We start from the raw sequence: 72,089 nt of genomic DNA on the forward strand, positions 1-72,089 counted from the left end.
CAAATTCTTTGGGGATTCAAACCGGCCTAATGTAAGTTACAGCGGCGTAGCGTATCTCACATACGCTGCGCCGATCTATTTGTATGTGAATCTACCCCTTAAAGTGGTTGTAAACCCTGTTTTGCAACATTATGCTACAGGTATGCCTATAATAAGGCTTACCTGTAGCTACCCAGCATATCTTAAACCTCCACTGTTTAGGAGATATCCCCTGTCCAGTGTATGTGCCGATATCGGCACATGCACACTGGGGCAAACTGAAGCAATGGCACCTACATGCCGCTGCTTCAGTCTGCGCGCCGTTACCAGCATCTTCGCGGCCCCCGGCTAATCACAGTGCCAGAGCCACGATACCCAGAAGTAACTCCGGGATGACATGTTGGCGGCTGGGGGGGGGGAGACGTGGACCGCTGCTGGGTTTCGATCTGAGGTAAGTAATACATAAGGAGCCAGTATGCTATGCATACTAGCTCATTATGCCTTTGTCTTGCAGGGTTTTTTGTTTTTTCATTTTTTCTTTGGAGAGTTTACTTCCTCTTTAACAAACAGGAATCTGATTACAAGAATCAAGCAAGATGTCTCTCTAAAGTCTCTCTTGGCTGCCTTTCTTTCAGAAATGTTCTTCTTCCGCCCAGACTGTGTTGCAGTACATTGCTCCTTCTGACATCACACACTCTGCAGGTGGGCATATGAGTCTCCAGTTTCAGTAGCCATCGACTGGAAATAAAATTGTAGTAGTCATTTTGGGATAGCCTGAAGTCAATTGCTGGCAAACTGCTGGAAAAGACTGGCTCCTGTAGGGAAAAAAAACAGTTTGCATAAAATGAAAAGCATTCTGCCACATAACAGAATATATCTGCTTTGAAAAATTAAATAGTATTGCTGGACAATAACACAATAGGTAGCATACGTATCTCTGTGGTACAAAGAGTCTGTTTCAGTAAGTATGCTTTACTGCAACTCTTATCTCATTATCTCAGTGCAAGTCACTAGCTCACTATAGATGTGATAGAATGCTCAGATATCCAATTATGATGTCATGTGGTTCAGATTCACCACTAAACAGGAATATTTGGGTTGCAGTCGTGTTCCAAGCAGGCTATGGAGAAGAAAGCACAGCTTCAAACTACAGAGTTTCTGACCAAATAACTTTGTTTTTCATATCTATGAGCATGGTACAGGTCACAGCAGAGACACAATAATTCAATAAATCTAATTCAGTAATACAGTTCCGAAATGACTTATCAGGTAAGTGGTTTTATCTCAGCAGGGATGTTGCCTGCAATGTCTGACATAAAAAATCACGAACAGTGATGTGGTACAACAAGCCAAAAACAAGGAAACTTATAGTATAGTATAGTATAGAGGAGGAAAAAATAGGACTTAAAGATAAATGGAAAAGTTGGAAAGAATTTAAGAAAACATGGAGTTATGCTGAAAATTTAAGAGTCTAGATTTACGATGGGGACAGAATAGGTCGACCGAAAGAAAAGAAATCAAGAGTATGGGCTAGATTCAGAGAGAATTTACGCCGGCGTATCTTCTTTCTGTATTCAGAAAGCAAGATACGCCAACATTAGCCTAAGATGTGACTGGCGTAAGTCTCTTACACCGTCGTATCTTAGGGTGCATATTTACGCTGGCCGCTAGGTGGCGCTTCCGTCGTTTTCGGCGTAGAATATGCAAATGACCTAGATACGCCGATTCACAAATTTACGTACGCCCGGCGCTATTTTTTTTACGTCGTTTACGTTAGGCTTTTTCGGCGTAAGGTTACTCCTGCTATTAGGAGGCGCACGCAATGTTAAGTATGGCCGTCGTTCCCTGCGTCGAAAATTTACATTTTATACGTTGTTTGCGTAAGTCGTTCGCGAATAGGGCTGGACGGAATTTACGTTCATGTCGAAACCAATGACGTCCTTGCGGCGTACTTTGGAGCAATGCACACTGGGAAATTCCACGGACGACGCATGCGCCATTCGGGAAAAACGTCAATCACGCTGGGTCACCAAGAATTAACATAAAACACGCCCCCTCATCCACATTTGAATTACGCATGCTCACGCCGGCCCCATTTACGCTACGCCGCCGTAACTTAGAAGGCAAGTGCTTTGTGAATACAGCACTTGCCTCTCTAACTTGCGGTGGCGTAGCGTAAATACGATACGCTGCACCGCCGTAACTATGCGCGCCCCGACCTGAATCTAGCCCTTAGGCCTCGTACACACGACCATGGAACACGACGGGCGAAACACATAGTTTTCCTCGTCGAGTTCCTTGTTAGGCTGTCAAGGAACTCGACAAGGCAAGTTTCTCCATTCCTGTTGAGGAAATAGAGAACTTGCTCTCTTTTTGGCTCGTCGAGTTTCTCGACAGTTTCCTCGATGAAAATGTACACACGACCGGTTTCCTCGGCAAAAAAATATTGCTGGTTTTTGCCGAGAAACTCGGTCGTGTGTACGAGGCCGTAGACAGGGGGGGAGTGAAAGGGGGTAGGAAAAAGGGGGGAGGGGATGGTGGGGGGGACACAGGGGTTAAATTGGGAATTTTTTTTAATGTTTGTACATGGATATATATTTGATCTTTCTATATATTTGAAATGTAATAGTGCAATATGAAAGAAATTTTTGATAAAATAAAATAAAGAATAACAAAAAAAAAAAACAAGGAATCTTATACCAGAACTAATTCTAAGTTAAACTTTAAAAACTAAAAAAGAACTTTCACTGATAATCATTTTGCTTTAGTATTTGCAGCAGAGCTCACTGTAACTCACCTGAGAACAAGAAGCTGTGCTACGCAATGCTTGTATTTTTTTCAATATATTTCTTTGACATCAAAAAATCATTCACCACAAGTAGTACCAAACAATAGCAGAGTGAAGAAAATAGGAAGCAAATTAGATAGGGAACTAATAAAACACGTAAAAGTCATCAATCTCCTTTTCTTTGAGGCAACATAGAAAAAAAAACATAGTAAAAAGAAAAAAAAATAACATTCAGCACCTGATGTAGCAGAGCAGCTGAATTCGATTTTTTTTTTTTTCCTCTCCTGGTGTCAAATCTATTACGACTCACATTAATCACACAGTCCCTGTCCAATTGGGGCTCATTGGTGCTAAATTGTCTCGGTTTCGATGGGACAAATTTAATTTGTTAGAGGACAGAACACACAGTCAAGCAAAAAAGAAAAACCAGTCTGGCCTAAGGCAGAGCCTGGAGGAATGAGAGGCGCTCTTTGTCCATTAATGCTGACTGGTGCAGTGCAGGTCGTGCATTCACAAATAACAGTAATTAAATTAGATGTACTTGCTGCATTTCATGGTGGCAAGGAGGCTTTAAAGAACAACAATAAGTCCTAAGGCAGATGCTCTTTGCAAAGGAAAGCCTATAAATATTTATTAGAACTTCCATAAATCTCACTCACCAGGCGCAGATTGTGTAACCTGCCTGATATTCGCTTAATAAAACCAACTGCCTGTCTGTGTTTTGCAAAATAGCTGTGAATAAAAGGCAATTACTTATGTGAAAAGCAAGAGCTTGATGTGAAATGGTGTTCAAAGGTAACGTCTTCATCTTTTCCTGTGATCTCTTGGAGCCTTGAATTAACCCTGTGAAATTGTAGAATTTTATTGGAAGAGATGGATCTATTGCCTAACAGCACCTAGGGTCAATTTGCCATTTAATTGAATATTATGTGAATACATCTAAAGTTACATGAATGCATGATATGGATAGTGGCTGAAGAAGAAGGCTTAGTGCTAAATGTTACATCCAATTTGGAAGCTCTTATAGGCAGGCCAGGGTGTAACTATATATAACCGGGTCTGGTAACAAAATCTTTACAGGGCTCCCGGTCACTACAAACCCCTGTTTAAAGGATAAGTGCACTTTAAATAATAATAGCCACTAATCCCACCTCCACCATTCTGTAAAAACACGCTTTAACAGTGGTGTATGCTTTAAAGTAAACTGATCATGAGATAAATATGGAGGTTACCATTGTTGACCACCTTCTGGAAATGCTGGCTGATTGGCAGTTAAGCTAAGTCGCTAACTTTAGTTTCTGAGTCCATGATCCAGAACAAGTCAGCAGATCAGCAAAATCGGAAGACATTCAGATGCTTATATCTGCATATTGTTTTGGCTCATTGACTTGTTCTATTAAAGTACCAGGGTCATTATAAATAGAGAGAAAATGTATCTATACGCAGAGTGGTACTGCGGATACAATGAACGATAATTAGTGTGCCATGTCCTAATATAATTGGAAACAAAGGGACAAGGGGGCAGTCATGGACTTTATGGGCACCATAGTAAAGTAGGGATATAGTCAAAAAACAGTGTTTTAAAAATGTATTACAAAAATGTTTTTCATATAAAAAAGTTCCATGAGAACTAAACATAGTAGCAAACTTTTACAACATTTTTTAAGCCTACAGAGAAACAGTAAGATAATGGATAACAGGTAAACATAGCCTTTAAAGGTATCCGGAGCATCCAGGAAATCATAAACTGGGTGAATCCCTAGGAGGATTGTAACACCATTAAACTTGATGTCTGTAGATTGGCATGAATATTGTAGTGGCTGACATGTTTCGCGTCATCTGACGCTTCTTCAAAAGAGCCTTTGGCCGTGTACACACGGTCGGTCCAAACCGATGAAAACGGACTGAAGTCCAGTTTCATGGGTCCAAACCGACCGTGTGTACGGCCCATCGGTCCGTTGTCCGTTGTTTCGGTCAAGGGGCATCCATATTAGGGTAGACTGTAACTGCAAGATGCATCTGGAATGTGTTATTTAGGTAAGGGCAGCAGGGCAGGCACTATATATGAAAGTACGAAGCCAAATTCAACCAAAGCAGCAGGCTGCTGGGAGAAGCACTCTGCTATTCAGGTAAGTGGTGGTGGGGGTGGGGCGGCATTTTTGGGGGGGTTGAGAATGAGGGTTGAAGAATGCAACCATGTTTTATATTAGAACCTAAATAAGAGTATAACAAAGCAAAGTCTTAGGCTGGATTCACACTTGTGCGGTGCAAATTCCAGCTCTCTTATCTCTGCAAAGAGATAAGAGAGCTGTTCAGCAGATCATCTCCATTTTATGTGTGAATTTGGAGACCTGGGAGAGGGGAAGGGGAGGGGGAGGGGGAAGTGTATTGAGGAGAATGAGAGAAATCCTGATGAAAACTGAACACATCTGCGAATCAGATGCATGTCCATAGAAGATAATGGGCCTGAATTCGCACCTGAGCCGCACCGCAATGCTTAGAAAACGCACACGTATTTTGGGCACTGCGCAGTGCGAATGCATCGCACATATGTGAACCAGCCTCATTAAAATCAATGTATTTTATAATGTTATGCAAATTGGATGCGGTTTAAGCAGCACTCAATTCGCATAGGTGCATAGGTGTGAACCCGGCCTCAAAGGTTGACTAAGCCTTTAAAAAAATGGTCAAGGTGCAGGCACTGCACTTTTTATGGTTATTATTATTATAATTTATATTATACAGGATTTATATAGTGCAAACAATTTGCGCATCGCTTTACAACATAGGGGCGGACAGTACAGTTACAATGCAATTCAATACAGGAGGACTCAGAAGGACCCAGAAGGCCCTTCTCGTTAGAGCTTACAATCTAAGAGGGAGGGTCAAGTGATAGAAAGGGTGATAACTGTAAAGATCATTTTATTTTACAGCTTTTCAATTTTGATGGTACGTACACTTAACTGCTTTTCTAGAAAAGAAGGTCTGTTTACAGAGCTGGATAACTAAAGATTAAAGCACACACAACTATTTTATAATGTACAAGCTATTAGGGAGAGACAGTCTGATAGGTTAAAAGCTTATGTTGTACTCTTGATTTGGGTTTTTATTATGATGTTTTATCATTCAATTGATTTATATAATAGTATATATATGATACTCTATAGAAATAAAACATCAGTTTAAAGCCTTGTAGACTTATATGCATTAAAATAAAATTGACTATACAATATAGAATAATTTTAAGCTGCTTCAATTAAAAAATTTTCCAATTTGCAATAATTATTGCAGTCGTCTCTTTTAAAGGAGGAACATATTTCATTTCAGAAATATTACTACACTTTTATGGTAATGTTCTTGTTTTTGCATTGTTTTTGTACTTTGGAGAGTAGACTTTTGGTTACCATTAAAGCTGTTTAAAATACAATTATTAGTAATTAACAGTTAAATAACATAATGAGTCATTCACTCCTAAACTCATTAGAAGATAAGATTATTGTTAAGCAATTACGGCAATAAGTTGAGATGCTGAATAAAGAGGTACACTTTGCCAGTCATAAATTACAGCTGTCAAGTGAAATTCAAGGGATCAGATGAGCTGGGGCTAATTATTTACTCTATACTTTATAGAGCAATTAAAAATTCCCCAAATGGTGTTAATTGACTCTTCCATTCCGCAAATGCTCTTCAGGTTTCAAGTGCGTCTTTAACAGAAATACCAGCTCTTTAGATATTGTTATGGCTTTCGTGGTTGTTATGCTATTTCTGGATTTAGACAGGACAGGCAAAAAAGAAGAAATGTAGCTAACTTTCAAATTATTTTTTGAGCTCTTGAAAATCAATATTTAAACATTTGAATTATGCCATTGAATGTTTTAAAGAATTAAATGAGAGTATTAGAAAAGGAACTCTCTAATTGAGCTTCTAAATTGGGTAAATCATTTTTTATTTTTTTTCACCGTTTTTCAAAAGGTTTATTAAGATGCTTAGAAGAAAATATTATTTAAATATTAAAACAACACCAAATGAGCAGAATTTCAATAAATGGCTAAATGGTAGGAATTACTGAGGTTTAGAGGACATCTGTGTTTTAATTAATTATGTTATTATAATTTCAGGTACTTATATAGCACTGTCAATTGACGCAGCGCTTCACGTATATATTATACATTCACATCAGTCCCTACCCTCAAGGAGCTTACAATCTAAGGTGCCTAACTTACATTCATATATGGTGTCACTGGTTCGAACCAGTGAATCTTTTTTACTGCTAGGTGAAAGTGCTATCCACTACACCACCAATATACAGTGATAGTATTCTTTTTCATAAAGCTGCACCTTTCATGATTATAAAGTATTCTTGAGTTCAAGGCAAGTGACTTTGCCTAAACTGAGATGATGTAATCAATCTACTGCAAGCAGGAGGAGCATTTCCTCAGTCTTCCCCAGTAATCAGCTTGCAACACTGTAACTGTGTAGCAAAACACAAGGTAAAAAAGACTGCAGTAGGGGCAGGTACAGAGTGTACAGGTACCAGGATTTACACGACTATGTCATTTTAGAGCCAGGATCTCAAACAGAAAATACTGTATAAAATAACCCTAAATGATACTTGGACAAAGATGACTTTGCTCCTTTAAAAAGAAAAAAAAACAGTTAGACTCTAGTATTGCGATTTATGTTAGGCTCCATTCACATCTTGGCTTATAGGGCGACAATCATGGTGAAATTGAAAAAAAACTGAATTGTGGGGCGCCTGTTGCCCAAAAGAAGATTGTCCCGTATTTCTGTTTGTGTGAATTTAGCGTGATTGTCACCCGATGAATCGCTGCAACATCGAGCCTTGTTTGGGGTGCTATTGAAAGTGGCAGGAAACGTATGGGTGTCCTGCAATTTGCTGCCATTTCAAATCGCGGGCAGAATCGCGACAATGTGAACGGAGCCTTTGAGTTAATAAATGTAAGGCCGAGTACTCACGAGCAAACATGTCCGTTCGAAATGTCCGACGGGCTGTTTCCGGCGTACAAGGCTGTTTTTTCATTTGGCCCGCTGGCTTGTACACACCAGCGGACGATATTTCCCTGCGGACCTGAACGCGTGCACGTAATCCACGTTTGACGTCACTATAAAGGGAAAGGCCAAAGTCAATGGCGACGCCCTCTGTTCCGCTTTTGCTAGTTACGGCTTTGCTCGTGTTAGTGAAGGTTTGGTTAGAGCTGATTCGCGCTTCTCGGTCTCCAGGCTTTAGCAGGTAGTATTTTCTCGTTCAGTGCGTGTGCTTGTGGGTACGTAGTTGGCATTCGGGTACAGGCGTGCAGTTCGTTCTGCTTAGCAGATTCGTACTGTGCGTTCGTATCTGTGTGTCGTGCGTTCTTTGCAGGTACCGCTGGATTTGATTGTGCTTTCTGTTGGAGTGTGTTCTTGACTGACCAGCCGGCCGGTTTGAAGCCATGATGGAGCAGCAGCGTCAATTTTCGCGAGTTGGTGCTGTTTATGGGATGGCTGCTGGATATGTTCATTATTCCAGTACTTTGGCCAGAAACAGGGGGCGGAGGCGTTTCTGGACCAAGAATTGGTTGCGCCAGCGTGACCAGTTCTCACATATGCCTCTGCTTAGGGAACTCCAGGAGAATAATCCTAATGACTATAGGAATTTTCTCCGCATGACGGACCCCGTATTCAACAGTCTGCTGGAACTTCTGTCCCCCTATATCACGAGGCAGGACACTGTGATGCGCCAAGCCATCACGGCCGAGCAGAGGCTTATTGCCACGTTGCGGTACCTGGCGACTGGGAGGAGCCTGCAGGACCTCAAGTTCTCGACAGGCATCTCTCCGCAGGCGCTTGGGGTCATCATACCGGACACGTGTGCTGCCATCATTAAAGTTATGCACGAGGAGTATATGAAGGTAAGTTTCCTCATTTTAACCTCACAATGTGTCTTTAATAATGTGGCAAACTAACTTTTTATTTTATTTCCCAGATATGCTGTGTGTTTAACTAACGTTCCCTTTTCTCACTATGCATGTTGATATCAGCTTTTACATGTTATTTTTATTTTGGCCTACCTGCATATTTTGATCTTACCCAATATTAACCTGTCCAGCATGCTATCTTCGGGCCAACCCCCACCATGCCACTTTTTTTTTTTTTTTTTTGTTTTCTAAAAACAGTTTAAACACCCCCCACCCCCCCTTCAAAGTGTTTTTGTCCCCATCAGAGGGCTGTGGAGTCTCTTATTAATTAAGTGGGCCTATATATTTGTGCCCCGAAATTCTCCCTTCATAATTAGCAAATGCTATTTAAAAAATGTAAAGTTGCACAAGGATGCTTGTAGGATTATGTTTGCAATGTTTATGTGCCAAAGTACTAAATCTATTTTTTTGTTTGTCCCCACAGCTACCCTCCACACCACAGGAATGGCAGTCTGTGGCTTCCCAATTTGCCGAGCGGTGGGATTTTCCTAACTGCGGTGGAGCAATAGATGGGAAACACGTCCGCATTGTGCCCCCACCCCACTCGGGGTCCTACTATTATAATTACAAGGGTTATCATAGTATCGTGTTGATGGCGGTGGTGTCGGCACAGTATGAGTTTCTATATGTGGACGTGGGGAAGAACGGCCGGATGTCAGATGGGGGAGTGTTCGCACGGACTGATTTCTATGATCGTCTCCAAACTGGTGGTCTGGCATTGCCACCAGATGAAGATAATGTGGAAGGACTTCCGTTTGTGTTCCTAGCGGACGAGGCTTTCGGCCTTGGACCTCACCTAATGCGGCCTTTTCCCCAGAGGACCCTCACCTCAGAGAGGAGTGAGTTCAATTTTCGGTTGTCCAGGGCTCGGAGGGTAGTCGAGAATGCCTTTGGGATCCTCAGCAACCGGTTCCGCCTGTTCCTGACATCGATACATTTGGCGGAATATAAATTGAACACCGTTATATTTGCCTGCTGCATTTTGCACAATTTTCTACGCAGGCACTCCCAGACGTACCTAGCCTCCATGGGCTCTGAGGCAGGACTACCCTCAGAGAACATTCCTGGCCTGGACACTGGTCGCGCTGGCTTGGCCCCCCAATCTGCTCGTGAGGTACGCGACAAATATGTTGAGTACTTCATGGGTCGGGGGGCCATTGCTATGCCAGATCATATTTCTTTCTAATTCGGCCCCCAAAGAAAGGAATATTCTCACAACTAATAAATAATTAGACCATTGGACTTTATACAGTTGTTTGTCATTACTGCTTTTTCTCTATTTTTCTGTCTTCCAGGTTATCTCCAAAAATAGTGCACTTCTAGTGCCAGATTTACTTACTCAGATGTATTAACTAACCACATTTGCACATTATTCACTCATCTACTAACTGGGTATTCAGTCTAGAAATAAGAAGCCACTCATTTTTCTGCTTTTGATGTCTCATTATTTTTATTTTTTTAGTCATTTTTTAACAAGAAATGTGTATTTTTAGGCAGAAAACATTTCCTGCAAATTCTTGAGACAAAATATTGGCTTTTAATTATTTATTTTTTTGTCTTTATTGACAGTGATTAGCAATAATAATGATCGAAACACAATGTAAGAATAATTTCACAGAAACTATACGCAAGAATTTTTGGGCTTGTATTTGTTTGTGTCTAATTTTTTAAACAAGATTTTAACACAACACAAAAATTTTTATTTTTTTTACAAAAATTAGTTAACTTCTTTCTTTAGGTGAGATTTCTTGTTCGTTTTGTGATCTGAAACTGGAAACATTTACAAACCAAAAAAGATCAACACCAAACAAAAATTTAAAAAAAGAACAGCAGTCAGTCATATGGATGGTGTGCTTTCACACTGGAACACGCCAAAATTTCTAAATGCACACATTCAGTGAAAACTCGCCAAATGTCATTGGTTAAACAGACAAATGGCCACATGTGCTATCTGACATCATGGGTGATCAATGTCTGTGTTTTGTGGGAGCAAACCCTTCCTCTCAACTACTTGAGGATCGAGGAGGGGTTTGTACACACAAAGCACAGACAATAGATAGTCTGTGATGGCAGATAGCACATATTGGCACACTGTGTGTGCATTTAGAAATTTTGGCGTATTATAAAGTAAAAAAATTAAAAAGGGTTTTGTGGGCGGGGGATGGGCTTCTGTGGTTCAGTCTTTGACACGGCCCATCATGTCAATGATATTTTTGTAATTTTGTTCGATGACTAGCATCCTTTGTCGCATGTTCTCCATTTCCGTGCTACACTCTGAAATGACATTTCGCACATTCTGCTCCATGACTAGCATCCTTTCCCGCATAATGTCCATTTCCGTGCTGCACTCCATTAGTTGCTGTACAATTATAGAAGCACTTGCACGTGAAAAATGTGCTACTCCATCTTCATCCCCTAAAAATAAACAAATTGGCATTCAAAATATGTAAATAATTTCCAGCCTATCTGCATATGTTTGGCCCTATTAATATAGGGGTGACACTGACCTGATGGCCTGATAATTTCCACATCACCAATTTCTTCATCTTCTATCACTCCTCCTTCTTCCACCACCTCCCCATCATCTTCTATCACTCCTCCTTCTTCCACCACCTCCCCATCATCTTCGACTCCTCCTTCATCCATCAATCCACCTTCTTGCAATTCGCCAAATTGTTCTTCCGCCACTTGCCCTTCATCTGATATAAATTCTAAGTCCAAAATAACTTCTTCCTCCTCTCTTCCTTCCTCCTTTCTTCCTTCCTCTTCTCCCTCCACATCCTCTTCTCCTTCCACATCCTCTTCTCCTTCCACATCCTCGTCTCCTTCCACATCCTCCTCTCTTCCTTCCCCAGCCTCCTCTCTTCCTTCCCCAGCCTCCTCCTGCTCAACATGTGGAGGTGTTTGATTTTCCGGGTGTCTGGCCCTCTCTGCCTCCTCCAATTGCTGGCGTCTTCTTTCCCCTATAAGAAATAATAAAAAACAAAAGGTATACTCATCAGCACACAGATATTGTATATCATAAATCGCACACATTGCATAGACGATACATTTATGATGATTTTTGGTTGTTTATTCTTTCAGCAATCCTCCATTTTTGGCGTAGTTCTAGGCCAAGCTCTGATCCTGCCCCTTTTTTGCAAAGAAGTGACACAAATGGATGTCCCCCCAAAACATTAATTCTCGTCGACCCTCCAAATAAATATACTTTGATTATTGAGACACAGGTGCTTTGCATTTCCAGATGTTAAAACATCAGCTTTATTTGCATTTTGGAGAATGAATCTTGTTTGCCTGTCACATTCACTCAATTTAATTTCTGTGATTTTGCTATTCAACAATGTTGGAAAACCAAGTTTGGGGCCAGTCAGCCATGTCCAGGTGTGTTGTTCCTGGAGTAACGTCACATTTTTGCTAAACAATGTCATATTACGCGTGTTTACTATTTCACAAAATTTGTTTAAGGTTGTTATTTGACATAAACACAATACAGTATCTACACGTGTTCAAAAGTACAAGCAGGCCAAGGAGGCAGATGTGAAAAAATACATGTCAACACATTATTGCAGACATTCCCCCCCCCCTTAAATAATATGGACTTACTTTTACGCAGAATTTTGAGTATCTTCTTCATGTGATGTGGCTCCCTCAATTTTAAATCGGACCAACGCTTCCGTAGTTGCTCCTTTGACCTGGTGACACCAAACATTCTCCTCATTCTCCTTGCCACCTTGTCCATTATGTGTGACTTCCTACGGTTCGGTGTTTTGTAGGGCCCACATTCACCATCATAATCCTTCCTCCTCATGATGTAAACCAACTCCACCATTTCTTCGAACGCCATATTAGTGGCTTTATATCTTTTAGGCCTGGATCGGGACGGTCCTGCCTCTGTCCCTTCACTTGCGCCATGAGAGCTCCGTGCCCGCTCGTGTGACATCGCCATCTTTCCTTCCCACAGAGATTAGGGGCGTGGAAACGAGGAAATGTCCCGTCAGGGGCGGAGATGAGGGCGGGGATTATTGCATATGCGGAGTGTCGCGAATGCCAACAACGTATTGACGTAGGTTACGCGGAGAATATTCGCGCGATTCCAGAACCTACACAGTTAACGCCATATTTACTTTTTCAATTGATTAGGGGCATGGCAAAGGTGACGAGGGCGGCGTTTCATACATACGCGGAGTGGATAAAAGGCGCTTGACGTGATTACGTAGGTTACGTGTTAATTCAGCGAGCGGAAGAAACGAGGATTGTGAGAGAGGCAGGTAAGAAATTTAAACATGGGATCAGCAGCGGGCTCTAAAATGTAGAGCAATGGGATGGGGGTTTGGTCTGTTGGTTGCACAGTTTTATTAAGCTATTATGTCTCTTGGATACCAGAATGTGATTTTCGTACCCAAATGCTTTTGTAGACATCACAAAATAGAGAGGTCAAAAATGCTGTGACTCATTATCAATTATGTAGGGTGTATTCAGATCAGGCCAAGTATTGTTCTGTGTTGGTTGGACAGAGGTCATTAGGAAGTTTCTTTCATGTAATCAATGCTGAGGGGCAGGATATCTACACATGCAATAGTGCCTTGATGAATGCTGTCATTTGTAATAATTGTGTATGGTTGTAGATTTATATTATTTCCTGCAATGTAACCAAAGGGGCGGCATGTATAAAAAAAATGTTAGCTAAAACCAACCAATGGGGCAGAGCTGGCCAGCATTTTCTAAACAAGAGACACTGGGCCAAATTCTCAAAAGAGATACGCAGACTTAACTGCTGTTCAGCCTGCGTATCTCTGTGCCTAACTTTGGAAACGATTCTCAAAAGGCTTTTTCCAAAGTTAGGCAGAAAATCCGGCATGTGTAAGACACTTACACGGTCAGATTTTAGGATGCAGTACCGCATCCGCCACTGGGGGCATTTCTCATTGAAATCCAGCTTTGCGTATGCAAATGAGGACTTAAGTAGATTTTCAAAGCATTTCAGCACTTTGATTTCTGCCTAAGTTCCGAATTTGCCGGCGCAAAATTAGGGCTGGATTTATAATGTGTAAAGTTAGCCAAACCTTGTAAAGGCCCATTTCAGCGACGGCATTTGGTATGCATTCCTGAGGGAGAACTCCACGGCAATTTTTAAATTCAAAACCGGCATGGGTTCCCCCCCAGGAGCATACCAGGCCCTTAGGTCTGGTATGGGTTGTAAGGAGACCCCCCCACGCCGAAAAATTGACGTAGGGGGTCCCCCTACAATCCATACCAGACCCGTATCCAAAGCACGCTACCCGGCCGGCCAGGAATGGGAGTGGGGACGAGCGAGCGTCCCCCCCCCTCCTGAGCCGTGCCAGGCCGCATGCCCTCAACATGGGGGGGTTGGGTGCTCTGGGGCAGGGGGGCGCACTGCGGGCCCCCCCACCCCAGAGCACCCTGTCCCCATGTTGATGAGGACAGGACCTCTTCCCGACAACCCTTGCCATTGGTTGTCGGGGTCTGCGGGCGGAGGCTTATCGGAATCTGGGAGTCCCCTCAAATAAGGGGGCCCCCAGATACCGGCCCCCACCCTAAGTGAATGGATATGGGGTACATCGTACCCCTATCCATTCACCTGGAGGCAAAAAGTAAAATGTAGTAAACACACAACACAAGGCTTTTTAAAATATTTTATTATTCTGCTCCGGATGCCCCCCCTGTCTTCGTTATTAGCTCTATTTCCAGGGGGGGCTTCTTCTTCCGCTCTCCGGGGGTCTTCTCCGCTCTCCGGGGGTCTTCTCCGCTCTCCGGGGGGGCTTCTCCGGACTCCGGGGGGCTTCTTCCATCTTCTCCCCTCTTCCGCTCTTGACTCGGCGAACCCCGGTTCTTCTGCAGCTCTCCGGTGCCTTCTTCTTCAGCGCTGGCTGCCTGCTATGTTTGTGTGTTAGCTCGATTTCAAACAGGCAGCCGGCGCGGTCTTCTGTGGCGTCAGGGTCTTCTGGTCTTCTGTTCTTCCGATGTTGTCTCGTCGCCGGTTGTCGCTGTAATGATGGAAGCGCGCCTTGCATCCCATTTATATAGGCATCGCCGTCCCATCATGCTCCGGTAGGTACCCACGTGGTGGGTGCCTACCCACGTGCACCCACCACGTGGGTACCTACCGGAGCATGATGGGACGGTGATGCCTATATAAATGGGATGCAAGGCGCGCTTCCATCATTACAGCGACAACCGGCGACGAGGCAACATCGGAAGAACAGAAGACCAGAAGACCCTGACGCCACAGAAGACCGCGCCGGCTGCCTGTTTGAAATCGAGCTAACACACAAACATAGCAGGCAGCCAGCGCTGAAGAAGAAGGCACCGGAGAGCTGCAGAAGAACCGGGGTTCGCCGAGTCAAGAGCGGAAGAGGGGAGAAGATGGAAGAAGCCCCCCGGAGTCCGGAGAAGCCCCCCCGGAGAGCGGAGAAGACCCCCGGAGAGCGGAGAAGACCCCCGGAGAGCGGAAGAAGAAGCCCCCCCTGGAAATAGAGCTAATAACGAAGACAGGGGGGGCCTCCGGAGCAGAATAATAAAATATTTTAAAAAGCCTTGTGTTGTGTGTTTACTACATTTTACTTTTTGCCTCCAGGTGAATGGATAGGGGTACGATGTACCCCATATCCATTCACTTAGGGTGGGGGGCCGGTATCTGGGGGCCCCCTTATTTGAGGGGACTCCCAGATTCCGATAAGCCTCCGCCCGCAGACCCCGACAACCAATGGCAAGGGTTGTCGGGAAGAGGTCCTGTCCTCATCAACATGGGGACAGGGTGCTCTGGGGTGGGGGGGCCCGCAGTGCGCCCCCCTGCCCCAGAGCACCCAACCCCCCCATGTTGAGGGCATGCGGCCTGGCACGGCTCAGGAGGGGGGGGGACGCTCGCTCGTCCCCACTCCCATTCCTGGCCGGCCGGGTAGCGTGCTTTGGATACGGGTCTGGTATGGATTGTAGGGGGACCCCCTACGTCAATTTTTCGGCGTGGGGGGGTCTCCTTACAACCCATACCAGACCTAAGGGCCTGGTATGCTCCTGGGGGGTGAACCCATGCCGTTTTTTTCTTAGAAAATTGGCATGGAGTTCACCCTCAGGAATGCATGCTGAGCGACGCTGTCATTTTTTTTTTAAATTATTTGTTTTCCCGGCGCGTCTTTTTATTTCACCCGTCGCAACTTTAGTGTCCCGTCGAAATTCTCAAAGCCGCCCGGCGTTAATTACGTTCGCGCGCTGCACGTCGGGAAAATGACGTCACACGCATGCGCAGTACGGCCGGCGCGGGAGCGCGCCTCATTTAAATTTTAAACGCCCCCAGGAGAGGAGGACCGCCTTACGACGGCGGCACTTAAGTTACACTGCGTGTAATTTCTACCTAAGTGCTTTGACGATCAGGTACTTAGGTAGAAATTTTAAGTCAGTGTAACTTAACTGCTGAAATTTAAGTTACGCACAGTTTTTGAGAATTTGGCCCACTGTGTTTGTATTTCTATATAGGTACTACTTTTTAAACAACATATTCTATCAATGTAAATGCTGAGGCTTTTTTTAATTGTGTTTTTGGTTTCTTTTCATTTTTTCAATCTAGAATAAAAAAAAGTAAATCAGAACTTCACAATGGATCTCCTGCAGAGCCAAGACATTATCCAGCATTTGCTGGATAAATTTAGGGAAATGCCCATCCTGTGGGATTCAAAGCAGGACCATTATCATAACAAGGACATACGAGCGGCAGCACTTGAACAGCTAGCAGCATACATGAGGACATGGGTGCCAGAATGCAGTGCCAACATGGTGAAGGATAAACTTGCCAACCTCAGGGGCACATATAGGAGAGCGTACAAAGCTCACCAAAAGCAGCTAAGATCTGGAGCAGCAGCAAGACCACCAAAGGAACCCAAGCTGTGGTATTACAACCAGATGTCATTTTTGCGGGATCAACTGGAAGGCAGGCCATCAATGTCAAGTCTGAATCCCAACCTTTCCTCCACGCTACCTCCCAGCGGGACTTCCCCAGATCACCACAGCCCTGCAGAGTCAGATGAAGAGGGCCTGGCTGACAGAGAGGCAGATCTGCGCCTCTACGATGATGAGGTATAGTAGTTTCATAACTATTTATGTAATAATCTTAATTATTGTTTGATTCTTGACTTGATATTGGTTAATAAAATACAAGCTGGGAAGTAAAAATCTAAAATCGTGGGCAAACAAATAGGTGTCAGGGATGACAACTGCAGGGGTCAGAGGGTGAGTCTGTTTTCAAGTTTAAATTCAAGGCAAAAAATAAGATTCAAGCATGAAAATGTGAGTGAGTATATTCCTAAATATATTACAACATGTCCCTTTTTTTAACACAGGAAGAAGAGACCAGCCAGGAGGTGGCAGATCCTCTCCTCACTGTCAGCCAGGACGAAGGGGTCAGTGGCAGCCAGGAGGAGGCCGGGCCCAGTGGCGTTCAGCAGCTCCCCAGGACAAGCACCACCAGCCAGGCTCCTCCCCTTTATATTAGGCCACCAGGCCGTAAGAAGAAATTGGGGGCAGTGGAGGAAGCCAGCCTGAAAATGATTCAGGAGGCGAGTGCCATCATGAGGGCCCCCCTCAACCCCACTGAGGCCTACAGTGCCTCCGTGGCACATGACCTCAATAAAGGCACGGAGGAGCAGAGGCAATTGGCCAAGGGCATCATCAACCAGGCCCTTTGGTGGATGCAGAGGGAGCTGCTGACCCCAGACACTGGGCTATGTGACCCGGCCCGGCTTGCTGAACACCATTCTCCTGCTGCCACATCATCCCCACCTGCAAGGGCCCAGGGAAGACCCGCTGGAAGGCAGCCTGGAAGGAAGGTTGCAAGGAAGAGGAGACGTTGATGCCCTGCCTTCCATTTGATCCCCCACAAATGGCATCTTGTTTGGACTACCACAGCTTGGGTTCCTTTGGTTATGTGCTGCTGCTTCAGATTTTATTTTGTGTGCTTCCTGAGGTTGGCTAGTTTATCCTTCACCATGTTTCAAATGCAAGTTTGCATGTATGTTGCTAGCTGTTCAAGTGCTGCCATTCTGTTTTTGATCCTTTTTATAATTTGCTCAAATAAAAGCCTTTTTGTTGATTTGAAAAACGTGCCTATTGTTTGTAATACTGTGGGTATTATTTTAGGCATCAAACATTACAAACAAATAAAATGTTTAATCTAAAATATTCACTAACTCATGTGGGGGGGGGGGGGGGTCATTTGGTGTGCCAACATGGTAGACAATTTAAACAACCTTCAAAAAAATCCTGTTAAATATACAAACAAAAGCTAAATCAAAACTATTTCCTATTAAAATATTCTAAATGGTGACATAACTATAAACACCTAAAGAAAGTGGGAAAGATAACCATTAAACATTAAAAGCAAAAAATTTGAAATGTGGAGGACCACTAAAAATATGATACGTCGGGCCAATAAAAGTTTGCAAAAATCTTACTACATCACAGCTAACAAATGTCACTTTTCAGTATGGAACAACTCAGTTGAAATAACATGAGCTAAATAACTGATTAGTTATAGCAAGAGAAGAATGAATAAAACGACGGCATCAAGCGTTGGTTATTGTGTGTTTTGCTTCAGTGTTCTATTGCTAGAATTAATCTTTCTATTGACGAATGTGCCATATCCCAAACAAACGTGAGTTTTACCTGAACGAGCGCTCCCGTGGCCTCATTTAGTCTGAGCATGCGCGGGGTTTTTGTACGTTGGTTTTGTGTACTCACCACCAAACATGTACGTTCGGACAGGATTTGAGCGGACGGTTTTAAAACAAGTTTGGAAATAAATGTCTGCTGAAAAACGGCCCGGCGGGCAAATGTACGGTGAAATTCTGTACGCTCGTAACTACACACGACCAAACATGTATGCTGAAACTGGTCCGCGGGCCAGTTTCAGCAAACATGTTTGGTCGTGAGTATGGGGCCTAAGTGTTACATTTACACAATATTTAGCATGTACCTATCTTGAAAAATATATCTGATGGTAAGTTCACATTAAATTGTCTTATAATTGGCCAAGTCTAAGACTGGCCATACATTACATAATTTTCTTGTACAATCTTTTGGATATACCAAAACCATGTAATATGAGGTAAAACCTAAACTCTTTCAATTTGTATGCCATCAAGCAGGCCCTTGCACTACATAGTTGAAGGTAAATCTAAAGAAAATTAAATAGGACAAGTGTATAATGTATGGCCAGCGTACACGCGGTCGTTCCAAACCGATGAGAATGGTCCGACGGGCCATTTCCATCGGTTCCCCGCTGCAGTGGCCTGATGGTCTGATGTGCGTACACACCATTGTTCCAAAAACCGATCTGGTCAGAACGTGGTGACGTCAAACACATGGGCGTGCTGAATAAAACAAAGTTCAATGCTTCCAAGCATTCGTTGACTTGATTCTGAGCATGCGCGGGATTTGAACCGATGCTTTCTGTACTAACCATCAGTTTGGACCGATCGGGCAGAGGGCCATCGGTTCAATTTTGAAGCATGTTTTAAAATTTTGGACCGAAGGTCAACCGACCGATGCGCTATACACACGGTTGGTTTGGACCGATGAAACTGAACCTCGGTCCATTCTCATCGGTTTTGTCCGACCGTGTGTACGCGGCCTAAGGCTTTTCCAAATCATCTGCCAGGTTTAAGGCCAAATCTAGTGAGTAAAATTTTAGGTTCAGAGGATTCCTACTAACGTGAATAACAGCAAGTTAGGAATACTACTGCATGAAAGTGATATAAGGTAATTGCCTTGTTAGGGAGATTTACCCATGGTAGTAGTTTTATGGCTAGAAGAAGACATCAAGTAATACAACCCAAGAGAACCCATCCTAAATCAAAATATAAATCTTGGGTGGACTGGACTTTAAATGCCCAAAGACATTAGATGATCTAAAATTCTACTAAGTACCAGGAACATTCATAGACTTTAACTGGGAGAAAAATGTGATTTGATATTTTCCTATTAAAATCTACTGTTAGACAAAATAGAAAAATATCCGTCAACTCCAATCCATAAGAAAAATGTATTGGCACATGTAGGAAAACAAAAAAGCAGCCGCGTTTCGGCTGAAGAGCCTTGGTCACTGCATGATGCCGAAACACATCTGCTTTTTTGTTTTCCTACATTTGCCAATACATTTTTCTTATGGATCAGAGTTGGCGGATATTTTTCTATTTTGGCTACCTATTTGAGTGTTGTCTGCAGGACACCGCAGCCTGAGCACCCCACCTGTGGACTCCGCCCTGTCTGTTGGTATTCCCCTATTTAGGCCCCTTTCACACGTGCGGACAGTATGTCCGTATTTCATCCATCCGTTTTCGGATGAAATACAGACATACATGTATCCCTATGGGATGTGCAGGGACCACCCTGTCATCTGCCGACTCAGCGGGGATCAATGGAGCTATCCCCACTGAGCAAGCGGATGAGAAAGGTACGGATCCTCACGGCAGCCGTACGTGCCAAAGGGCCCTTAGAGCTCTGCACCTTTCTGTTTGTATAAAATCTATTTTCCCCTGTGGAAAACAAATACACTGGAAGTGCTCCAGAAAATGTAGACATCCTCACCATAGAAGACATGTTTGCATCCTTATAGTTTCTTAAAATGTGGCCATTATCAGGCATTTGGATTGATTAAGCAAATATCTAAAATGAGCCCATGTACAATAAAGTGTGGTTGGGTGCACATGGATTATATAACCAACTCTGGCACCTGGGTTTTCCATGGGGTCCTTAAACACAAGCATGGCTCAGCTCATTTTGTTTCAATTGTTTAATTTCCATGCAGGGGGAGGTTCGAATCTGGGGGATGGTGTCAGTTCCAGCTTGTCAGGGGGACAATAGTGACCGGGTCCACGCAATTTAAAGAAAAACTACTCGACTTTGTGAATGTCATCTCATTTCTATAACCAGCTCAAGTCATCAATAAAAGCTCAAAGTGGTAAAAAGTGTATCAAAATAAATTTTCTTGCAGAAAAAGAAGTATTGTTATGCTTCCCAAAAGACTAATATTATTTATTTTAACTACGACAATGTAATAGAAGAGCTGAGATTTGGAATGTCCAAAAAAAAAATTTCTTAAGTTGTATTAAAAGATTTGGGGAAAAAAAAAAACGAAAGTGTGTTTCCATGGCAGAAAAGTGGTCATTTAGACAAACAACATCCCACTACAAATTTTGTCTTTATCTTCCGGAGTGTGTAGGTTGTTGTATTGCACAAAATCTTTAAATAAAAAAGTAAAAATGCCCTTTGATATACATAATTAACTTGTCCCGAGCACATCCCCAGTCTTGCATCATTTGGTGGACTGAACTATGACAGGTGTGAAGTGTAAACTTTTTTCTAGCTGCCAAAAGCGTGGGAAAGGGTCAGGACTTTCTTTAGTTTTTTTTTTGTTTGTTTGAGTCTCTGTCAAGGAAATGTCTCCTTATTTCCTGTCCTTGTGAACACTCTTATTGGGATAGGCCATGAAAGAAAATTTCCCAACAAGGACATAGACAGTAGTAAGCATCTGACACATCTTCTAACCCCACTCTAATGATTTTATTTATTAACTGTGCATTGCTTTAAGAGATTTCTCCTAATTTCCTGTCCTATTTAACACTTTAATTGAGATAGGCCATGAGAGAAATATTCCCCTTTCCCACTCTAGTGATTTCTTTAAGTGCTCCCTCTGCATTTCTCAGATATTTCTCATCACTAGAGGTTTAATCCACACTTAACAAATGGAAAGGAGGAGAATAGAAAAGCTGAGTTGCTGAGCCATGTAACCACCCCCTGTGCTGAGCTCGGGATATGACGAAACGCGTCGGGGTGGTTACGTGACAACTGGGTGTGGCATGAGAATAGGAAGTGATGGAGACTTAGCGGCCATCCCAACCAGAGTGGAAATGGTGAGACTGCTACGAGAGTGTTACCTGGCATTAGTTTATGCTACAGGTAATTTTTACATTTGTTTAAATGTGAGTGCATTTCTTTTAAATCAAATTTTGCAATCTGAGGTAATACACTATCGGAGACATTTTGTTTTTCTCCTTCTGCATATGTTTGCTGAAAGGAGAATTAAATAAGAGATTTGGAGGTTAGCTGAACAGCAATAAGCAGTATTGCCACTTATGAGAAGGAATGGCAATTAGGTGTAGTAAGTGTTACTCTGAAGGGAGCAGGATACTCACTCTTCACTTTGGTGGTGGATTTATGGTGCATTATCTTCAGCAAGAAATAACACTTATTTTGTGACACTTAAATGCATTTACATTTAAAGGACTTATTTTATTTTATTTTTTTCACATATTGAATTTTTTTGATTCATCCATTTATTGTTTATATTATTTTGCTCCACTGTGGATTATTATTTGTATATTTCTGATGATTTTTAACTCTTATATAAAACGTAACAAATATTTTTATAGACCTCATGCATACAGGCGCCTGGGACCGTGCAACCTAAAATTTGGGCGTATTTCTCTACTCGTGAGCCACAGCTGCTGCATACAGTCAATCATAGCAATCAATGTTTGTACATGGCTGTACTTGGGTATACATTGGTATTTGCAAAAATATGTGCATGCGTACAGATGTACCACATTGGAAGCAGACAGACTACATCCAGAAGCGTACATTCATAGGCATGTACCAGTTTACATCCACATACGGCCAAGCAGGGATGGACTGACCATAGGGACTACAGGGAGTTTCCCGGTGGGCCGATGGCTCAGTGGGCCGTTTTAAAAAATATTTTTTTTTTTAAACGGAGACTCTCTCAGCCCCCCGTCTCTCAGTCCCCCCTCTGTCTCTCAGTTCCCATGTCTCTTATTCCCCCCTCTTTTAGCCCCCTCCTCTGTCTCTCAGCCCCCCTCTGTCTCTCAGCTTCCCCCTCTGTCTCTCAGCTCCCCCCCTCTGTCTCTCAGCTCCCCCCTCTGTCTCAGCTCCCCCCCTCAGTCTCAGCTCCCCCCCTCTGTCTCAGCTCCCCCCCTCTGTCTCAGCTCCCCCCCCTCTGTCTCTCAGCTCCCCCCCCTCTGTCTCTCAGCTCCCCCCCTCTGTCTCTCAGCTCCCCCCTCTGTCTCTCAGGTCCCCCCTCTGTCTCATTCACTCCCTGATTCTTAGGCTGCTTTCACACTGGGGCGGGCATTGACGGTAAAACACTGCTAGTTTTAGCAGCACTTTACTGTCATTTTAGCTGCACTATTCGGTGTCTAGCAGGCGCTTTTAACCCCGCTGGCAGCCAAATTCAAGGTTAAATGTGCCCGTGTAGCACTGCTACCGAAGTGCATTGCAGGCACTTCAGCTGCGGTGGCCATTCATTTCAATGGGCTGGAGCGGTTTGTACACCGCTCCTCCACCGCCCCAAAAGATGCTGCTTGGAGGACTTTTTTTAACGCCCAGGCAGCACCCCAGTGTGAAAGCACTCAGGCTTTCACACTGGGACTGCAGCGGAGGTGCTTTACAGGCGCTATTTTAGCCCAAAAGCACCTGAAAAATGTCTCAGTGTGAAAGTGGTCCTACACTCACCCCCTCTCTTTTACACTCACTCTATTTTTCTTACACTCACCCCCCTCTCTCACCCCCTTTCCCTCAGCCCTCCCTCTCTCTCTCTCATCTCTCTCACCCTCTCATGATATACAATAATAGATGTAAGGGCCTTTTGGTGGGCGTGATTTTTTGGGGGGTGGGGGGCAGCATTTTATTAAGTGGGCCGGTCTGGATGAAGTCCAGGGCCAAATTTTTGTCCCAGTCCAGCCCTGCGGCCAAGTACAGTAATTGATTTCTTTGGGAGGCTGTATGAGTCAACCGTGGCTTCCTGATCATGCAAATATGCAAAAATTCTATGTTGCTCCTGCGGGAATGAGGTCTAATATATGAGCCACATGTATTCTTAGCTGAAACTTGGTGTGCTTTGTTTATTTCATTCAGATTTGTGCAGTACTCCAGCATGAAAACCATCCCTGTACTTTTCCTCTGTTCAGGAGGTTCCTGTACTGTAGACCAGTTACTGGTGATCTCTCTCCTTGTGCAGGGTGACTGGTCTTGTACACAATATATCTCCCTATAATTTTCTGAAGACAACCTGCAGTAGGATCCCACATCTCTGCTCTACCCACAGGCTACATGTAGCCCAGTAAGTGCTGGTTCACACTACAGCGACATGAAAGTCGGTACGACTTTTCGAGGCAACTTCAAGTCGCCTTCAAGACAGGCAAATTTTCCAGTGGCCAATCAAACAATAATCAGCTCTGTGGGAGGGAGGGGTTTGCCTGAGAAAACTATTTTCTCTTTTTGTGAAGTTGCTTCAGTTAAGACACTGATTCGACTTTGGAGGCGACTTCCATGAAATCAATGGGTACAGGTCGCCTTGAAGTAGTACAGGAACCTTTTCTGAAGTGTGGGCGACTTCAGTAGTGTGCATTAAGACGGCTCTCATTCACTTTAATGTAACTTCTCATGTCAGGCGACTTGGGGCGACACAAGTCGAAATCCCAAGTCGCGGTAGTGTGAACGGGCATTTAAGATGCCACGACTACTTTTATCAGGTAATAGCTGTGTTATCAAAGGCATTTAGTGCAAACAAAGTGGTCCTTTGTGGCTAGTGATGAATACATTTAGATGAATGTTTTTGCCTTGGTTACCACTATAACTTAAATAGGAAATTAAGAAAATCTTCCTTATCCTGGACACAAAAAGCAATAAAAACACTTATCGGAGCTTCTTCCCAACTCTTCTACTAGCTCTTCACCACTCTAAAATAAACAAAACTAAAATATTTAGATTGAGTTCAAACATCAATATGATCAGGGTTAAATCCCAATATCAGGTAATATGAAAATCCTCCCTTGCAGTGAAGCTGTTTCTGCATGCAATGGGTTAACTGTTTTTTTTCCAGGTCTAGGGGGCATGAAAAAGTGGATTTCCTCACCAGATTCTTCACTCCACTGCACTTCTATCCTGGTCCCCATAGCATTCTCTCCCCAATGCTCCAATGGTCTAAGCTCCTGAAGTCATCAAGACCAATACATGAGGTGTCAGTCCACTGCTGTTTCCTGGGGGAACAGAGGATCAGGTAACTAAAAGTGTATTTTTTCTCCTTTAGACCAAAATGAAAAGATAAGCCTTGCAGTGGGGGACGCAGCCAGAGTTGGGCAAAGTTGTTCTACAATACTTTCAGTGGCGTCGGTTTAATTTTTTGGGGTTGGGGGGGCAAACAGCACCTAAACCCCCCAAAGTCGTTCGGGTCTGGAGCACTGGCTTCCGTTTCCTCCCTCCTCTTCCAGCGGCCAATTGGGACTCTTCTCTTTTCAGCCAATCAAAAAATGGGTCTCGGACCCATTTCTGATTGGTCGGATTGAGGATTAGTGTTTCAATACCGAATATTCATTCACTGTTGTAACACCTGGGTGGACTTGTAGCGCAATGCTCTGCGCCTGGAGCCCACCCTATTTTAAAGCCTATTAGAGCATCTGGCTCTAATCAGATGCTTAAAAAAAAATACTGCCACTGTAATTCATGTGCCGGGCATCCTGAAAGCGATCAGATGCATGAATATGGGGTGGAGGCCTTGGATAGAGGGGGCGGCGCACGGGCACCTCTAATGGACGTGCTGCCACTGAATACTTTACTAGTGTGCTCCATCTATCACATTTCCTTAAGAAAGCTTAAACTTTCTGAAAGAACCCAAGAGCATGATGTCATAACACTCTGAGATATTCCAATTATTTTGATGAATTAGTGGCCCACATGCCATAGTCCTGCGCTCATATCAGCGATCATCAGCTTCAGTACAAAGAGAAGTACAGATGTGGAGACCCCATGTCAATAACCTAAGGTGTATACATTTAAAAATAGAGTGAAGAAAGAGCTTATTCAAAAATGTGTGCTGGTGAGGGGGGAAATATGTTCTCATTCTACTCTCTATTTTTTCAACTAGTCCATACAATGTGTTTTAATTTTCGTTTTTTATTTAAATTGGTTCAATTTACTGGACTTCTTCAATTGTATTTTCAATAACAGCCTACAGCTGCATTTTAGAAGAGGAAATTGATGACAGTCAAAATTCCTTGGGCTAACACAATGCCAGGATTGGCAACAGGAAGGAGAAGGGAAGAAAAGACTTACATCTGTATCAGGAAGTAGATGACAACTGGAGATCCTTAAAATATAGAACTTCAGGCTTATCTTGCTTGATGTCAGAGGCATAGTAGACAGTGTTAATCCACTCTGACTGTTCATAGCCAGTATTCCAAATTAGGATGCATTTTACTGCATGTCCATTACCTTCCATTTTCTTTTATAACTCCATTTAATAAAAATTGCTTTATGTCAAGGTACACATTTTTTTTCCATTCACTGCATATCCTTTACCAGGAAACTGCCAGTAGTCCATTATAACAAATAATTAATAATATTTTAGGGTTTGCCTATCTTTTACATTCAAAACTATAACATTGTTTGATATGCATCGCAGACTATGTCTGATCTTTACCATTACAGCAGACCATACTTCGAAGTGTTTTATAATAAACTGGATCATACTTCTGGTTACAAAGATGCCATTAGTCATCAGTTACTTGTGTTGTGGTTGATGAGTTCTCATCTTCAAACAGTAGACACATTAAAAGTGCTCACACATAGGCTGATTATCAACCAAGAAAAATATTTGAAGACCCTTTGTCCTGGTAATAAGGACAGGCATGGACTGCTGTAGGCTTTCATAATCGAATGACAATCTACCACATATTTAACTGCCAAGAAGGAAAATGTAGATGTACTATTGCAAAAGGTTTGATCACATCAACTGACCAGGATTCTCCAATGTGGGTGGCCGGACGGGGAGAGGAGGTGAACGCTGCAGGGAGGGAGAGGAGGTGAGCGCTGCGGGGAGGGAGAGGAGGTGAACGCTGCGGGGAGGGAGAGGACGTGAGCGTTGCGGGGAGGGAGAGGAGGTGAACGCTGCGGGGAGGGAGAGGAGGTGAAAGCTGCAGGGTGGGAGAGGACGTGAGCGATGCAGGGAGGGAGAGGAGGTGAGCGATGCGGGGAGGGAGAGGAGGTGAGCGCTGTGGGGAGGGAGAGGAGGTGAACGCTGCGGGGAGAGAGAGGAGGTGAACGCTGCGGGGAGAGAGAGGAGGTGAACGCTGCGGGGAGGGAGAGGAGGTGAGCGCTGTGGGAAGGGAGAGGATGTGAATGCTGCGGGGAGGGAGAGGAGGTTAACGCTGCGGGGGGAAAGGAGGTGAACGATGCTCGAGGGAGAGGAGGTGAACGCTGCGGGAGGGAGAGGAGGTGAACGCTGCGGGAGGGAGAGAAGGTGAACGCTGCGGGGAGGGAGAGGAGGTTAACGCTGCAGGGAGGGAGAGGACATGAACTCTGCGGGGAGGGAGAGGAGGTGAGCGCTGCGGGGAGGGAGAGGACGTGAACGCTGCGGGGAGGGAGAGGACGTGAACGCTGCGGAGAGGGAGAGGAGGTGAACGCTGCGGGGAGGGAGAGGAGGTGAACGCTGCGGGGAGGGAGAGGAGGTGAATGCTGCAGGGAGGGAGAGGAGTTGAACCCTGCGGGGGGGGGGAGAGGAGGTGAACTCTGTGGGGGGGAGAGGAGGTGAACGCTGCGGGGAGGGAGAGGAGGTGAGCGCTTCGGGGAAGGGGAGACAGAGGAGCAAAGGGGGTGGCGGTCCGCTGTCACTGAAGCCGGCCCACTGAGCCATCGGCCCACCGGGAAACTCCCTGTAGTCCAGATGGCTAGTCCATCCCTGGATGCCTAAGAGGAGGAGGGGAGGAGCTGGAAGCCACCATGGAGGAGAGGACTTGGAGCCAAGCCGCTGCACCATACTGCCTGCCACGCGCCAGAATGCGGGACCGACCAGCAAACAGCAGAGGTTGGGTGCCTGCTCGGGGGGGATGGGTGGTTGTTTGCCTCCCCCCCCAAAAAAAACAGCCGCCACTGCAATTTGGGATTTTCCCCCCACTGTAATTCCCAGGGACCATGTTCATCATCGCAAGTAGACAAAGTGAACCTATCTAATGCGGACAGAGACAGCAATGAAAACCTGACAGAAATTACAATTCCTCATCAATGTCCCGAATGTGAAAAAAGTTGGCTTTAAATACACTTAGATCATGATTTAAAATGGAACTCAAGGCAATTTTTTTTTCATTTTTGATAGAGCAAGCAAGTGTTCCCCAATAGCCAAGAAACCAGAGGTGTGGGGAAATCCCTCCAAACTAACTGAATCTGTGGTTGTCACCAGGATCACCAGAACTAGTATCCCCCCATTAAAGGATTTTTCAGGGGACAAACCAAAATTTGTGATTTTCTTTTACTCTTAGGCCCCTTTCAGACTGGGGCAGGAGCTGCGGTGGCGGTATAACGGCGCTAAAAATAGCGGCGCTATACCGCCGGAATTGCCGCGGGTATCAGCCGCTAGCGGTGCGGTATTAACCCCCGCTAGCGGCCAATAAAGAGTTAATACCGCCCGCAATGCGCCTCTATAGAGGCGCATTGCGGGCGGTATTGCCGCGGTTTCCCATTGTTTTCAATGGGAAGGAGCGGTGAAGGAGCGGTATACATGCCGCTCCTCTCACCGCTCCAAAGATGCTGCTGACAGGAGATTTTTTTGTCTCCCGCCAGCGCATCGCCTCAGTGTGAAAGCCCTCTGTCTTTCACATTGAGTCTGCAGTAAAGGAGTTTTTCAGGCGCGATAGCAGCGCTATTTTTAGCGCTGTACCGCCTGAAAAACTCCTCAATGTGAAAGGGGCCTTAGTTTTGGTGAAAATAGTAAAAATGACAAATTGAGGGGATGAATCTCTCTAACGGGGGCACAGACAGCAAAGGATCAAAAAAACTGACAAGTTTGCTCATCCCTCTCCATTTTGTCCAAAACAAAAAATGTCTTTAGTTATACTTAAATGTGTCCCCTTCATTAAAGTGATATTAAATGTTCAGCTTTAATAAAAACATGTTATATTAACCTGCTCTGTGCAGTGGTTTTGCATAAAGCAGCTGGATCCTTCTCTTCTCAGGTCCCCTGGCTCCTCCCACTTGACCAGTATCCCACTCTCTATGGTGAAGCTCGACCCCACTCCCCCACACTCTCCTCATTTGCTCACTGGCTGTGATTGACAACCATGGGAGCCAATAGCTGCTGTCTCAGCCAATGAGGAGAGGGAGCCCTGGAACAGCCGAGGCTCTCCTTCACTTTGCTGGATCAAGAGGGTGAGTATTGGTGGGGGGGCACACAGAAGGTTTTTTAACCTCATGCATAGAATAAAGGTAAAGAAAACTTCAGCCTTTTACAGCCCCTTTAAGCTCTTTGATGTCATTGAGGTGGTGGCAACTCGACATAATACAATACAGTAGAACCCAACATCAGTCAACATTTTTTTTATTGGAACACAGTGAATAAGAGTGAGCTCCTCTGTCAGGTTTTACTAATGTACCCCTGTTAGAAAGATTTGCTTTTATTTCCTGTCACAGTTTGACACACAGGAAAAATATTTTTAAAGGAAGTGAACTGAAATCTCTAAAATTAGGACATAGACAGCAATTAAATGTAACAGAGGTTCTAGACCTTCTTTGTTCTGAAATGTTTTTTTTTCTGTTTGTGTCTCTATTGAAGAGAATTCCCCCAGGTTTTTACACTCTGTCCAAAACTAGCAAAAAAATGTTTTGACTGGAGATCAAATAATGTAATACATCGCTATAAGTAGCACATTAAAAGGTAAAAGAAAAAACCTGCTTTTGCTGCACCATTCACTTTCAGTCCAAAGATTTCCCCAGCAGTACCATTTCTTTTTTTTCTGCTGCTCGATGTCCTCAGTCTGATGGCCAGAATCATTCAATACACGTCCTCTGAGCCCAGATCATCCTGAACCCGTTCCAGCCTATGATTGGTTGATTACAGAGCTGGGGTTGGGCAGGTCATTCACATCTAGGCATGTGCAATTTTTTAAGTTCCGAATACGTTTTCCGTCAATTTTCGTTATTTTAGTTGATTCGTTAACATACGAATGAACGAACAGTTTAGCGCAATTAATAACGAATAACGATTTTTTCAAAATAATGAATATGAAAAACAACGAAGATAAGAAAGAAGAAAGAAACGAAAAACATAGAAACAACGAAAATACCGAACCCAAAAAAAAATTACGAAAAACAAAATGAACGAAAATGCAAACTTACTAATATTCGAAGACCGAAAAGAAAACAACCGAAATGCCGAACAAAGAATAAAAAACGAAAATCAAAACTAACGAAAAATAAATTACGAATCTTCGGTAAACGGAAATGAAAACAACAAAAATACGAAATAATGTAAATTAGCTTTCATTAGTACTGAAATATTTCTGGACATTGACCAATAGCCACTGAGCGCTGTCCCTTTCCTCTGAAGAGGTTTGTTCCTTCCCCCAATGAGCTTCTTTCTCATTACCTCCTGGCTCCTTGTGTCTTTTTCTGTGTTAGACTGCAGTGCATCTAATTTCTAGATTTGTATTTGTAATATCTGACATATTTTAGTTTTCTTCTACGTCAGACTTCATTCTAGACAGGGTGTGTGTGCTAACTAAGACAGTCAAGTCAATCACAGTAAAGTACGAATTACAAAATTACGACGAGTAGTGTGTCGAATAAACATAAAATGTATTCTAACAGAATTACGAATGCAATAAAATCTACAAAAGTACGTTTTTACAATCAAAGGAAATTAGACACGAAAATACGAATGATCATAAAGCAACGAAAATATATTTCTTACGAAAATACGAACGCGGCATGATGGAAAATATAATGTAAATAAGAATAGCAAAACAACGAAAATTAAACCAATGTAAAAACGAAGGAACGAATAAAATCATTTTAAAAATACGAACGCGGCAGAATACAAAATATAACGAAAATACTAATCTCGATTCAACGAAAAATAAACTAACAGGAAAAAACGGAAACGGAAAAAAGAGTGTTACGAAAATACTAAAGAGTACGAATGCGATAACTAACGTCTTACGAAATTACGACTCGTTACGAATCACGATAAACGAACAGAAATGAAACAGAAATAAACGAAAAAATTTGCTGTGCACATGTCTATTCACATCTATCATTTAAAATTATTGTTTTGCTACCTACGTTCCAGGAGAGGGATTGAAGCTTAATTATTTTTATAATATTGATCACATTGACAGAATTGCTTAAAAGATGGCTTCATTAAAGTGGGACTTTAGTAAGTGATATTAGATTTTTAGATTCCTAATGGTGAAGTTTTATTGTCTGAAAAAAATAAAAACTTTTTAGGTCAACGGGCTAAGCAAAGAGATACATTTTCAGTGTTACATTTCATCAAATAATGTGACTAACCTGATTGTATGAGGGGTGTTCGAGTCAAACTGGGACTTTTGAGTTTATATAAAAAAAGAACAAATTTCAAGTAGTGGAAACTGCATTTATTTTTAACATACTCCCCTGCTACATTTATACACTTATCCCAGCATTTAACCACTTAATTACAGGGCACCTAAACCCCCTTTGTGCCCAGACCAATTTTCAGCTTTCAGCGCTGACGCATTTTGAATGACAATTTCGCGGTCATACAACACTGTACCCAAATTATATTTTTATCATTTTTTTTCCCACAAATAGAGCTTTCTTTTTGTGGTATTTGATCATCTCTGCGATTATTATTTTTTGCGCTATAAACAAAAAAAGACAGAAAATTAAAAAAAAAACACTGTGCTGGATTCAGATAGGAGATCCACCATTGGTTCACACCATTGTGAATTGGATGTGGTTTTGTCCGCATCCAATTTGCATGACAAGAGATTGTGGCCAGTTCACACATCTTCGGGGCAGCTGCGGAGCAGCTTGCACAGGAGTCCTGTGCTTCTTTGGCTCCATTTCAGGGCCAAATTCAGGCAAAGATTCAGCCTTGATTTGTCCCTTAAATGGAGAACAGGGACGCACCCGACCCCTACTACGATCCGCGGCTGCAGTGTGAACCCAGCCTTAAACAGCAAAATATGTACCAGGTGTATAAAACCAAAATGTGTTCAAAGTCTTACTGCAAATATAGAGGTCAGGCATGGCTTGTTTTAAAACATGTCTACTGCGTTTTAAAGCTCTGGGAAGAAAAAAAACCTTCCTACTACCCTCTAGGTCAGGGATCTCCAAACTATGGCCCTCCAGCTGTTGCAGAACTACACATACCATGAGGCATTGTAAAACTCTTACCTTCAAAGACATGACTAGGCATGATGGGAATTGTAGTTCCTGAACAACTGGAGGGCCATTGTTTGGAGACTCCTGCTCTAGCTGAACCCTGGAAGGTCATAAACAGAAAAAAAACGGTGGTCATGTGACTGTTAGTCCCCGATCCTTCTGTTTTGTTCCAGCAGGTGCCCCCTTTGAGTGCCCACATCACTGTCTCTGTGATGTGGATACTTCCTATTGGTTTTCCAGTAGTGGGGTTCTCTCAGGATCCAGAAAAAGTAACATCATTCCAAAGAGATGGTAGGGATCCTGCAGCAAATGGCAGCAGTAAGGGACCCAGAGCGTGGACTTAGGTGAGTATATCTTGCTTCACCAGGTAAGCCAAAAAAAATCCCTTATATAAAGTGGTTCTCAACCTTTCTAGTGCCGTCCTTTGATAACATTTCCCAAGTTGCGGGAACCCCTAACAGTAAAATTATTTTGTAGCGTGGGTTGTCAGCACCCAAGGCAAAACAAGTAATTTGCACCCATAACCCACGGACATTTAGTGCTCCCTGAGTCCCTTCCACTCGTACAGTATTAAAACCCTTTATGGTACATTTTAGGATGTACCACTCTCTTTGTTCTCCTTTCTTTCCCTTTTATCTCGCTATCCTAATTTCTTTTTTTTCCCCCCATCACCCTCTCTAGCTGTCTTTCTTGTTCTCTTATTCTTTCTTCCTCCTTTTTTCCCTCTCCCTTCCATGTATTCTCTATTTTTATTCCTTCTCCTTGGTGCGGGGAATGGGATGAGTGGCAGTGCTGGTGGCGAGTTGGGATGAGTGGCAATGCTGGGGGGAGTTCTGATCAGCCAACTTAGGTGATCTGAAAACTGTAGTGGGGACTTTTAATGGCAACTATAATAACAACAGGTAGTGTTACTTACTGTGTCTCTGGCTACACTGTGTTTCTGACTTTGTGGTGTCTCGTAGCAGTGATACCTATGCCAAAATCAGGAGACAGGGTCTCCTCCAGCCTTCACATTCCTCACCAGTGAGCTGACCTCTAGTCTCTGCACTCCAGCCATGCCTTGAACTGAATGGGCGGCCACAGGCTCCAGGGACAGCCCTGCTGGGTGGCCGCAGAAGGGCTGGGAGAGCAGTGCAGGCTTCAGGAACAGCCCAGGATTCGGTGACCCCTGGCAAATAATCATTTGACCCCCAGGTTGAGAACCACTGAGTTAGAGGTAGGTAGGAGGGTTGGACATATTGCAGGTTTTTCATAACCTGGCTACAGGTGTATTTCAAATCTCTTGTGGACTCTAGTGAAGAAATGTTCTTGTGTTCCTGTCCCTGTTCTCCATGATGTTTTATCTGTTCTTGTCCATGCTACATACTCCTTTATATAAAATAAATTCAATTGCTAACAGAGAGAGTAAGAATCCATCTTTATTTACATAGTTTGTGGGTTTGTCAGAAGCTCAAGCATAGAGTTCCAAACATTGCAGTCCTTAATAAAAACGAAACCTGCTTCAGCATCTATAAAGCTAAAAATATCAAACTAAGAGAGGTTAGCAATCATGTTTTTTCAAAGGTCAAGCTAAAATAATAAATATAATCAAAATTGTAACAATGAACTGATCGATAATACGCAAGACTTTGACATAGTGCATAAAATTCATGGATTCATTTTTGTGTAATAAAGGTGAGAATCAGGCGGGGGGGAATATATTGTACTGTACGGACAAGTTGAAACAAAGGCATATGGAAAAATAAAGAGCTGAGCAGATGTTTCCAAGAACCTACAAGTAGTTATGGAAAATATGGTGTGTAATAGGTGTGACTTGTGCTTGTCTTTCAGGAATAGATAAAATGGGACTTGATCCCAAGACAGGAATGACAGTACCTGTAACTACAAATATCGAAAAACTGTATCCCATTTACAATAGTACACAGAGGAAATCATGCTGTATAAAGAGCATGAAGTGATTGCAAAATTTTTAGTTGATCTTCTGGTGCTGGAGCTGCTTTGCATACTTCAGTAAAAATGCATTAGGATGCAATGCTGACTTGCCTTTACATAGGTCAGACCTGGTACCATTGTGGGAAGGAACAAGCTTTGCTATGCCCGAGGCAATTATATGAAAAAAGCTTGCACCAATGTAAGTATGCATGATCAATATCTGGCCAATCCCTTTGGAAGCTGGAAATCACTGTAATAGGGACCACTACTACAGTGATCTCCACTGAATGGCTGCCGGGCTGTTTAGTGAACACAGGAGATCACTTTCTCAGAACATGTGCCATTCACAGATTGCTTTGCATTTTTTTCAATTAAAACGCTCTCTGATTGGACAAGATAGAGAGGCAGGGTGGTGATGTCATGAACTCCACCTTGTCCAATCAGACAGCACTTCATTGAGAAAATGCAAAATGTTCTCTAAACGGCGCCCATGCCGAGCGTGTGCACTAAACAGCAGAACGGCAGATTGGCGTGGGACCCAAAAGCTAGTAGAGATCGCTGTAGTAGCAGTGCCTACAATAGTGATTTCCAGCTTCCACGGGGATAAGTTAGCTTTGGAACATGCATACTACAGTTAAAGTGGTTGTAAAGGCAGAAGTTTTTTTTTTTTATTATTTAAAATCAGAGAGATTGGTCCACAGGGACCACAACAACAGAAATAATACGTTAACACAGTACACAATCATGGATACAGTTACACAGACAGATTTCCCATTAACACAAAACAGTAAAGTGGAGTTCCCGCATAGGTTATCATGCAGGCATGGCTTCTGTTCAGGGCCGTAGCGGGCCCGCCAATGTGAAGTATGATTTGGTGTGTCTGGGAAACGGAGGCTGCAGGTTTCCTTGGTCCTGTGGCTACAGTCTCCCAACCTGTTTTCACTTTTATCATAAAAAGGAAGCAGAAAAGATGGTATAGTACCCTAGTGGTGAAAAGTCAGGGCTGGGCCCGTGAAGGAAGAGAAGGAGGTCAAATCATAGGGGTGTGAACGGGGTAAGAGGGGGGGGTGTGGCAGGGACAGGAGCCCTCGAACATGGATTTGGGCGGCCGTCCCTCGTGGATGGCGTCATCCCACTCAAATACACCAAAGTCAGGGGGCAGAACGGTATCAGGACAGTATAAGTCAATGCGTCAGGGTGTTAAATAAATTCCCTCTGAGGCTTTGTCCATCTGAGTATTTAAATATATTCCATAGTTGCCACGTTTTGGAATATGCGTCCGCACGATGCTGGTTGAAGAGGATCAGGTCCTCCATCCGGCTGATATCATCCACCTTACGGAGCCATTGGGCAATGGTCGGCGGGTGCAGGGATTTCCAGTTAAGTGGGATGCAGGCTCTGGCTGCGTTCAGGAGGTGTCGGATCACCGATTTTTTGTATATGTGCTGGTATTCCCGTCGCATGTAGGAGAAAGTAGGCCGGGTCATCCAGCACTGTCCAGTCTGTAAATTTCTGGGTTATACGACGGACTTCTCCCCAATAACTCCGCAGTCGAGGACAGGACCAAAATACGTGCCCTCCTCGGCATTTCCAGCAAAGATTTCAAGATGTTGGGAAAAGTTTATGTAGTAGAGCGGGGGTCCTATACCAGCCTGTGAGGATTTTGTCATTTGTTTCCTGAATTCTGGCACATAGGGAGGATTTGTGTGTAAATTTGATTATGTGCTGTTTGTTATTGTCGGTGAAATGGCAGCCCAGATCTCTTGGCAGAAGGTTTTTTATCTTAATGCATTTTATTAAGATAAAAAGCCTTCTGTGTGCAGCAGCTGCCTCAGCACCCCTTAATACTTACCTGAGGTCCCTTTCTGTCCAGCGATGTCCACAAATGTCTCAGCCGCCTGAGATTTCCCTTTTTGATTGGCTGAAACACAGAAGCGGTGCCATTGGCTTCTGCTGCTGTCAATCAAAGTTGGCTAGCCAATCAGGGGAGAGAGGGGGCAGGGCCAGGGTGGGCTGCTTGCTGTGGGGGCACTTAACAGGAGGGAGGGGCCAGGAGCACAGAAGAGGGACCCGAGAAGAGGAGACGGGCTGCTCTGTGCAAATCCACTGCAACAGAGCAGGCAAGTATAATATGTTTGTTATTTTTATAGGGAAAAAAAAAAATACTTTACAATCACTTTAAATTCATCTTTAAGGCTATTCAAATAACACAGTGGACTTTTCTATTTTATAATACAGTAGCTCAACTCCACCCAAAACTTTTATTTAATGTCCCTCTCACTTCTGTTTGTTGGGAATGAGCGGTGCTTGATCGCTGCCATAAAGTGCACTGCTCTATGCACAATACAAATCCTATAGTTCCTAGCCCATCTTGGGTGCGAAGAATAGAAGCTGTCTATGTCCACAGCAGTTTTTTTTTTAGCTGAAATAAAAAAGATGTTATACTTACCTGGTCAGTGCAATCTGCTCTTCTGGGGCACTCCATGCACTGTCTGCTTCTGGAGGACTCTGGCGCTGTCAGCTCCTTCTCTCCTCTGGGTGCCCTCTCAGCAAGCACAGTGATGAGGGGGCACCTGCGTGGGCATGCTCCCAATCTGGGCAGTGTGAGTTTATAAGCCCCGCCCCCTCTCACTCCTGTGGCTCCTGCTGCTTTCAGAGTCTCCTGTGAGACCTAGAAGAGGGGAGAGTAGGAATGCAGCTGGGGACAATGCTGGATTATGTGAGGAATTAGGTAAGTGTTGGGGGAGGGGGAACAAGTAGCGTGGCGTTTTTTACCTTATGCATTCATCTCCCTGGCGGTATTATCATGTCAGATTTTTGCGTCTCAAAGCGGTACATTGTTTTTCATTGAAATTTGGCATTTTATATTGTAGGCCTAATAATAAAGAATAACACACTTAATCGGCGAAAACAGGAAGAAGCACCGAGGGGACATTGCGGCGGCGGAGGGGAACGAGCAGCACTTCGGGGGCTTTGATTTCAGGTAAGTGCCACATAATGAGCTAGTATGCTATGCATACTAGCTCATTATGCCTTCCTCTTGCAGGTGTTTTTTTTCTTTCTTTATTTAAGAGGGTTTACTTCCTCTTTAAAACGTTGTCCACTAGACTCTTGTTTGGACAGATTTAAACACAATATCATAAATTATAATATAATAAATAACTATAAATAATTATCAAAAATGATATAATAATAATAATAATAATAACAACAACATGTATTCAATAATGTAATCAAATCAAAAACACTGAAATTTGCTCTGTCACAGAATTGTCATTGTGGTCACTTTTAGTGTCTGATGACAAATTTTCCCACAAATCACTATCGCTCAATTGTGCAAGTGTTCTATAAAATAAAGAAAAAGAACAATTGAGAGAGACAATAGCTCTCCAAAAGTAAGGGATTTTAAAGTGAGAAATGTCAGCACTGTTTAAAGGTAAGCACACTAGACACAAATGGTTCAAAAAATATCAAAATTTAATATTAATCATTAAAAACAATTATTCAATTATTAGCATGGACCACAACAGTTACAAAAGCGGGATAAATGACACTATGCAGCTGACCAACAAGTTTCGCACAGAGGTGCTTCATCAGGGCCTTGCAACTTTTCTTTTGTAATTGTGTGGTCTGTATAAGACATAAAAATACGTCGTTAATACACAATATATAATAACATTTGTTACATAAGTATAACAAACAAGGTAACAATGAAATTTATGTGTGCTCACCAACTCTGCTAAGAACTGAATTATATGTACCAGTACGCAGCCCACAGGTCCCAAGAGCTGGGAGGAGCAGCCAGCCACGGCAATGACCAGTGGTAGTCAGATCCACTAGGACAAGATGTGCAGATATTAGAACGTTAGGAGACCCCATTAACAGAGCAGAAGCCTGTAAATTGTCAAGAAATACATATATGATGGCCCAATAGTATATTAGTAAGAAAAAGCAAAAGCTAGATCAGCTTAGTGCAGATACAGTATGTAGATTGCCATAGACGTATTAAATTAAGTTAAATCAAATTAGGCTAATATGATGGATAACCCAAACTTGCCATCCACGTATATATGGATACAGGAATATGTCGAAGAAGAAAGAGGAACAGGTTCTTAAAATAAAATAAAGTAAGTATAACTGGACCATAAGGATAATGAGGGGAAAGTGAGCTGGTAAATAAATCCCTTATACATTAGTCCAAAACCCCTCCAAGGAGGTAGTGAATAAAGTAGGCACCTACCGAGAGTGATATAGCGGGGGTTAGTTCAAACAGTGCCATAATGATGTAAAGCTCAAGTTCCCCGAAGCACAAAGCCAGGGATACAGAGCAAAATTAAGTAAGAGATTTTATTAAGAAAAATATTTTCTCAAAGGAGGATCTAAATACCTGTGAATGGCAATGATGAGATTCAATATCCACGGGTTTGGGGATCATCCAGTGCAGCAATAAATAGTAACCGGCGGCTTGACAGGGGCTTATGCCTCCTATTCCCAAGACAGCGTCTGACATGAGTGCCATCAGCGCCGTCTTAAAAGCAGACGTTCTCACCGGAAGTGAAGGGTCCGATGACCCCTGACGTAATTTCAGGGTGCGCGTCCCTAGTTGTGTGTGTGTGCGCACATGACGCAGCACGCACAGCGCATGCGCACCACGTGGAACGCATGGCGCGCGTCATGCGTAAAATGCACTGTGCGCGCACACAATGTCAATACATAGGTAGAGACAGGAAATGAGTGCAGAACAGGATGGAAGTTCCCCTCTCCATAGGGACACACAAATACCTGCACTAACTGGACGCCACAGCAGGTGTCCACATCACAGCACAGGGACAGGGCGGGCAGCGTAAGGTACAAACAGTAGTGCAGAGAAATTACATGTTAATACAAGGTTACACCATAGCAAAACAAAAAACAAAAGATAAAGATATATAACAATAACAACATTATGTTAATCATTATTAGAGGATGTTCTGGTTAATGCATTCTACAAACATCGCCAGAGGACTATGATATGCATTATTTGAAAGTTACCCTTTATATCCTCTTATAATATAGACATAAAATACGTTAAAAAAAAAAAAAAAAGTGTTCAAAACTTAAATAAGATTTGATAATCAATAAAAAAAGGATACAATAATATACCTAGAGAAAAGGTTTAAAGGACAATGAGGTATTGAGGCCAGGCGGATAGGTGGCTCGTTGGTCAAAAATCCACTTGGCCTCACGTTGAAGTATCTTTTTATCAAAGTCACCTCCTCTTTCTGGAAAGGGGATGACTTTTAAAGCAAAAAATGAGACAAATGACAGGTCATAACTGTGGTTAAGTCCAATATGTTTGCATGGTCCCTTGCTGTCCCATGAACATGTTCTCCTTCTCTCCCCATTAGACCAACCCAGTCCCACGTATTACATAATCCAAATCCTTAAGTTTCACCATCATTGGAGGTACATTTTTAAGCAGGTGACAACTTTATTATTTGTGCCTCATATTTAAAATGACTGTTTAATGATGTAGGGGTTAGCTTACTGTGTTGTCTCTGCTGCTTGGCCGATATCCCATAGTTGGGATATTTAAGCAGGACGGGGTTGGTGTATGTTGTCCAATGGCACCTGTACTCATTTTGCACATCAACCCCTTATATCCAAATATAATGGCTGCTCTAGCTTTATCAGAAAATGTCATGAAAGCAGCATTTTGTCCCCACTTTTCCCTTGCCCGTTGCTCCTAAGATTCAGCATTATCTTTTCTAGTTAAATTGGTCTCTAATGACAATAGATTTGATTTATAAAGCAGTGGGTCTGGTGATTTTTTTTTTTTCAGCATCACATAGAGAAGGGAATACATTGAAAGCTCTTTCAATGCTGTCTTTATCAAACTGACATATTCCTCTCCAGTGACTTTATTAATCCAGACTGAAGGAATGAGTCTAAACACCCCCTCAGGAGCCACAGGATCTTATCAGTTAATGTACTGCCACAGTATACAAAAACTAATAAATACAGAAGGGTTCTACAGTGAAACCAAGTGTTTTCTTGTCACTTTTTAAATCAAATGACCTGGTACACAAGGCATGACAGGTGGCTGCCATTTAAAGTGGCTGAATAGGAAATAAAGCTCACAGTACATTACTCTTCTGTACACACCGCCTGTCAGTGACACTTGGTGCTGCTGGTGGTGGGACGGAAAAAAAAAAGAATAGTAAAGGTATTACTAATAGAAGAAAAATACATCTATTTGATAAGAAATTGCTTGTTCCAGCATAGTATAAACTCTCCATTGTATTGAAATTAGATTATGTCATGTACACTGGGATGGGACAGGACCTGACAGTGAAGATCTCCATAAAATGGTGGTCTTGTCTGAAGGTGTACAGATTATGGGTTAGGGTCTATACCCTTCTTTGTAAACTATTTCATACTGATCTCATAGGCTCTTCTTTGCAAGCCGATTCCAAAATTGCTTCATCTGGAATGTCAACTGGTCTTACATCTATTTACTGCAACTAAATCAACTATTGCAAAGGCTTGGAATACCCCTACCTTTAGCTTTGAAGCGGTCAAAAACCATATGAATGACATTATGGTAAATGAGAAGCTGATAGCTATACTTTTGGACACCCACAAATTTTTTTTCGGGTTTGGCAACCGTGGATCGCTCATATACAACCCTCAAGATTTGATCATATGCTTCTTTCAATTTAGTGCTTCTCTGCTGCGCGCCCCGTGGGACTCTTCTTTTCTGCTCCTCTTTCTAGCTCGTTCTCTAGTTCCTCACCTTTCTATGACTTCTGCTTTATTCTACTCACTTATTCCATATGCATATTGGATCTCCAGGTGCGGCCCTGGTTTAGATGGTCACGGTTATAGCACCATCTCTTCCCTTTTTGTTTTACAGATCTATATATATTGCATTTCTACCTCCAAGTATACACAGACAATCAGCTCTTATGTCTTGCTCAATAGGCGGTAAGCCTGGATACCTTTGTTCTATTTCAACATATACCGTAGTAGGAATTTTAACATTTTTGGATCTTTACTGCCATGGGTGCCGAACCTTGAACATGTATATTTTTCTGCTTTGTTCTTGACCACCATACAACGTAACCATTTAACTGTTGACTGTGTGTGTTGGACTAATTATTAATAAAATCCTTTGTAAAAGAAGATTCCCATAAAAAGTATGTGTGCCATTGAGCAGTCAACGTGAAGCAGGAACAGGTGTCAGCCTTTTCAAGGGTGTTGAGGGAAGGCATCTTAGGCCACTAAGGCTCTGTTTACACTTGTGCAAATTGTCATGTGACTTTGGACACAAAGTCACATGACAAGTGGCAGCCCATTGATTTCAATAGAACCTGTTCAAGTCAATGCAAGGTTCCTGCACCACTTTGGTGAGACTTGAGTGCCAGAGAGTGTAAAAGTTGCATCAAAGTTGCTTACCCAACAACATAAAACAAAAAGTACACTTCAAGAGAAGAAGAATCACTTACCAGGGGGTGGTGTGTTCCCCCTTTGCTCACTTACAGATGTGCCGTATAACAGAAAAGCTCTGCAACTGAGTGGAGTGTTTTGTCTTTTTCACTTGCAGGGAACTTTTTTCAATTTAAGTTACCTGATAAGGGACAGGGACGCTTAAAGTATTTTAATGGTTTCATAACTGAATTAGGCTGGCTATAGATGGACAATTGTTTTTATCATCAAAAATTAATGGATTCCTCCATCCACACAAGCAAGGTGGATGGAGGAATCCTCCCCACTGTGCCATTGTATTCTGACAGTGGGACTGCTTCCCTATCAAAATACACTGATCAGTGGCTGCAGCTGATTGGACACAGCTAAGTAATTGAGAAAAAAATTCTAACATTCCCGTTTATTAGATCAACCAGGAATTGCCATACTTGGATCAAAACTACCAGAGTTGCAAAGGTCGAACTTGCGACTGGGCCTTGGCATTCTAACACGTGGGGGGGCGTAAGGCTGGGTTCATACTGCTGTGACCCCAGAGTCATGCAACTTGCAAATTCCTTGTGACTTGTTTGCAAATATCTTTGAGACTTACTAGCGACTTTTGTAAATTAACATTGCAGTCTATGGCAACCAGGTGGCCAGGACACTCATGGACATTGCTGGACAGACATGGAGCACAGTTAAGTATTAGGGGGCTGAGGGGGGCTCCCACACACAGAAGGTTTTTTTTTTTTTTTAATACATAGTATGCATTAAGATAAAAAACCTTCTGGCTTTAAGATGGCACCCATTGAAATGAATGTGTTTTGACTTGTCATGAGAAATGTGAACCGGTACTTATAAAAGGGCCCTGCGATGGGAGTAAAGGGCCTCAGGATTGATGGGAAGGGCCCCCGGGATCAGAGGGAAGGGCCCTAGGATCAGAGGAAAGGAAAGGGCCCCAGGATCAGAAGAAATAATAATAATGGTTGGCCTCAAAGGTTCTAGTTACACCTCTGACTTCAGCTCTCAGTTTATGCACACATAGGGGTAGATCCACGTACAACGGCGCATTATTGCGCCGGGCGTAGCGTATACACTGGGCCGCTGTAACTTACTTTTTTTGTCTCGAATCCTCAACGAATTAGCGGCGTAAGTTACGGTGGCGTAGTGCATCTCTTGCGGCGAACGGGTGCGGAATTCAAATGGATGTAATGGGGGCGTGTTTTATGTAAATACGTCGTGACCCGACGTAAACAACGTTTTTTTTTAACTGCGCATGCGCCGTCCCTGGGGTACAGTGCACATGCTCGAAATTTAACCGGAACAAGCCAATGCTTACGACGGTGACGTCATTCTACGCAAATTCCTATTCGCGAACGACTTACGCAAACAACGTAAAAAGTTCAAAATTGTACGCGGGAACGACGGCCATACTTAACATTGAATACGGCACCATATAGCACCTTTAACTATACGCCAGAAAAAGCCGAACTAAAAAAATGCGCCGGCCCGACGTACGTTCGTGGATCGCCGTAACTAGCTAATTTGCATACTCGATGCGGATTTCGACGGGAACGCCACCTAGCGGCCGCCGAAAAATTGCAGCTTAGATCCGACGGCGTACTAAGACGTATGCCTGTCGGATCGATCCCAGATGCCGTCGTATCTTGTTTTGTGGATACAAAACAAATATACGACGCAGGAAATTTAAAATTACGCCGGCGTATCAGTAGATACGCCGGTGTAATCCTTTTGTGGATCTGCCCCATAGGCTTTGAAGCTTGAAGTTTCAAACATAACGTATTTACATTGTACCTTTTGTAACCTGGATCTTTGTACAGCGGAGTTCTTTTTACACAAAATTCTATATATCTACTGTATGTTTTATCATGACATTGGCAACAAGCAAAATCTGAGCATTCCAAACGCAAATTAAAGGGGTTGCAAATACTAAACTGAACCAAAACAGCTTATAAATGCTATGCGAGTGTCACTGTTGCTGTGCCTGGCAAGGTTAATTTTGCCACAAAGCTAAATTTGTTTAATTTCTTAAATGGTATGCATGCATTATTGGTGCATTACAGGTTGAGCTGAATAACTGAAATCACATATGGAAAAATCTATAGGAAATAAAGGTTGGCAGAGCATTGTTGTGTCTGCAGTCCCTATGCAGCCAGAGTCACATGCTTCCTATTATTACATCACTCACATATACAGTAAAGTGATCTTTTCATTCAACTGGAAGAGATGAATTGATGGAACGTTAAACTGTGTAACTCTATTGACTTTCAGTAAATTTAGGCTTGATGTCAATTGCCGTCTGTGGAGCCCAATCGATAGTAAGATTAAATTTCACTGAGCAGTTTGACTGAGATTATAAGCCAGACTGTAAATCACTGAACAGGGAGCCCAACAGATAGAAACTTGGATGGATGTTTTACAAGTAACACTTAGCAGCCTGGAAAACATCTGAGTGTGAAGTGTGTGTGTGTATGTACAGTATGTTTGTGTAAATATATAGTATATATACTTGTCTAATACTATTTGAAATACACAATTAAATATTTTGACAAGGTAAATATATGATATATATCTATATATATATATATATACACACATACACACTATATATATATATATATATATATATATATATATATATATATATTACACACACACACACACACACACACACTGGCAGGTTTGTCTTAGCCTGATATTCTAAAAACCTAATGTGTTTCTTTAACTACTTCTCACCCGGCCACTGCACATATACGGCCGGGTGGGTGCTCTCTCCTTCTGAGTGGATGTTCAGGAACGTCCCTCAGAAGAAGGGGGATCGCGCTCGCGCAATCCCGATGCACTTGTGTCACCCGGACACAGCGCATCATAGATCGGCAGAGCGCTCTGTGATTGGCCCTCCTGATCACATGACGGCCGTATCCAATCACAGCCGTCATGTGACGTATGTGATGTGACGTCATGTGATGTAAACAAAGGGCTGGTTGCTAGGTGATCGGCTCTCCTCTCCTCACACAGAAGTTCTTTAGTGAGTATGAGCTGTTGTTGTTCAGCTTTTTACTCACTGATCACCAGCCACACAGTGTAAAACACAGAAAATAAACACAAATGTCCTCAAAACACATGTCCCCACACACAGGGCCGATCCGCCCTTTAGGCTCACTATGCAAAGCTGCGGAGGGCCCCCCAAATTACTAGAGGCCCCGCCTGGTGAGAAGTCATTTTCGGCCCCTCACCCCGCTTCTCAACTCGCTGGCTGCATAGGAGAAGAGGTAAGAAGTCAGCACCCCCCGCTTCTCAACTTTAATATGACATGTCATTTTGCTTAGGGCCCCAGGAAGGTCAGGATCGGCACTGCCCATACATGTCCCCACATAGTAAAAACACCTTCCCCCCACATATGCAACTGTAAAATCACATGTCCCAATGATCATTTGCACACATATTTCCGTGATCACCTGCACACATCTGTACATGATCGTTTCCGTACATATGTCCATGATCACACGAACCAATTATTATACACTTAATGGATTTTTTTTTACCAAAAACATGTAGTAAAATACATTTTGGTAAAAATTTATGACAAAATTCGATTTTATTGGATTTTTTGAAAAACAGAAAGATGAAAATATTACATGTTTTTTTTCCAAATTTCCGCTCTTTTTCCGCTTATATTGCAAAAAAATAAATGGAGTCGTGAATAAATACCACCAAAAGAAAGCTCTATTTGTGTGAACAAAATGATAAAAATGTCATTTGGGTACAGTGTAGCATGACCAGGGCCGTCTTTACCACAAGGCAAATGGGGAAGCTGCCCAGGGCCCTGTCACTGTAGGGGGCCCAAAGCAACCCCCTTTAAAAAAAAAACGTTTTTTTTATTTATTTTTTAGGGGTCCGGAGGCCCCCAGGGCCCCAGATGGCAACCCCCCTTTTTTTATTTATTTTTAAATAAAAAAAATATATTTTTTTAATATATTTGTATTTTATTTTTTATTAAAGGGGCAATTTTTTTTTTTAGAAGTCTGGGGGTCCCCAGGGGCCCGTAGTTCCCCAGGGCCCCTGGATGACAACCCCCCTTTTTTTATAAAAAATATATTTTTTATATATTTCTTTATTTCTTTTATTATATATATATATATATATATATATATATATATATATATATATATATATATATATATATATATATATATTATTATTATTATTATTATTATTATTATTATTATTAAAGGACCCAGAGGTCCCCAGGGCCCCGGATGGCAACCCCCCTTTTTTTATAAATTTTTTTTCATATTATTTTATTTCTTTTTTATATATATATATATATATATATATATATATATATATATATATAATTTTATTATTATTAAAGGGCTCAGAGGTCCCCAGGGCCCCATGTGGCAAACACCCTTTTTTATATTTTTTATAAATGTTTATTTTTTTTATTTTTTGTTTATATATTTTTTTTATTTATTTTTTTATTAAAGGGCCCAGAGGTCCCTAGGGCCCCAGATGGAAACTCCCCCCCCTTTTTTTATAAATATTTATTTTTTATATATATATTTTTTATGTTTTATTAAAGGTCCCAGAGGTCCCGGATGGCAACCCCCTTTTTTTTGAAATTTATTTTTATAAAAAAAAAATTATTAAAGGGCCCAGAGGTCCCCAGGGCCCCAGATGGCAACCCCCTTTTAAAAAAATATATATATATATATATTTTTTATATATTTTTTACTTCTTTTTTTCTTTTTATTAAAGGGCCCAGAGGTCCCCAGGGCCCCGGATGGCTACACCCCTTTTTTTATATATATTTTTCTTTATTTCTTTTTTTGGAAAGGCCCCCCGCTTCTAAATTTGCGGCGGACCCCCCCTGCTTCTCAATTTCAGGCGGCAGCACCCCCCCCCGGTTCTCTGCTCCAGGGGGCCCATGCCTGAAGCTGTGTAAGTGGCCCCATTATTCCTGATCCCTGCCGCCTGTTAAGCCCCTGTGCTGCCCACAAATCAGGCTGAAAATCATCAGCGGCACGTAGCCAGTGACAGTACTGCTTCCCTTCCCAGTGTTTTAAAATGTACAGCACCCCTGGCTTCCCTTTAGACGTGCACTTCTCCCTTCCTGCCACTGGGTGCTGCTTGTATATAAAAGTGAATTAGAATGTGATTTTATAACATCCCCAATTTGCTCTTCCCGAGGCTGACTTCTTCATGTCCTGCTCCTCAAGGTATGTCACTGTTTGCTAATCTATATTGTAAATAGAAGTTTTCTGTAGAGTGTGCCCAAAGTCTTTATAATATTTGATGATTCACTGCAGGTCTGGTCAGTGTTTTAAAAAGTTCCTCTATTTTACACATGGCATGGCATGGGGGTCACAGCACCGTCTGTCCATTCTGCTTTAGCACCATGGGACCCCCTGCCATGCCATGTGTAAAATAGAGGAACTCTTTAAATCACAGACCAGACCTGCAGTCCAGGCTAAGTAAGGCCTCAGAGCACATGGCATTACTGTCTGTATTTAACTGCTTGATGGGCTTATTTTGGGCCTGGCTGGTTAACATGTATGTGTTTTGGCGGCCCACATTTGCCCAGGCACAGCAGCCCATTCATTTGAATGGGCCGCCATGCCTGCGTTTCCTGCAAAGAAAAGCGCATGCCTCATGTAATAGGCTGCGCACACGGCACGCCTATGCCCATCAAGCACTGAAATACAGCACTGCCTGTCCATTATGCTGTCTGCTGTGACTTATCTGCTGTTCCCGCACTGTCAAACTTGCTGCATTTTTAGACGTTTAGGTCACGCTTTTAAAAACCCAGTGCGTTTGTGTGTGCAGGAACTGCAGGTAAGTAGCATGGTGCAAAAGCAGAATGGATTTCAAGGCAACTGTATTTTTAAAATGCTGAATGCACCTTTTTTCTGCAGGAAACAAAGGCATGGCAGCCCATTCAAATCAATGGGCTGCTGTACCTGCACAAATGAGGACCGCCAAAACATACATGTGAACCAGCCAGGCCCAAAATATGCTGGAGGGGGGCCCAAAAAAAATGTTTGCCCAGGGCCCAAACCATATTAAAGATGGCCCTGAGCATGACCACGCAATTTTCTTTGAAAATACGAGAGCGCTGAAAGCTGAAAACTGGTCTGGGAAGGAAGGGGGCGAAAGTGCCCAGTGTTGATGTGGTTAATATATAAAATTCATGCACTTACAATGCTTAAAAGCGGAACTCTCTCAATCAACATTGACTTTTTTAATGCTTTGCTGCTAGCATTAGTAAAGAGGTACAGTAGGAAAGTATATTATAATTGCTTGTTTTAATTTTTTTTTTCCATTTCTTCAGTTACGTCCAGGTTTCCATGCCTATACAAACGATTTTTAAATTTTTGTGTCTATTAACTTTTTTTTTGTAATAAAAACGTATATTTTTATATTTATTCTGCCTCATGTTGTGCCCACAAAGTCCTTTTTTTTCTCTGAGAGAGTCTCTATTACCTCAATCCTTTTTAGACAAATGATGTCATAGATTACAGGAGTCTACAAGAGGGGAGGAGGGGTTTTCTCAGCTAAGCACACCCTCCTGCCTGCATACCTGAGCTAAGGGCAGATGGATTCCAAGTACTGCACACCCCTTTCGCAGCACTGCAATATGAGGCTCACACGTTATTATTTGTTGTCCTGTGCACCATCATGCATTTTCAACACAGCCCATTCATCCTTCCTCCACTTGCTTCAGAGCAATTCCAGACATGTCCCACTTGCCTCCGAGGCATGCCTCCACACAGCCCGCGCTCCTCACACCCGCACGCACACCAGCCGCTGCACCCCCCATCAGTAGAGGCCTCACCTCCAGCTCACGCTACACAGCCCGGCAGTCGCCAACCACATGGCAAACGCACTCTCACGCTTTTCCCGTGGGACAATCCCCCCACTCACCCAGCTGCAGTACGTCTCAGGCGCACACAAGCGCCTTCTCAGCTGCAACTTCACCCCATTCCACACGGCCAAATCCGCCGTGGTCCCATCCCAGTACATGCTCCAGAGCCCGGTACTCAGTCACAGCCACAGTGCACCGGTTCATGCCTCTGTCATGGGTCATTTCAGATACGTGCCCTACCACAAACACACCCCAACAAATCCACACACGTCCCTACACACAGTCCTGACACAAACATGCCCCTCTCTTCTTAGCCCCAATTCAGCACATGCTCCAGAGTTTCGCATCTCTGCCATGGGAATTTCTGTCACTCATTTCGCCGACACGCATCCAGATCCCAACCCCTGCCCGTTCCCGCAGGCAGGCTTGCCTCGAACGTTCCCCAACAGTATCACCCTCATTTCAGCACATGCTCCAGAGCCCCTGCGTTGTCAGCCAGACCCGCAACGCACCGCTTCATGCCTCTGTCAGGGGACATTTTGGCCACAAGCCTTCACCGCATCACCCCCGTTCATCACTCGCTTAGAACATTCCAGCTTAGCCAGCCCCCGTCATCATATACTGTCATTTCTCCACAGGTCAGTCAAGTTCACCAGCTCCTCCCACGCGCCAGATTGATAGTAATTTCTACAGGTAAAAAAAAAAAAATGAGAAACCCCCATCCCCGCAGGACACAGAAACAACCCTGTTTCGTCCCACCCCTGTAGGTTCCTGTTTGACCCACCCTGACCTCGTAGACAAGACTCTATGCCCAGGGCAGGAATCACCCTGAGTCATGTCTCAGGCCGGCAGTGAAGACCTTTTCGCCCCTCCCTCGCCGCCCCCGCCTCAGAGATCGGCAGCGCACGCTCCTTCAGGGGATGGACCATCCCCAAGTTAACAGAAGAGTTGAGGCGCAAACAGGTGCCCTTTCCGGCCACAGCCAGGAAGGCAGAACTCTTTGAGCTCCTGTTCCCACCTCCAGCCTCAAACAACGTCCCGCCAGCCTCACCCGGACCGAGCACCCAGCAAGCCTCCTTACAGTCCAAATCCGCCGCCATGTCCCAACTCCACGCCATGGTTTCAACCCTCTCCACCACTGTCATAGACATGCAGGCGAGGATGACTCTTCTGGAGGCTCGGCCACCTACGATACGCCCACGGTCACCTCGGACCCGTCCACAGTCCATCCGCAGATTCCTCCCCCGCTTACACCCACAGGCAAGTGCTCCGTAGTCCTCCCAGCACACTTGGTCCCCGCCAACATCAGGAAGGACATCCTGGACGACAAGGACGTCAACCTAGCCTCCCTCCTCATCTCAGTCCACGACCTAGCTGAGAACAAGGTATATGCCTGGGGAGAAGTCTCAGTGGTCCTCAAGGCCAAAGACCCAAGGCTCAACCGTAAATTATTGGTCCCGGAATTTGCCTTGGCCTTCGGCATGCTCAGGGACGTCCTATGCTCTGCCTCCCCCAGTAGGAGGGAAGAGCTGGACCTCTATCTCCACACCTTAGTGGATCTGGGCTACAAGTACGGAGGGTTTTCATTTTATGACTACCACCGCTCCTTTTCAGCCAAAGCAGCGGCCAGGCTGCTACAGTTCCAGACCACAACAGATTGGAGTCTCATGGATACCGAGTTGTTCTGCCGTCACTTCGCTGGCCTGCGCTCACCCTTATGCGCTGTTTGCCAATCCTCCACCCACATCGCCACGTGGTGCGCCAACACCGCCAACACCTGCCAGTTTGAACTCCCCTCCACCTCAAGGGCAACTCCGGGCCTACCGGCCACCCAGCAGTCGACTCAGGCCGACAAGTTTGGCCGCCCAGTACAGACGCTAGGCGGCGCAGCCATCTGCAACAATTTCAACCACGGCTCCTGCAACTTCAGCCAATGCCGTCTGCACCACGTCTACCTTACATGCCATAGAGCGCACCCCAGAACCCTATGCCTAGTCAAACAACAAAAAAAGACCTGACTAGGCCGCATAAATATCTCCTGGCTGGAGCTCTACCTTACCTCCCACCCCACCCCCTCTCTCACCACCTTCCTCATCCAAGGCTTCACAGCAGGGTTTCACATAGGCCTCATTTTCCTGCCCCACACAACGCACAAGTGTAGAAACCTGCGCTCAGCCGCCACAGACGAGCAGGCCATAGACCAGCTCTTACAGACAGAGCTAGAGCGAGGTTTCATCATAGGCCCCTTCACCAGGCCCCCCTTCAGCACCTGGAGAGTCAGCCCTATTGGGCTTGTTAAGGGCAAGTTCTCAAATAAAGCACGTTTGGTTTATGACCTGTCTGCGCCTCCTTCTTCCCCCACCCCCAGCCTGAACTCCTTAATCCCCTCGGAGGAGTTCTCCCTAAAATATGCGTCCGTAGACATGGCAATCCAAGCCATAATCAAAACCGGCACGGGCACCTGGCTCTCCAAGGCCGACATCTCAGACGCCTTCAAACTCCTGCCTATCCACCCATCCCTCTGGTGCTGGCATGGCATCAAATGGAGAGAGTCATACTACTTTGCTACCAAGCTGACATTCGGCTCCAAGTCTAGTCCCTGGCTCTTCAACACCTTCGCACAGACTCTCACCTGGATACTCGTGCACCAAGCCCAGTGTCAAGAAGTCATCCACTACTTGGACGACTTTTTGTTGGTTGAACAACCCGACACGCCTCCAGGAGACCTCCAAAAGTTGAGACTTGTCTTCAAGAATCTCAATGTCCCCATCGCAGAACTTAAAGTGGACTGCCCAGCACACTCCATCACCTTCCTTGGAGTTAACCTGGATACCACCTCCATGCAAGCCAGCCTCCCCCGCATCAGGGCAGTCCTCCATAGTTTCACCCAAACGCAGGGCTGCACCAGGAAGCAGCTGCAGTCCCTCCTGGGAATGCTCAATTTCACGGTAAGGATCATCCCTCAGGGCCGATCCTTCGTGTCACGCCTCCTGGTTTTCCTTTCCCAGGCACAGGACCCCGATCAGATTCTCAAATTGGATACCGCAGCCTTAGCGGATCTCTCAATGTGGGAAGAATTTCTCACCAACTGGAACGGGATATCCATGTTTATACCGTCAGTATCACCCCTTTCCCCACAAGTAGTGACCGACGCCGCAGCCTCTACAGGTTTTGCGGCTATTTTTGGCCATCACTGGTTCGCAGGACCATGGCCGCCAGAAATACTAGAGATCCCGGGCTTTACCCAGACGTCCTCCTTGTTCGAGTTGTACCCAGTCGTAGCAGCCGCCCAACTCTGGGGCCACAGCTGGGCTGGACAAACTGTAACCTTCACCACCGACAACCAGGCCACAGCCGACATTATCAACAAGGGCAGGTCCAGGTCCCTTGTTAAAATGTCCTTCCTACGTCGGCTGGTGCAACTGTCCTTACTACACCAATTCAACGTGCATTGTACCTTCCTCCCCGGCATAGTATTCTCGCTGCAGATGCCTTGTCCCGCTTTAATTATGCCTCCTTTTTCCAGCAGAAACCCAGAGCCGATCAATCTTCAGCCCCTATCCCTCCTTGGTCTCAACTGACCCTGGACTGACACAGCACCTACAGCAAGCAACCCACTCTCTCTCTCGCAATACCCTCAAAGCCTATCACACAGCTTGGGACACCTTTAGCAAGATCTTGACGCGCCACTCCGCGAACACCACCCTGAACGTCAAGCACGTACTGGCCTTCATCTCCTACTGCCATACTTGCCAGTCCCTTTCATATAACACCATCCGTCTCTACCTGGCAGGCATCCAGCACTTTCTGGCCTTACAAGATCCGGCGAAGCCTTCGCCGTTTACATCCCACGCAGTCAATGCTGCCCTACGCGCAGTCCAGAAACAACAACCAGCCGTCAAACGCCTGCCCATAACCAGGACCATATTTAGAGACATGTCCGCCATCCTCGTCACATCCCCATTCGGTCTCCTCCCTAGCTTGGTCATACAAGCGTCCATCTACCTGGCGTATTATGGTTTCCTCCGGCCAAGCGAGTTCACCTACAACAGCCCCGCCGGCCAAGTCCTGCGCAGACGACATTTGGTCCGCCATCAAGATCGCTTCACGCTCCATCTCACTACCTCCAAAACACAGCAATCAGGCCCCGGCTTAGATATCGCCATTTACAAGACAGGTAACGCCTGGTGCCCAGTAACCTTATTGCCAGCCCAATCAGACTCCGCTCCTCTACTCCCTTTTCCGGACAAACCTCTCAACACCAGCCAGTTCATTAAACACGTGAGGATCCTCCTACGGAGTCTGCACCTCAATCCTACTCAGTATTCGGGTCACTCCTTTTGTATCGGAACAGCCTCAGCCGCCTAGCGACACAGGGTCCCCGACCATGTCATTAAGAAGCTAGGCAGGTGGAAGTCTACCTGCTTCGCTCGGTACATTCCTGACCATCAGGCGGAGATGGCACAAGCCTTCGCCAAACTTGCTCACTAATGTTCTGACTCAGTCCTAGTCAGTCTGTGTCCATGTCCGTATCGGCCATAGGGCTCCAACCATAAGTAGGAAGGCCGAGCAGCGGCCTGTGTTTATGGGAGGAGCCCGGCAGCCTATATAACTCCCTCACCCGCCTCCGGGCTCCGTCGGCTTCCTGCTTCAGCACAGGCTTCCGGCGCACTTCGCCCACCCCCCCCCCCCCATCCCATTTCACAGGAATTTCCAGCTTTATTCCTCTGCACAACATCCATAATTTAACAGGGTATGCCACCTTATTTTGGCGTACCGTCCATTAGGCCAGCGCACACTTTAGTCCCGTTGTATGTTGTGAGTCCTAGTCAGTCTGTGTCCATGTCCGTATCGGCCATAGGGCTCCAACCATAAATATGTGTATATATCTATATCTATATATATATATATATCTATATCTATATCTATATATATATATATCTCTATATATATATATATAACACACACACACACATTATATATATATATATATATATATATATATACACACACAAACACACACATACATATATATGTAGCGCCTGGTTACTTCTAAGAACCGGTGCCAATTTAAATTTAAAAGGGGATCAGAGAGTTAATTAGCTCTGACTAGGCTGATTTGTTTGAATTTGGGTCTTTGTCTCAGCTTTGCTGTGCTGTGGGCACATTCTGTCGCTTCTGGGGTGCTGATCCCACCCCAGGACGACAGGTGGCAGCAGTGGAGTCGAGGTTTGGGTGCTTTTCCCCAGCAGCCTATCAGGAGGGGTTTTCCTCGCTGTGCATGCTAAGAGAGGGTATTTATGAGACAGACGCCATTGGTCTGGGTCGTCTTCTTTAGGGTGACCATATTACGCCCCCCCGGCAAAATGGCCTTCCAGGCTGGGTGTGTGTTCCACGCGGTGTTCCTGGTTCCGGGACCACGTTGTTCCAGAACATTTGAGCTGTGGCTGGGCCCCAGTGATCGACTGGGTCCCCAATCCTGAGAAGATCCCAAGCGTTGTTCCTTTGAGGAAGCTGTTCAGTGGGGAGTCCACCTGAGGAGAGCCAAGAGAGGCTGGCGATCCAATAGGGTCTTGTCAATCCACCGGGGATCAAGGTAACCGGGTACTGAAAGGCTGGACGTTGGTCACCTATCAGTCGGTAACCTAACTGCAAACTACCTAAAGAAGATCCAGGCGCAAAGTCCATCAAGGAGGATTATCTCCGCTATCTCAATTCTAAGGAGGGTCTGCGGCAGAGACTTCTCCCTAAGTTCCGAGTGATACTCTGGCTGCCAAGTCAGTGAGAGAGGCCTGTCCAGGTACGGTGTACCCACTCCGGCTGGAGTGGCGAAGAAAACAAAGTGTTGTTGGAAGCAGGACTGTTTCCCTATTGTTACGCCTGAGTGTGCTGTTTCTTCTTCTACTGCATCTTTACTCTTCACCACAAGTTTTATTGTTTTTACCCGGCTGGGTAATAAAGAGCACAGAAAAAGACTCCTGTCATGGACATTCCGTTACTACTACTTTCACCATACACCGGTCCCCTAAGGCCGAGTACTCACGGCAGGACATGTCCGATGAAAACGGTCTGCAGACCGTTTCCATCGGACATGTCTGGCCGGGGACTGCCCGGGGACTTCTGTTCGATGGCTATACACACCATCGAACAGAAGCCCGCGCGTAAACATTACGCGGGGCGTGTCCGCGGTGTCGCCGCGTCGATGACGCGGTGTCGCCGCGACAATGACGCGGCGACGTGGGCGGGCCGCCTTAAAAATGCTTCCACGCATGCGTCGAAGTCATTCGACGCATGCGAGGGATGCGGGCGGCAGGACATGTACGGTAGGTCTGTACAGACGACCGTACATGTCCGGGCGGACAGGTTTCCAGCGGACTGTTTTAAAACAAGTCCGGGAAACAGTTGTCCGCTGGAAACCTGTCCGATCCGTCCCAAAATGGTCCGCTCGGGCCAACACACGGCCAAACATGTCTGCTGAAACTGGTCTGCGGACCAGTTTCAGCAGACATGTTTGGTCGTGAGTACGGGGCCTCAGACGGCAGAGCCATGAGGTAACATGCCACCCAAAACAAACCAGCAGCTCCTTCGGGGGTAGTGCTACATATATATTTATATATATATATATATTTATTTGTTCATTTATATGAATGGTGTATAGCTGCATTACATATGTGCGATTCCATTCATTTACTATACATCATTTACATTTAAATAGGCAAATGTATGAGCTTTAAATATTGATAAAAACAATGTTTTTTTAATAATTAGGTTAATGTATATTGTTTGGTGGGAATGTAACTTTATTATTTTATTAATATGTGGTGTATAATGTGTGCTGATTCGTGTTCAACTTTTGTATTTTTCACTTCCTCATACTGTAATCCCGATTACAGTGAGAGGAGCCGTTCTCAGGAGTTTCCAGGCGTTTGTAGATCGCTTCTCATCTCAACAGGAGAACCGATCTACAGAGCTTCATAAACAGGCATTCAGAGGAGAGCGATCTCCCCTGAGAATGCCTGAGAACTCAATAGCGGTATTTTACCGCAGTTTCATAAAAGGACACCTAAATTCTACAGTAGAAGGCAGCATGCCGGGGAGGACATAAAGACTTATATCATTGCTTTACGTAAACTAGCTGCTACTGGTCAGTTTGGAGACTACCTGCAGACAGCTCTCCGCAACATATTTGTCATGGGACTCTGCGACCCAGCCATACAGAAACGTTTACTCACAGAACCCGACTTGACTCTTGCTATGGTCATGGAGTTGGCTACACGGGACGCCACCTATTTCCTCTCCCTGCAAGCCAGGGAGAGGAAATATTTCACTCTACTATCTGTCATGAAGATCCTGCCAGAAACAGGTGCCTCAGACTGTCCAGTTCCAGATCGCTGGTGCAACCGCGCATGCGCACGCACCTCTGTTGGTGCCCGGCAGGCTATTTAAGCCTGCCTGTCACATACATTCCCCACTGTCTGCTCTACCGCATTTGTGTACCTGAAAACCTGATCTGTGATTTGACCTGTGAAAGACCCCGGCTTACCTGTGACTATTCCAGCCATCCATCTGCACCTGATCTTTGGCCTGTTCTGACTATTCTTTTGCCTGCACCTCTGTACCTTTGCCGACTGCCTGATAACCGACCCGGCCTGTCTGACCATCCAGTCTGCTTCAGTCTGCTGCACGATTCCTTGTCTGTTCCTGGTTCCAGTCCAGTCCGCTCCAGTCTGCTGCACAGTTCCTGTTTGTTCCTGTTTCCGGTCCAGTGTTCCAGCTCCTGTCTGCCAGAACCTGTCTGCTGCTTCAGTTCCTGTTTCCCAGTTCCTGAGGAGTTCCTGGGCATCTGGACTACCCCTATCTCTGTTGATCCTGCCAGGCACTCACCACTCCTCACTCCTGTGCCTTCTGTTACTTTATCAGGGGCCGCGAGTGGGAGCCGTAAGGAAGGCCTTCCTCTGCTATATCGGGCTCACCACCATCAGGTACGTGACACTATCACCCAACATCCAAGACGGCTGTCCCCAAATCAGTCTAAATCTTGCCACCCTAAGGCCCCGTACACACGAGGGGATCTCCGCTGGAAACTTTCCGCTGGACCGTTTCCAGCGGAGATTCCTCCTCCGGATTTGGATCCGATGGTTTGTACTCACAATTGGATCAAAATCCGCGCGGAATTCATCCGCGGTAACGTGTCGCGCCGTCGCCGCGATGATGACGCGGCGACGCTGGAAGGTAAGTACTTCCACGCATGCGTCGAATCATTACGACGCATGCGAGGGAGGGGAGCGGACGGATTGATCCGGTGAGTCTGTACAGACCACCGAATCAATCCGCTGGACCCGATTCAAGCGGATAAATTTCTTAGCATGCTAAGAAATTTATATCCGCTTGAAATCGATCCGGCCCGAGAATTCCCTGAGGATAAATATCCGCTAGGCCGTACAGACGACCGGATTTATCCGCTGGAACTGATCCGCGGATCAATTCCAGCGGATAGATACGGTGGTGTGTACGAGGCCTTAATCTTCTGTCTCTAGGACACCAACTTGCTACAGTTGTGGTAACACTACTCACAGTGCACCTGCTTGCAAGTTCAAGGATGTCGTTTGTTTTCTTTATGGAAAGACTGGCCATATTGGGCATGTTTGCCGCAGCTCACGCTCCCCGAACACTACCACAAAAGTTTGACGTAAACAGACATTTCATATGGATACTGACAATAACGGCTCCAGCTCTGAGGAGATCTGTGTCCAGCATGTTGGACTGTTTCAGGTAGCTGGGAGTACTCTTGTGATAAAAGTGGACGTCACACTCAATGGCTGTCCTGTCTCCATAGATGTTGATTGCTTTAGGAGTATGCTACTTACAGAGAAAAGAAAAGGGTTCAGGAGTACGCTATGTACAGAGTTCAGAGTTCAGGAGTACACTACAGAGGGCAGGGTTCAGGAGAGCATTATGCACAGAGGGCAGGGTTCAGGAGTATGCTACATACAGAGGGCAGTGTTCAGGAGTATGCTACATACAGAGGGCAGGGTTCAGGAGTATGTTATGTACAGAGTGCAGGCTTTAGGAGAATGCTAGTTACAGAGTACATGGTTCAGGAGTATGATATGTACAGAGTGCAGGGTTCAGGAATACGCTACCTAAAGAGTGTAGAGTTCAGAAGTGCGCTATGGACAGAGTACAGGGTTCAGGAATACACTACATACAGAGTCCAGGGTTCAGGAGTGCATTATGTACAGATTCCCGGGTTCAGGAGTACGCTATGTATAGAGTGCAGGGTTAAGAAGTACACTCATACAACAGGTTAGAGCCGAGGAGGCGCTTAATGGAAGCTTCCTCAGCTGTCAGCTCTGTTACACAGACGGCGGGGAGAGATGCTGCAAGCGTTGGCAATCAGTGCACGGCAATGAATGCCCAACACTAGTGATTCCATTGGCGCTCCCCCTCCTCCCTTGCTTTTCCTGTATATTACAACCCATGTGAACGCCTATGCACAGATTTATGTGTTACTGGCAATCATAAAGTGCGTCTAAACCCAAACATTTTTTATATATATTTCAGCTTACCAAAACTGGCTGATTTAGTTTTCTGTTTTTAGGCTTTTTTTCCCTTTATGTTTTTTTCCCCTTTATGTTTACCTGGTGATCTGGCCAGTAACATGCCTTCTGTCTCAGGGTGTCACCTCTATCTATGGAATAGCAACAGTCACCCTTTAACAGCAGCCTTGTCTGGAATGCGCAGCATTAGATGGACCAGCAGATTTAGATGGATTTTACATAATTGACTGACAAAGAAAAAGCCAAACTCCAGCTAATTTCAAACAGTTACAGATTTTTTTTTTCCTTTTAGGAAAAAGATTTTACATGAATAAATAAAAGCTGACAGTTGGGAACACCCCTGTCAGTGCTAAATGGTTTATCTCATCCCTCTAACTGACACTTTTGTTAGACAGCTTGGTCTGTTAAAGGAAGTTAAAAAATAACAGCAGGATCAACAAGTAAAAAAGCTAAGTTGCAGAGGGGGGTTTGTTAATGCCAATGTCATGTTTGATTTAGCCTTTGGTACCATAGTAAGATGCACGCTTATGAAAAGTTTTTGCGAGGCAACATAGACAATAAATAAATTCTCTGCATTATTAATTCATCGAAAGCTAATGCAGTAAAACACTTTGCTACCCCTAAATTCAAGGTGTCATAATATGCTCACTTGCATTAAAACTGAACTCCAGGCACAACTATTGTTATATATACTTCTCAATAACCTCCAAAAATATAAATCTAATTTGTGATTGCCAAATGCCTTTGCAAACGTATTTATTATCTTGTAAAAGTATCAGTGACATCATCACTGTGCTGCACATGGCCTGTGCAGAGAGTAGAGCTGTAGGAGGGACCCAGAAGACTCCACCCATTACAGCCTTCCTGCAAATATTACAGGAGGGGGCTACTACAAGACCAGTCACCCCACACAAGGAGAGATAGCAGCAATGACTGGTCTTTATTACAATAAGCTTGTGTACAAAGGCAAGGTATGACACTGGATTACTGCACGGAACTCGAAGAAATACGTTGTACACAAAGCACACCCTGAGTTGAATAATACAATGCCCCTTTATTATTGGATTTAGTAGTGTCTGCTTGTCCTGAATGTCAGCTTTAAACATAGGTCTAAAGGAGATCTTGCCTAACGAAGGCAGCCCAAAAATTGATCAGTTTTTGTCATTTAAAGCAGGAGTTCACCCATAAAACATTTTTTTCAAAGAATCCCCTTAGATTCCTGCTCGTTTTGTCTAGGAGAATCGGCTAGTTGTTTTAAAATATGAGCTGTACTTACCGTTTTCGAGATGCATCTTCTCCGTCGCTTCCGGGTATGGGTCTTCGGGAGCGGGCGTTCCTTCTTGATTGACAGTCTTCCGAGAGGCTTCCGACGGTCGCATCCATCGCGTCACTAGTAGCCGAAAGAAGCCGAACGTCGGTGCGGCTCTATACTGCGCCTGCGCACCGACGTTCGGCTTATTTCGGAAAATCGTGACGCGATGGATGCGACTGTCGGAAGCATCTCGGAAGACTGTCAATCAAAATAGGAACGTCTAGTCCCGCAGCCCATACCCGGAAGCGGCGGAGAAGATGCATCTCGTAAACGGTAAGTACGGCTCATATTTTAAAACAACTTGCCGATTCCCCTAGACAAAATGAGCATGAAGCTAAGGAAAAAAATTGTTATGTACGGGTGAACCCCTGCTTTAACTAGCAGGTAAATGGAAAAACTGACCCAATTCACCCATCCACACATTCGTAGTGGATGGGAGAATCCTCCCCACTGTATCATTGTATTCTGACAGTGCGAAGACTTCCCCTTCACTAGAATACACTGATCAGCACTGCAGGCTATACCCTGCAGCACTGATCGAGGTGGAAAAATCCAACAGGGCAGTTGTACAGTTGATATTTTACAGATTGCACCCAAAATGACTCATCCTCTACCCAAACAGTAGATGAAACACTTTGGCATCTATTTATTTAAAAAAAAATGTGCATAGCCATTCCTCCAGTGAATCTTCATGTTTTGCGATAATTGGGGGGAAAACACATACCTCATTATGGCCACTAGATAGAGCTGAGGAGCACAGGAAATACATAAGTAACAATTCTAGAAAACTTTAGAATTAGCAAATATACTGTATATACCCAATTCCCAAGTCTCACTTTTGGCACAGGGAAAGGGACTGAGGACAGAGTCCTCAATCTCTGTTTCTGCAACCTCAGCTGCACTGCAGATGGATGAATGAATAGGAAGAGCTCTGCACAGAGTCTTCCTGTTCATTCACAAATGGAAGCATAGTAAATACAGTTCACTGTGCTTCCGTTATGAATGAATAGAGTATGGGATGTGTGTCTGCAGTAACAGGAGGGAAGGAGAGGAGAGAAAGCTGTCAGGGATAGGGGGAGGAGGCAGGGGGAGGAAAACAGGGGGCATTTATTGGAACTGATCCCCTGTGGCTGTGCCTGCAGCAGCTGAAAGTTACCAGGGGTAAGAGGAGAAGACAACAGCTTTTAGCTGTCGAAGGGAGAGCCATAGGAGATAACGTGCAGTTTTTTTCCCCCCTTTAAAATATAATGCCCCCCATGCTGTGTCTCAACTAATCAGGAGAGAGAGTCCCAGGAGAGCCTTAGCTCTTGTGCACACGGCTGGATTGGGATCAGGCTCAGGTAAGTATTAGGGGGGCTGTGGGGGAGCTACATGCATGAAAGTAAAAAGCCTTTAGACTTTACAACCACTTTAAACCCAAGAACGTATATATATATACACACACGACAGACAGGAAGCAGTTATTTAAATATTTTACAAACATTTTCAGCATGTTCCAGGCTTAAGCTTTTTTTGTCTTTACTCAATATCCTCCATGTGATTGGAGGATTAAGGAGCACACAGGTACAAATTAAATAAATGTATACTTCAGTGCCATGTAAATAAAAGTGGTTTAAACCAGGGATATTTATGAATTGGACCCTTTTTTTTTTTCTTTTATATTGTGTTTATCGTTTCCCAGCTGCAAATGTAGTGAGATAATTACAGTGTATGTAAAGGAGTATTTTGGATTAGGATTCTCATTGGCAGGGAGTAGAATGTGTAGCAACGAGCAACCAGATTGATGAATAGATGAATCAATAAAGGAGTAGAGGCTGTTAAGCAAAGTGAATTTTAGTAAATAAGGTGAGGTTGGGGTCTCCAAACTTTCTAAACAATGGGCCAGTCTACTGTCCTTCAGACTTTTGGGGGCCAGACTGTGGTCAGTGAGAGTAGAAATTGTCATGTTGTCATTGGGAGTAAACAATGCATCTTTGGTATTAGGAGGAGGAATAGCACTCTCTCATTAGTGTCAGTGGGAGGAACAGTACCCCATCCTTGGTATTGGTGGGAGGAACAGTACCCCAATCCTTGGTATTGGTGGAAGGAACAGTACCCCATCCTTGGTATTGGTGTAAGGAACAGTACCCCATCCTTGGTATTGGTGGGAGGAACAGTACCCCATCCTTGGTGTTGGTGGAAGGAACAGTACCCCATTCTTGGTATTGGTGGAAGGAACAGTACCCCATCCTTGGTATTGGTGGGAGGAACAGTACCCCAATCCTTGGTATTGGTGGAAGGAACAGTACCCCATCCTTGGTATTGGTGGGAGGAACAGTACCCCATCCTTGGTATTGGTGGAAGGAACAGTACCCCATCCTTGGTATTGGTGGGAGGAACAGTACCCCATCCTTGGTATTGGTGGAAGGAACAGTACCCCATCCTTGGTGTTGGTGGAAGGAACAGTACCCCATTCTTGGTATTGGTGGAAGGAACAGTACCCCATCCTTGGTATTAGTGGGAAGAACAGTACCCCATCCTTGGTATTAGTGGAAGGAACAGTACCCCATCCTTGGTATTGGTGGAAGGAACAGTACCCCATCCTTGGTATTGGTGGAAGGAACAGTACCCCATCCTTGGTATTAGTGGGTAGAACAGTGTCCCATCTTTGGTATCAGTAGGACGAATATTGACCCATTGTTGGTGTCAGTGGGCGGAATAGATCCACATTATTGGTGTCAGTTTGAGGAATAATGCTGTTGTGCTGATGTCAGTTGGAGAAATAGTGCCCCGTTATTGATGTCAGTAGCAGGAATTATGTCCCATTGTTGATGTTAGTGAGAAGAATGAAATGTATTTATTTATTATTATTTAAAATGAGGGGAAACTGCCAAAGAGTTTTCCTTGATTAACATAGTCCGGTCTTTTGTATTATTGATCTCCTCTTGGGGTCAAGCACATATAACACTTTGTCCTGTTCTGACTGGTAGCCCGGTTGTCCCCTAAACACACCTCTTAAAACTGGCTGTAGCTTCACCCTCTCTATGGGGCAGGTACAGCTTGCACAGAGCCACACCACCTTTCTAAGCTGAGTGATCTGTCACTATTCTGAACGAATGATCAGTGCTGCTTGTTCATTCATTAAAATTCATAACAGTAAAAAATCCTGCAGAGCTTCGGCTCTGTGTAATGTATCTGCCCTGTGTGTAAAAGCAGCCGCAGCTACTTTACACAAAGTGTCAGCTCTGAGTGATCACTTACTATTATGAATAAACAAGTAGCGCTGATCATTCATTCATAATAGTGACAGATTACTGAGAGCTGCGGCTCTGTGTGTCTATTAGTGGCTGCTTGTACACATACACAACCCAGCCAATTGACGTTTAAGTCTATAAACCTAAACAACACCCATGCCAGAATGTGTTCAGTATGTAGCAGGGTACCCACCTGGCATGGTACCTGGAAGCTAGTGGAGATCAATGGAATAGTTTCCATCACTAATTACTATTACTGTGATTTTCAAATCTAGAGGGATCCCACACAAGTTGGAAATCACGTAAAGTCAGCAGGGACAAAACGAATTTCGTTCAGTGTATAGCCATCCCTGTTCTAACAATCAACTTCTGTCAGATGAACAAGTTGGAAAACTTTTGTCAATCAGCGACTGCATCTGCTGATCAATGTATTCTGACAGCACCGAGTCCTGCTGTCAGAATACAATGTCCCAAGTGAATATAATGTTCGGTCCCCGGTTTTCCCACTCTTACAAGTGTACTTGTAACTATGCAAGAGTGGGAGAATAGCCCTTTGCCCTGTCCCATGCGGGCCCCCGGGTAAAGCCGGGGTCTGAACATTATATTCACTTTGTTTCTCTTCCTTCTCTCGGCAGGTACTATTGGTGAATCTCCCGTAACAAGCTCACATTGGATGGAATTGGTGGGATGTTTCTTCGTGCCCTCTGCCTGCCTATAAAAAGTTTGATTCTGCTCCAGCTGCCAGCCACCTGAAAAGGACCGGTCTGCGCTCCCACCCCCCTTTGTGTATTGTTTTATAAATGTCATGGTGCTACTTAGTGAGAGTTTGTCTTCCAGTATAAGTCAGGAGGGACATGGTGATTGAGATCTCGTATTGGATCATTTTGTTAAGTTTGAAATGTAATGTTATGCTGCAAGCTGGTTTTGGTTAAATTGGATTGGTTAAAATTGGGTTACCCCTTGAATAGTACCATTAGCGGTAACCCTGATTGCATCTCAGGATTCTTGTGTCCCCCCCCCCCCCCCCACTGTGTCTGTCAGCTGTGTCCTCCGCCCAATGCCTCTGTGTGCCGGGCTCCATTTTATGTAAGCGTCGCAACGCATGGGGGGCGGAGCCCGGCAGCAAATTCAAAAGGTTCAAAATTCATAACACACAGTACACTGTAATCTTACAGATTACATTACTGTATCAAATCATTTCACATGCCTTTTGTCCCTAGTGCTTTTTCCAGTGCCCTATCTGCACTTTTATATTATATATACTGTTCTTTCTGCCTGGAAACTTGAGATTGCCCATGGCAACCAAAAAGTGTCCCTTTATGTCAAAAGTGGTTTGAGACCAGCTAGAAAACAGTGATAGTAAATTAGAAAACTTGCAGAACTGAGCGATAGTGAATCGTGGGGAAATTAATTTTATTATTTATTATTTTTTTCAATAATTATTTATAGTTATTAACCTCCCTGGCGGTATGATTCTTTCAGAAAAAACATGCTGAAAGCGGTACCATTATTTGCAAGGAAATTTGGCGTTTTATATTGTAGGTCTGTCATTTTTAGAAATAACTCACTTAAATCTGACCAAACAAGCTTCTAATAGGCATCCCGGGTATGACATTTTTTTAAAAACAAAATTATAAATTATAATATAATAAATAATTATAAATAATTATAACAAATAATAATATAATTATAATAAAAAATATTCAATAATGTAATCAAATCAAAATCACTGAAATTTGCTCAGTTGCAGAATTGTTGCTGTCATTATTTTTTTTTTTTTATGACGAATTTCCCTACAAATCGCTATCGCACAATTCTGCAAGTGATTATAATTTATTATCGCTGGTTTTTAGCTGATCTAAAACTATTTTTGACATAAAGGGACACTTTTGGTTGCTATGGACAATCTACAGTTTGCAGGGAGAAAGAAACGTTTTTATTATACAAAATGACATGCATGACACAGGACAGACCACTAGGGACAAGGGGGGTGTGTTTTTTTTACATACAGTACTGTAATCTATAAGATTACAGTATACTGTATGTATAGTGTTTGTTTACTTTTTTGAATTTGGCGCCGTTCTCCGTCCCCGTGCGTCGTAACGTCGCAGGGAACGGAGATCGGCGTCACACGGAGGCACTGTGTGAATCGAGCGAGGACCTGCTCGCTCACACAGCGCGGTGGCATCGCTGGATCCAGGGACAAGGTAAGTAAAACTCCCTGTACATCCAGCGAGGCGAGCCCGAGTCTGACTCGGGGTTACCGATCCTAGCCCAAAAATCTCACCCCGAGTCAGACTCGGGAACACCGCCCAGGAGGTTAAATATATTATAATTTATGATTTTGTGTTTCAAACTTTATCATACCCAGGATGTCTACTAGTCTCTTGTTTGGACAGATTTAAGTGTGTTATTACTAAGAATTACAAGCCTAAAATATAAAATGCCAAATTTCCATGCAAAACATTGTACCGCTTTGAGATGCAAAAATCTGACATAATCATACCGCCAGGGTGGTTAAAAATATTTTGCTGTCAGTTGCAATTATTTTAATATTTGCTACTTTGTACTGTCCCATGTTCTACGTGAACAGCATCTACTTCTTTACTAAATCAACCCTAGTATCTATTATACTGAATGAATGAACGAAGGACTTGTATAGCGCTACACATGCAAACTGAATTGCCTCTAGGCGCTTTTTCCAGCCAGTGTCTGCTTGGCTGGTGCGGTCATTTTACCCTGTAGGATCTCGACACGCTTGGGACACACAGTCATACACACAGATATACATATATATATATATACTGGGCCAATTTTGGACAAGATCCAATTTACCTACCAACATGTCTTTGGAGTGTGGGAGGAAACCGGAGTACCTGGAGGAAACCCATGCAGGCACAGGGAGAACATGCAAACTCCAGGCAGATGGTGTCGTGTTTGGGACTCGAACCAGCGACCCTTTTGCTGCTAGGCGAAAGTGCTACTAACTACACCACCCTTCACCTTTAAGTGACAAATCTCCCCAAAATGAATGCAATATAAGTAAGAAACCCCCAAGGTGGGCTACATCACAAAAAGACTTGCTAAAAATGGGGGGGGGGGGGCTTATACCAATCCTACAATAGATTTGAAAAATTTGATTTAACTCCACATGCTTCCCCTATAACTGAAATGTCACTTTTCAATAGACTATGTAATGGTATGGCTTTACTTATAAAACTATTTAAAGGTTAGAAACTTTAGTGAAGAACTTTATTGTTAACACATCATCATTTAAAGCGGGGGTTCGCCCTAAAAAATAAAAAATAAATTCTAACATGCCATCTAGCATACTAGCGCGAGCTACAGTATGCCTTTATTTTATTTTTTTGCGCCGTACTCACTGTTTAATCCCGGAGATAAGTTTCAGTCTAGTAGGCGTTCCTATGCAGAGGGAACATGATTGACGTCCGGCTATGGCGCGTCACGCTTCACGGAAATAGCCGAAATAGGACTTGGCTCTTCACGGCGCCTGCGCAGTCAGCTCCTAGTCTGTACGCAGGCGCCGTAAAGCGCCGAGAAGAGACGAGTCCTACTCGGGAAGCGTGACGCGCCATAGCTGGCCGTCAATCATTGTCCCCTCTGACTAGGAACGCCCATTCCCCGCGGGGAGTCTAAAACTTATCTCCGGGATTAAACAGTGAGTACAGCGCAAAAAAATAAATAAAGGCATACTGTAGCTCACGCTACTATGCTGTATTTCTTGGAAGAAACTTGCATTCTAGGGTGAACCACTGCTTTAAAAAAAATACACCATAAAACATCATGGCTGACATATTTTTGTACCCATATTACCCAAGTTCCCACATCACAATGCAGTGGATGTGAATACTGCATTGTGACGTGGGATCTTGATGTGGGAACTTATCTTTTATAAAAAAAAAAGAAGAAAAAAAATGTTTTTGCAGTGTATAGTGCCTAAAAACTCCCAAATTTTGGAGTCTGGTACATTGTATTTATTGTAAGGGATGTTGGCATTGGTAAATACCCATCATTTTATTTATATATGTATATATATATATATATATATATATATATATATATATATATATATATATATATATATATATATATATATATAAAGATTTTTTTAATGCAGGACTGCAAGTTTCAGCATGCCCTGGTACAGTTTGGGGGTGATTTGCTAAAACCATGCTAGAGCAGCTCTACATAGAAACCAATCAGCTTCCAGGTTTTATTGTCAAGGCCCAATTGAAGAAGCTGATTGGCTACCATGCACAGCTGCACCAGATTTTGCACCAGTTTTAGTAAGTTAGCCCCCTTTATGTTATGGGTCAGGAAACTTATTATGAAGCTACCAATCTCTCTATGACTTAGCTGATAGATGGGACAAATTGAATGGATGATCTCAATAAAAGGTTGATCAGCCATGGATAATTCTCTGGCAGGGTCACATGAATTAATTTTATTATTCAAATGAAATTATAAAAATGCTATAGAGAGCAGACTCCGAGTACACCGGATGGAGCCATTATGGCTCTCTACATACAACGCAACCATTCCCAGTGCCCTCATAAGGGTGACATGAGAAGCTCTCTATATATATCTATGACCAACAGAGAGATCGCTTACATCTCTCAAATATGACTTGTGACAGGAGGGATAGTTAAATGCATACTTAATCACCATTCACAAATTAAATATTGCCCTTTCATCACAGAAATTGAATCACATCTCAATGGGGTAATTGATGGGCTCTGCTAATACACAATCATATTATAGTGCGGTAAGGGAGACAGCTGGACGAATTTGTAGGAGAGCAAATGACTAATTTGAGTCCTATAAATGTAGTACAAACATTGCCTTGATACATCATTATTATATGAGAGGAGCACATCACAAAGGAGAAAGTCACTGCAACTGCTGGGGTAAATGATACTATTTATTGGTGTTTACTCTCTCTTGGATGATGCATTAAATACTAAAGTAGCAAAATATACAACAATGTAACAATGCACAATAAAATACATACTAACCTAATATAATGGTTGCACAGTCAAAAACACAATACAGATACATAGCACTATTTCTAATGTATATTATTAAAATGTGAATTATTATTATCATCATCATCATCATCATCATCATCATCATCATCATCATCATCATCATCATTATTATTATTATTAATAATAATAATAATAATAATAATAATAATACAAACAAACAAATAATACTTTAAAAATATTATTTTTTACTGCTTAGAAGTACACATGTATCTACATTACATATCTCAAAAAATTAACTATTTCTACGTTTAAAACACTTTACTATTGTATTATTATTTTATTATATTTTATTATTATTTTATATTAATGTATTACTATATAATTATATAGTAGTGTGTTGCTGCTGTTATTACTATTATACTATTTTCATCAGCACAGTGGAGCCTTCTTAGAACAAAAAGTATTCACATGTATCCCTGCATCATATACCCCCAAAAAGAGGATTATTCCTAATTTTATATAACTTTACTTATATTATTATGTGATTACATTATTAGTATTATTATTACTACTAAAATGTAAAAACAGTTCCATCATTACATCATCTGTGTATATGTAACTAAATTCAAAACAAAGCAGGTTATTGTAATTATAAACAATTATATACCACCATATTTGTACATAAAAATATAATTCCCCAATAATATATCAGTAGTATTTTTAAAACGCAGTTACTGGTCTTCAAATGTCTGTTCTAGTACAGAGCAGTGCTTGGGGCTGCCAGGGTTCTCTCCTGTCCCAGCATAAGATTCTCACTACTGTCCCTGCATGTCGGGTTTTTGCAATGTGTGGAATGTTTGCTTTTTGAGATAGGGCTGGAGACAGGACAGGGTTTCTGGGTGTCCCTTCATCTTTCAAAAACTGAGGACATGGATAAAAGTGGTCTGGACATGTATGGGGCTCTTCCATTTTCCCAGCAGTGTTCTGGCTGTGAATGGGGCAGACTGTTCCTCCTGTGATATCAGATAGCCCCTGCTGGACCTTCTGTACATAGAAACCTGGCAGAACAACAGGTACAAGATGGCTATTAGAAGCAGTACCTGGGATCTTGCCATGTTCTCCATTTAGTCTATTCCCTATGTGCTCCATGTACCACTTACCAAGTGACATCTTCATGTTGGGGTGGCCAAGGGTCAAAAAGCAGACCTGCCCAATTCTAGATATTGCTATATTACTGGTTTGAGTACAGACTTGATTTATTTTCTGTGGGATATCAGTATTCACAAGTTGCATTGTGTAGATTTGTCTTCATGTTACATGTTTTTGTTAAATGGGGTTGTGCAATCAGATTGCAGTGTGTATGACTACCCTAGTTAGGATACTAATTTCTAGGAAAAGTCTTGAATCAGCCACTTTGAGGTGTCATGTGATATATATCATGTATACCTGTTTATTAAGGTGACTTTAGTCTATATAAGGATGATCGAACTGACTAAAAAATTCACATGGTTTGAATGATCATCATGTATAGTGCTACAAGAGCCATGAAAAACTATAAGAAAAATACAAATACATTTAAAAAAAATAATTATTGTTCATAGCAACTATCTAGCAGATGGCTCTTAAAAAAGCAGAGCTTAAGCAACAAAAATATAAGCAGGAATAAAAATAGGCTCTATAAAAAAAATTGAAGGAATCAAAACGATTATTGTTCATTGGAACTTTTGAGTAGATGGCTCTTACCTTTTAAATGCAAATAGAATGTATTATTATGGGGGCGTTTTATTATTTTTTATTTTTTAAATATAGTATAATTTTACACATGGAGCAAGAAACAATGAAGATAGAAGTAGCAAAAAAAAACATAATTAGTAGCTATAAGGAAAAAAAATTAAAATAGGGATTATTTCTCATAGCAACTGTTTGACAGCTGACTTTTATCCTTCTAAATGCACTTGAATGTAAACTGCGGGGTTAATTTTTTTAAATATAGGGGCTGATTTTAAAATGTCCTTAAAAAAAAAAAAAAAGAAGCAGCAATTCTAAGGACATTTTAAAATCAGCCCCTATATTTAAAAAAATTAACCCCGCAGTTTACATTCAAGTGCATTTAGAAGGATAAGAGTCAGCTGTCAAACAGTTGCTATGTGAAATAATCCTATTTTAATTTTGAATTTTTTCCTTATAGCTACTATGTTTTTTTGCTACTTTTTTGCTACTTCTAGTATAGTAGATATAAGAAATTTGAATAAATACAAATTGACTTATTTTTAATAGCAACTGTTTGTCTTCTAAATGCACCGGGAATGTAAACTCTGGGGGGTGACTTTTAAAACATAGGAGCTGATTTTACAAATTTAGGACTTATAAAAAAAAAACATAGCATAGGAAACAATTCAGATAAAGGCAATAATAAACATTGTAGCTATTAAAACATAGAGTGAATAATAAAAGAGGATTATTGTCCATAGCAACTATTTAGCAGCTGGCTCTTCTCTTCTAAATGCACTTGAAATTAGAACTGTAGGGGCTGATTTTTGAAATATGGAGGCTGAATTTTTAAATGTGGATTAGGATTCAAGAAATATTGAACCAACGTGGAGCACTAAAATCTCTTGTCTGGGCAGTTACTTTTATTATGGACAATTGCTATTATTTATTCTAGTCCCCATAAATCAGAGCATGGATTCTGATTGGTTGCAAGGACAACACCTCCATAATGGCCACCTTGCCTCCACACCTCATAGCAAAATCTGCAAAGGTGATAGGAAGCCTGGAAGATAAAGTCCTATTTTTTTCTGTATCAATTAGAAGTTTCTATAGTAGACAATTGCCAAATGCATCAAACCCATAGCAGAGCATGCAGCCCTATGCAGAAGCTGCCTTAACCATGGCAATGCCGGAGTGCAGTGAGCCACAGGCTGTCAGGAGTTAATGGTGAAGTGGAGGGGGCTGCTGCTTGGGGCCAACTCTTCTCCTACTTAGTGCTCCTTCCCTTCCTAACCACAAGGAGTTTGGTTGATGGAGCTGGCGCCAGAGGGTTCCCAGCAGAGTTCACTAGGCAGGTAGGCTGGAAATGTGATCCTCCCAGACATGAGGGATTCAGGAAGGGGGATCCAGGCAGACAGAGAGCTGCTCCAGCCCCTCATACGTTTACATTGTGTCCATCACCGGCTAAAGTGGTCTTTCAGCTAAGGTGCCTTCTATCTGCTTGTGTGTACACCTCAAAGAGAGAAGGAAATCCTGCTTCTTCCATTAACTCCCAACTATGCAGTAATTGTAGATGGGCTCCGGCAGCTACCATTTAAAAATGACACCTTTCCTGACGCTTGCATCAAATGCCTTTCCCAATGATCCCTTGTCTGCACCAGAGATCAATCACTTACCATAAAGAGAGCAGCAAGACTTTATATACACCATGGACCTGGCTGGCACATTTCCTAGTGCAGCTTCATATTCTGGAGGCACCCATTGGGCTTAGGAAGGGGGTACAGGTTAAAGAAACCCAGTTCTTTGGGAAATAAGGGCTGCCATTGATCATCTCCAGATGAAAATGCTAGTTTACTGGCTTCTATGTAGACCCCCCAACTAAAACAGAGCATGGCCAATGACCCAATGGGGTCGATTTAATGAAAGAATATAGACTGTTTATTTAGAAAGGGGGGTGTTAGTTAATAGTTCTCCAATCATGTGCCAGAAAAGTAAAACAAAAAAAAAGTGATTTTTTTAAATGTTACTCTATTTACTAACATAGCTTTGTAAAGTGAACATTACTCTTTAGTAACTCAACCCTAACGCACTGATCAAAGGCAACCTGACAGCCAGGCAATTAGAGCTCAGCAATGGATATCTCCATTTCCACAGCACTTGTCTAAAGCTGGCCATAGCCAATGCAATCTGATTGTACAATCTCTGTACAATCTTCTAGATTAACCAAAGTCCTAGCACTACATAGGTGTTGGTAGATCTCAAGGAGATTGTACAAATTGTATGGTCAGCTTTACATTATCTTATATATTACTGAAAAGAATATCAGCTCTGTGTAGAAAAATACCTTCCCTTATATCACCACTTCAGTAAATAACTCCATATAATGTTCCAAAACGTATACATTGGGTCTCTGGTTCCTTCACACCATCCAATTGCAGCCATTCTGCTGTGACACCACAAGCAGCAGCATGCTTTTCATGCTGGGACCTGTAGTGCCTGTGTCAGGGTCACGTGGTGCCCTCACTGACTGATGCCTGTGCTGACACGTCTCCATTCATCATTATAGCTCATGTTGCCTGGTTGACAGTAAAGTCCTTGCAATGAAAAAGCATCTTCATAGATTGTTATTGACATGCAATAAACCATGAATAGAAATATTTATTCAGCTCTCAAGTGCTGCAATTGACAGCTTCACTGGTCAATAAGTGAGTTTGATTTTTTTTCCCCCTGCCAGCTCCCTTCTGGATGAATTAAGCACAGTATCTATTAGCAGATGGAAGTTGAGCTTTCTGGACATGACTGTTACCATATGGCTGGAACATGATGTGTTTTGGGTATGTTGGCTCTAAATAAGCAGGACCCTCCCCTCCCCCCATATCAAGGCTATTCCTATCTACAGAAATATATATATATATATATATATATATATATATATATATATATATATATATATATATATATATATATATATATATATATATATATATATATATAAAAACAAGGCAGGTCTATCCTATAAAGATGTATATACTTTGT

This window comes from Rana temporaria, chromosome 8 (genome assembly GCF_905171775.1).
Source record: "Rana temporaria chromosome 8, aRanTem1.1, whole genome shotgun sequence".
Taxonomy (NCBI): Eukaryota; Metazoa; Chordata; class Amphibia; order Anura; family Ranidae; genus Rana; species Rana temporaria.